This window comes from Mya arenaria, chromosome 12, assembly GCF_026914265.1.
Source record: "Mya arenaria isolate MELC-2E11 chromosome 12, ASM2691426v1".
In the NCBI taxonomy this organism is placed as follows: domain Eukaryota; kingdom Metazoa; phylum Mollusca; class Bivalvia; order Myida; family Myidae; genus Mya; species Mya arenaria.
In genome coordinates this window covers 32,290,162-32,360,779 of record NC_069133.1, presented here as the reverse complement: position 1 = coordinate 32,360,779, position 70,618 = coordinate 32,290,162, and the positions used below count along the sequence as shown (strand labels likewise).

The following is a 70,618-nucleotide window of genomic DNA, read 5'->3' as shown; positions in this document are numbered from 1 at the left end:
CTATCCGATTTTTATCCTTCGCATGGTAATACACTACCGATACGATGACTATTGTAATCTGACTTTACGAAATTAGTTTTCTGAATGTTACGGGACGAACCTAACTGTCGGGAGTGTTTAGCCGACCTCACCCAACCATTCCCGATCAATGGGAATCTGTTACAAACGTATACGACTGCGTTCAGACAATGATAGGGCATTCCCGATCATTGCCGAAAGTAATCCGACTTTTTCACTTTTCGTGTCGTATCGCTGTCGGATCTCTACCGGGAGCCATAATCCGGACTGTGTGAACGCCGCATAGGCAATTTAAAGATTTCATTTTTCAAAATCGAAGTTTTCCCGGGAGTATGTGCGCCTGCACATAATCTAGTTCAATCTAATTTTATGACTTATCAAATAATCATGCTTCGATTAGTATTAAAAAATCCTTCGAAGGAAATTTATACTTTCATCATTTAAGGTCTTTTTCTGAGAAACTCTTAAAACTTAAAATTGAGTTAATGGCCCGATTGTTATGACTTAAAATGATATACTATTCAAAAGCAGCATTTCTCTGCATCTCTTAGGAAGAACACCTTCGAATGGAGTATGTCTGCTACATACCACACGTGTAATTCATTTAATTGGAGATTTTAATATCAATTATTCGCCGGAAAGTGGCAAATATAACAACACTAAATGGGCAGATCTTACCACGAAGTATGGCTTGGAACAATTAATCAAATCACCAACAAGAATTTCAAAAAATAACTCTACTATAATAGATCATTTATATACGAATATGAGTAATCATGTAACTGAATGGTGTGTGTCTCACTTATCACTAAGTGACCACTTTCCCGTTTGTTTCACACATTCTATTACAGACAAATTACCAAAATTGGCCCCTAATAGCCATACAGTTATACAATATAGATCTTTTAAGAAATTTGAAAAAGAAGCTTTTCAGGCAGAATTGATGTTTTCAGGACTGGATGAAATAGACTCATTGTCAAATTCCAATGATGCACTGAAAAGATTTTATGAAATTCTAAATGGCATTTTATCTAAACATGCCCCAGTCAAAGATAAACGTGTGAAACGCGAGAATCAGCCTGATTGGTTTACTGAGGAAATTATATCTATAATAAATCACAGGGATAAATGCCGAAAAACTGGCAACATAGACCAGTATAAAATACTTAGAAATAAAGTAACTTCTATGATAAAGAAAAGTAAAAAGAATTTTTTCAACAATGCAATAAAAGACAATAAAAATCCGACATATTTATGGAAAAATCTAAAAGATATTTCACATTTGAATCAATCAACTGTGACAGCATTACCTCATAAAATGACATTTAATGAATTTCCGGTTGAAGATTCGTCAAATATTGTAAACGAATTAAACAGTCATTTTGTAAGCATTTCAAACATTATAAATAAAACAAAGTTTTTGAATACAAATTTTAGAAACTTAAAACATATTCTAGATACAAAACTAGGTACAAATAGGTTTGAGATTAAACATATTACCCCTTATGAAGTCCATACTATTATTGATAAATTAAATGTTGGAAAGGCCACAGGCATAGATGGAGTAGGCCCCAAAATTTTGAAGCAATGTGGTGATACTATTACACCTTGTATAGCATCAATTATCAACAGTAGTATAGCGCATGGAGTTTTCCCTGATAAACTGAAAGAAGCACGAGTAATACCAATTTTCAAGTCGGGCAACAAAGAGGACCCCAATAATTACCGCCCCATTTCAATACTCCCAACTATATCAAAAATCTTTGAAAGGCATATAGCGACACAGGTACAGTTGTACTTTGAGAAAACCGATGTCATACACAAAACACAATCTGGATTTAGAAAACACCATTCATGTAACACTGCTCTAATAAGACTTATAGATACTTGGCTTAAAGATGTTGACAGTGGTAAACTAGTTGGTGCGATATTTTTGGATTTGAGAAAAGCTTTCGATTTAGTTGATCATGAAATTCTTCTTTATAAATTGAAACTGTATCATTTTTCTGAAATAGCATTGAATTTGTTTAAATCATATCTTGAAAATAGAAACCAAATTGTAAAGATTGGCAAAATTAAATCGCAAAAACTCACTGTTACATCTGGGGTACCCCAGGGTTCCATACTGGGACCCTTGCTTTTTATTTTATACATAAATGATATTGCAGTTATGCATCCAACATTAAATATAGATCTATATGCAGATGACTCAACACTTTATGAATCTGGATATCAGTTGACGGATATTCAAAATAAATTACAACATCATTTAAATTATGTTAATAAGTGGTGTCAACTAAATAATATGTCATTGCATCCTTCCAAGACTAAATGCATGTTAATAGGGTCTGCAAATAAATTAAAAAACACTGGGAATCTTGAACTTTGTATTAATGATGTTCAAATAGTCAATGTTGTTGTGCAAAAGTTATTAGGGTTGTATATAGATAATACACTAAACTGGCATGTGCAAATCGATTATGTTTGTAAAAATCTGAATAAGAAAATTGCACTTCTAAAAAATATAATATATTTCCTCACACCTGATACAAAACGAATGTTTTACAATGCATATATTCTGCCAAATTTTGATTACGGCTGCTTGGTCTGGGGCAAGGGAACCAATTCATATGTGAATAAAATAAATAACTTACAAAAACGAATTGCAAAAATCATACTTGGTAAATCTAAACGAGATTCATCAACAAATCTATTTAAAGAACTAAAATGGCTAAACTTCTCGGATAGATGTAAATACCACGCAGCAGTATTAGTTTACAAGACGTTGAATAGCATGGCTCCATCATATATGTCAGAATTAGTAACAGTTTCAGACAATAATGTATATATGCTAAGATCAATGGCACACAAAGATATTGTTTTACAAACTAGACCTCGTACTAATTATATGAAAGCATCGTTTACATATTACAGCAGAATTGTTTGGAATAATATACCTTTGGAAATACGAGAATCAAAAAACTTTAATTCGTATAAAATAAAGGTCAAACAGTACCTCATAGGAAACTTGTGATTATACAAATTGTGATGTTTTATTCATAATTATATTTAACTGAGAGTATCTGTCTAATATTGATTCAACATCATCATGTCATCATATGCATCATTATCGTCAGCATCAACAGCATACTTATAATCATCATCATCATCGTCATCGTTGTTAGCATCGTCTTCATGTTTGTCTTATGATTATTTGCCATATTTTCATTCTGTTTCAGAGGGCCATATCGAAAATAAGATTCTGTAGTTTTGTACATGATCTTAATATGTCACCTTCTTAAAATAAAGATATTATTATTATTATTATTATTATGTTCTACAATGCGATTTAAATGTTGCTTCATGAAATACATATCATGTAAGTATAAATCTGAACCGCGACAAGTCAAAATGGGTCTAAACATGACTTAAGCAGCAAATATGAAATAAGGTCATTGGAATGGACTTAATATGATATATCTAAAACTGCCCGATACCTGATTGTTTTTTTAAAAGTACATTAAATCTTAATTCATAATTTAAACCCAACGCACCGATTTCCGGCTTACATTGCGGATTTATCAGTGATTGGATTTTATTTTTTACAAATTAATTTTCCAATCTTGCAAAATGTTTGCGTTACAGACAAATAATTTCCAAAATACAAACTGCTGGTGATCTCGAAAATATAGAAATCTGAGTTTTGTTGAATTTATTTGATGTTCAGCATTGTCAAATGAATTCAGCTAGATGAATACCAACATTCTTCTTCTTTTATGCGATTAACCAATCGGAAACAATCCATATAAAATGCCCACATGCACTTATAACCTGCAAGATTAACATGTTTTCTGTAAATTAACTATCACAGTTACTGCTTAGCCGTTTGGACTTTTAATACCATGATGAAATAATCCAGCTGTAAGTTCTAACAAAAAAAATTATACCTGTTAGGGGATATGTTCTTTTAGGCCATAATGAACCGTTGAAAACGCCTTAACATCTGTAGAACAGACACTTACACATTACACGCGTTCATTTAATATATCAATAAAAGTTAATTGCGTGATATAAACCACACAAGTTGGCCCTTCTTGTCATACGGGAGTTATATTTCAATCTAGTCATATGCTTTTTACTGATATACTTATGTTATACTGTTCTCTGTCTATTTTTACTCTTTCTGTACTTACAAACCTTCCAAATGATACAATATAAAAAGTGTGTAGGTGATACCTTAAAGTTTCAAAAATCAATTAACGATAGACACAGGTAAACTCGTGAACACTATTGGGTTTTTTAATATTAAAACAATGAATTATATTTACTACGGAAACACATTATTAAGTCACTGTCAACGACAGTGGATATATTCAACTGAGTTAATATGACTCTTTACTAAAACACCTTATTTTCAAATTCGATTTTCATGATTCTTGTAAATAAACGAAAAGGAATTATTCATGTTCGAAACAAGGTCTTAACAAAACTATATGTTAAGAAAAATGATAAGTTAATACAAACGGCAATTCTGTCCCTTTTTAATAATATGATGCCATATTCTTTCTTTTCATAAGAACAAAGATATTATAGCATGCCATTATACGTAAATTTGCACGTTTCAGTGTATACTGTACATCGTTTACGTAACACATTTGAATCAAACCTTGTGCATATCGGTCAAGGTAACTAAAATGTCTACTTTCTTAACTTTTGCAATATACACTTGAATTTAAAGGTGTTCAATTATTCCACGAACCAGACGCTTAATTCCTACCGTCAGGCATCCGACCGTAATGGCTTTAATAACCACCTTTGATGTGCACACAGACAAACAGGGGGAATTGTATCGCTCATTGTTTTATTGAAAATGAAAGGTGTTTGCCCTAATAACCTATATGTGAGATGCATTAATTTCATAACAAGCGCAGACACTCGACTGGAAAATATATGGCGATTTAGATTCATCAGGACAACGGTGTTACTACGAAGCATTAAACTAATGTGGACAAATAGAAATGTTTTCATGTTTGTCAAATTGTTTCTCGATTACACAAGCTGTATTTTTCAAATGAATTTTATAGGACAAATAAACCTACTAAGTCACATACTCAGAATTGTAAAAAAATACCTATACGTTAAAGAGTGTGTCTGTCAAACCACTGATACCTGTGCTTCCGAAAGAAAGCTATTTAAATGTGTGTTTTTTACCCATGAAGTTGGTGATAACACTACGTACAAAACGCCAGACTAAAATATGGCGACATACCCGGAAATTACCAAGTCGTTATTTCTTAAATCCTTAAAATACAGTGTCAATGAATCAATGACGGACCATTTTTGATATTTAGTGTTGCCTGTTTACTCTAACAAGTACAAAAATGTTGTAGGACACAGCAAAAAAGGCTCGCTCTAAAACGATCCCTATCAATGTAAAGATAGTGTTTTGTGAAATGGGCGGTTTCAGTACTGAGACATGGAAATTTTAATCAGCCTAGGTTCATTTTATAACATATATACAATGCAAATATGGACGAGTTCACAAATCGTATTCAAATAATGCAGGATATCTTTCAAGCTTTATTTTACTTTAAGACGGATTTAAGAAATATACATTGAAACGGCCACCGAAGTGTCCCGAATATTGTAAAACTGCGAACTGCAGCCTTGCGTTATGTTTTGACAGAATGAAATGAAGAAAACCCCATCAAACTCATAATCATTCGTTGGATATTTATTTTTTGTGTACGGAACTTATATAAAATAACATTATCTATTAATATTTCTTGTTTTTTAATGATATTTTATGGACGTAATATGCTTTAACCCGGAATACCGATCGGACCATCTGCCCACTTTTGTTACAAAACAATTTGTACATGAAATATTAGCCATATTAAAAATCGTAAAAAAAAATCCGTCAACGTACAATTATTTGGACTAAGCTCAGTGGGTACGACGCTTGACTGCAATTTTGGCGACGATAACGAATGGGAATGATCATGTCAGAATTTTTAAAGCAATAGGAAAGGATTATTGAAAAGTCTTATAAATGGAAAAAAATAGTTGTTTCCACAAATGAATGTTATCATTGTGGAACAAAAGTTCAACGGAAAGGTTGGTATACAATAGAGTGAAATTATGAGCATTCATTAAGAGAACAAAAACGCAACTTTATACACAGCTTTATACATTGGCAAATAGTTATTGAAAACTAAAGAAAATGTTTAAAACAGACATGTAAGAAAATGAATGTGTGAAATGATCATATTCGAAGAACACGAAGAAACATGCAACAGCTATTACAGTAAAACAGATATCTCACAGGGGAAAATCAATTATTATAATAGTACATGAATGTGTGTGTTTGTTCGGTAATTTGACCTTAAAAGGTAAAATTGCTTCTGCAATATTAAGAAACAGGAATTTATAGCATGTAAATCAAACTGCGGCCTTCAATCGTCAGACATTATACAACAGTTGGGCCGAATAACTGTAAGAGATCAATACTGAAAAGTAGTTAACAACAGCATGTAAATCAAACTGCAGCCTTCAATCGTCAGACATTATACAACAGTTGGGCCAAATAACTGTAAGAGATCAATACTGAAAAGTAGTTAACAAAAGCATGTTAATCAAACTGCGGCCTTCAGTCGTCAGATAGTATACAACAGTTTGGCAAAATAACTGTAAGAGATCAATACTGAAAAGTAGTTAACAACAGCATGTAAATCAAACTGCGGCCTTCAATCGTCAGACATTATACAACAGTTGGGCCAAATAACTGTAAGAGATCAATACTGAAAAGTAGTTAACAACAGCATGTAAATCAAACTGCGGCCTTCAACCGTTAGACATTATACAACAGTGTGGCCAAAAAACTGTAAGAGATCAATACTGAAGAGTAGTTAACAACAGCATGTAAATCAAACTGCGGTCTTCAACGGTCAGAGATTATACAACAGTTTGGCCAAATTGCTGTTGGAGATCAATACTGAAAATCAGTTAACAACAGCATTTAAATCAAACTGCGGCCTTCAACCGTCAGACAGTATACAACAGTGTGGCCAAATAACTGTAAGAGATCAATACTGAAAAGTAGTTAACAATAGCACATAAATCAAACTGCGGAATTCAACCGTCAGTGATAATACAACAGTTGGGCCAAATAACTGTAAGAGATCAATACTGAAAAGTAGTTAACGACAGCATGTAAATCAAACTGCGGCCTTCAACCGTCAGACATTATACAAGTATAAGTGTGGCCAAATTACTGTGGGAGATCAATACTGAAGAGTAGTTAACAATAGCATGTAAATCAAACTGTGGTCTTCAACGGTCAGAGATTATACAACAGTTTGGCCAAATTGCTGTTGGAGATCAATACTGAAAATCAGTTAACAGCTGCCTTTAACTATCAAGACTAGACAACAATTTGGCAAAATTTTACTGGTGATCGATATTACGAAATCAGCAACAATAGCATGTATATCAAATTAACATTTCAAATGATCTTTATAATGATACCGCATTTTTACAAAAAGAAATGAAACATAATTGTACAAAGTTAGCTACATAATTACTGATTGTGTTTAAATTCACACATACAAAGTTAAAATAATGTATTTAAAAGAAATCTGTGTATTAATGTGCACATCGTGTTAATATTGGTGTCAAAATGCAGAAAGTTTAATTATGAGGAGTGCAAAAGTTGTTGTGTCAATGGTTGATCAAATAGATTAAAATGCACCTGTACAAAGTTTGTTCAACATGTTCGAAAGTTAAAATACTAAAATGAGCAAAAGTTGGTGTTAATAGTCATTATTTAAAGAGTGATTAGCTCCTGTGCAAAGTATTTGTTAGCAAAAATCGAAACTTCAAAAACAAAGTTGTGTAAAAGTGGTTGAGCCAATAGCCATTATGAGGGATGCACTTATGCAGAGTATTTCTTAGCAAAAAACGAACGTTCAAATATTTAGGTGTGCAAACTTTGGTGATTTGCACCAGTGGGAAGTATTTGTAAACAAAAAGCGAAAGTTCAAATACTAAGGTTTTCAAAAGCTGCAATGTCAATAGCCGTAAGAAGTGATTTGCACCTGTGGGAAGTATTTAAAAACAAAAAGCAAGAGTTCAAATACTAAGGTTTGCAAAAGTTGCAATGTCAATAGCCGTAAGAAGTGATTGCACCTGTGGGACGTATTTAAAAACAAAAAGCGAAAGTTCAATTACTAAGGTTTGCAAAAGCTGCAATGTCAATAGCCGTAAGAAGTGATTTGCACCTGTGGGAAGTATTTTAAAACAAAAAGCGAAAGTTCAAATACTACGGTTTGCAAAAGCTGCAATGTCAATATATAACCGTAAGAAGTGATTTGCACCTGTGGGAAGTATTTTAAAACAAAAAGCAAAAGTTCAAATACTAAGGTTTGCAAAAGTTGCAATGTCAATATATAACCGTAAGAAGTGATTTGCACCTGTGGGAAGTATTTTAAAACAAAAAGCAAAAGTTCAAATACTTAGGTTTGCAAAAGTTGCAATGTCAATATATAGCCGTAAGAAGTGATTTGCACCTGTGGAAATTGCTCTAACTTCTTCATATTTTGACCAATTTCGATAAAATTTAAAATATATACACTTTATGAGGCACTTTCCAATATGTATACAATTTTTTTTTATATAAATGAGTTAATTTCATGAGTGGATTTCACTTCTCGAAATATTGATTTCGTCTCGATTTCCGATCTATTTATGAAAACTTGCTCTAACTTCTTTAAATTTTTTTTAACAATTTCAATAAAATTTGAAATATAAACCCTTTATGAGGCACTTTCCAAAAAATAAAATTATTAATTTAAAAATATAAATTATGAGTGGATTTTACTTCTAGAAATCTGGATTTCACCTTGATTTCCTATCTATTTTAGAAAAAAAAATCGAAAAATTGCTCTAACTTCTTCATATTTTGACATATTTCAATAAAATTTGAAGCATATACCCTTCATGGGGCACCTTCCAAAATAAATCTAACAAAAATAATTTATTAATTAGATTAAATGAGTTATGAATGGATTTTACGTTTTGAGTGATTTCACGAAATCCACTGGATTCCTGTATCACCCCGCACCGCATGCGTATAATTACTTTGCGCATGCTCAAGAATTGAAAGGAGTTATTGACCTCAGGGCCCTTGTTCATACGCCTCGAAATAGACAAATTACATTATTTCGTTACATTTTTTGCCAATAAGGTAAAAGAAAAAAAATAGAAATCACTCCAAAAGTAGTCAAAAATAATATCATTCTCTTATTCTAAATTTTCAACAACACTTTTCTGTGCATAGACTTACAATCGAAAGGCTTAAATAATTCATTTCCGTCTCCAGTGCGTTCTCATAAAGCAATCACTAAAAAAGGCTCGCTCTGTGGAGCGAGCCTAATGAAGGTTTATGTTAGAACAAAGCGTGTTACTTTCCGCTTGCCTTTTTCGCCAACTTATTTGCGAAATGCACGATATTAGCATTTCTCTTTTAACACAACGAACTTCCTGTTTCAAAAGACGTTTGGGCGTTTGTAAACGTTCCTGTACAACTGGACAGAACATTGATGTCGTCGAAAACTGGTTCAGCTTCTTATCACTTCCGTTCAAATTTCTACTATCAACTTTCAACTTTCAAAAAACACAAACACACTTTGGCAAACAAATTATGAAAATACGCAGACAGACTGGCAGACAAACTAATTATTATCATTCGAACCGCTTTTCGTGAGGCAATTCTACAGAATTGTTTATTTCCATTATGTTGCATTAATATGAAACTTTTTTTCTTTTCAAGCTGGAAAATGAAATCGAAAGTTTGTTAAGGTAATTCCGGAAAATTGTGAAATCTTTGTAAAATTGTTCACAGTTTTATTAAAACACATATCACGTATTTGACGCGATAAGGGGATACTCGTAGTACTAAGACCAGACAATTGACGACAATATATGCCGAACCTCGACTAATATCGACCACAGTCGGACAATATGAGTTTCTGCCGTTATGACTAGCTACAAAAATCGCAAAATACAGGATTAGGGAAATGGACCATTTTCATTTGCTGTCGAGGCCCCTATATGAGAAGTATGCTTGGAAATATTTTATATTAAGGCCTCCATTTTGTTTTTTCGTGCTACCGACTGTTTTGAAATTGTGTGATCTTCCATGTATTTGTTCAGATTTTGTTTTAGATGTCTTGTGCATAACACATGCGTCGCCCCGGGAAAGCAGCGTCTAATTGCATTTTTCATTGCAAGTTCTTCATCTGTTCCTATCGTCAGATTTTCAATTTCATGTTTTGCGAGATTATCAGCTATATCATGTAAAAATGAACTGTATGTTTTGGCTGTTGGGTATATGTCGGGCCGAAGCAGATCGGATGTTCTTGTGTTGTGCGCTTGACAACTGATAAGTCTTTGTAAACAGTTGGTGTGCCATGCCTTTACAGCAAAAACGTTTAATGCCAGTTATTTGTTGATCAGTGAACAGGGTAATTGTTGGCTGTTTAAGTCCGTTCATGTGCTTCACGCTCTGCACGAAATCGCCAGTTTTTGTCATTTCTTCGACGGTGATTATTTGGTCTGCTTAAATTCCTGTTTCTCATTATGAATCGCACAAATTTATTGACAAACATGTTAAGACATGAAGTACGCAGTATTCGGAGACAATTATATTTCCATATTATCAAAACACACGATAAAACACACGATAAAACACACGATAAATGAAAAGACATAATGACGATTATATTAATCTTTATGATATTGTTTTTACATGTATTCGAAAGTTTTATATTGTGTACTTTTATTTCAACCAGACGACATTGCCTGATATGATCTGTCACGTGTCGTTATATCATTCCCAAATTGACCAACTACCCTCAGCTATATCGTCCCGAACTCTCAGCGACGAAACATGAACGCTATATCTTCCCGAACTCTCAGCGACGAAACATGAACGCTATATCTTCCCGAACTCTCAGCGACAAAACATGAAAGCTATATCTTCCCGAACTCTCAGCGACAAAACATGAAAGCTATATCTTCCCGAACTCTCAGCGACAAAACATGAAAGCTATATCTTCCCGAACTCTCAGCGACGAAACATGAAAGCTATATCTTCCCGAACTCTCAGCGACAAAACATGAAAGCTATATCTTCCCGAACTCTCAGCGACAAAACATGAAAGCTATATCTTCCCGAACTCTCAGCGACAAAACATGAAAACTATATCTTCCCGAACTCTCAGCGACGAAACATGAACGCTATAACTTCCCGAACTCTCAGCGACAAAACATGAAAGCTATATCTTCCCGAACTCTCAGCGACAAAACATGAAAGCTATATCTTCCCGAACTCTCAGCGACAAAACATGAAAGCTATATCTTCCCGAACTCTCAGCGACGAAACATGAAAGCTATATCTTCCCGAACTCTCAGCGATAAAACATGAAAGCTATATCTTCCCGAACTCTCAGCGACGAAACATGAAAGCTATATCTTCCCGAACTCTCAGCGACGAAACATGAACGCTATATCTTTCCGAACTTTCAGCGACGAAACATGAAAGCTCTATCTTCCCGAACTCTCAGCGACGAAACATGAACGCTATATCTTTCCGACCTCTCAGCGGATAAACAAGGGAGCTATATTTTCTCGATCCCTCAGCGACAAAACACGGAAGCTATATCTTTTCGACCTCTCAGCGACTTAACAAGGAAGCTTTATCTTTCCAACCTATCAGCGGATAAACAAGGAATCTATATCTTCCCGAACTCTCTGCAACTAAACAAGGACGCAATATTTTCTCGACCCCTCAGCGACTAAACACGGAAGCTATATCTTTACGATTTCTCAGCGACTTAAGAATGAAGCTAAATCTTTCCAACCCTCAGCGACTAAACACAGAAGCTATAGCTTTCCGACCTCTCAGCGACAAAACAAGGAAGCTATATCTTCTCCACACCGTGTCGACTAAACAAGGAAGCTATATCTTCTCGACCCCTCAACGGGTAAACAAGGAAACTATATCTTTTTGACCTCTCAGCGACTAAACAAGGTAGCTATATCTTGCCGACCTCTCGGCGACTAAACAAGGAAGCTATATCTTCTCGACCCCTCCACGGATAAACGAGGACGTTATATCTTTCCGACCTCTCGGCGACTAAACAAGGAAGTTATATCTATGCGACCTCTCAGCAACTGGACACGGAAACGATATCTTCCCGACCTCTCGGCGACTAAACAAGGAAGCTATATATTTCCGACCTCTCGGCGACTAAACAAGGAAGCTATATTTTTCCGACCTCTAAGCGACTAAACAATGAAACAGATATAACCTTTCGAATTTCTCCGTTGAGCATGCACTTTAACATACTTTTCGGGAAAGAAATATTACTTAAAAGTGCCAACATGTTAGTATTTTAAAGTTAAAATGCACGTTTAATATTTCTTGTACTGTTACGAATCATTTGTATCCAAAGATTTAAATTGAATTGATATCTTGCCAAAAAAATAACTATAACCACTGCAATCAATCTACCTATAACACAATGTTAAAGTACAGCAGTTTCCAGAACATAACATTAATCAAAGCAGATATTCTTGCTGAAAATCCTATTTTACCTATTACTCTTAAAATCAAAGATGCAGTTAACAAGTTGCCAAATATCGGAATTTCTCTAATCGTTTTCAATTAAAATCCTGGAACAAATAACAGGTACGTCATCTTCGATAACCTCTAGAATGTTTTATACAACAGACGTACTTTTATGCCACGTGAACTTTCGTCTGCAAGTTTTCTACTACAAGTTGGCGTCCTCCCAACCCGTAGTAAAAGCAGTGACGTCACATTGATTTTCTCTGACGAATGTTCTTGTATTGTATTGCATTGTGTTCTTAGTGCAATAAAACACCTTGGCACCTAGGATAGCTTAAGCATGACAAAACCGTTGTGAATCAGACCTTATCATTGTAAAGTGTGCTTTTAACCTGTTCTTATTGACTACCTGCTTTTAAAATTTGACCAACGTCCGTCCTCGTATTGGTTTATCGAAAACTCCACTTTTAGCAAAAAAGATCTTTGTTACTCTGTGTTTAGTAAATATGAGCCAAATCGCCCGTTTTGGGCCCTCGACATAATCATTACAATATAAGAATGAATTTACTAACATCTGCGTTTTAAAAACAAAAATAGTTGTCATTTGCCCACCATTTTCTCGAATATTTATTACATTTATTTTGCATATGTTACCATGACATCCACAGTTTCGTCCTGAGTATTCGACCTCATTTCAATGGTCCGATTGATTAGACATCCTTAAATGAATTATCAAAGTTTTCAAATATTTATGTTCCATTAAGATGACGTGTTAGGATTTAAACTTAAGTTGTAAGCTAGGTGGAGTATTAATACGTTGATTACACGAACTATGTTGGTATAACACTGTTAGATGGGGTGATAGCGATAACATTATCGATGAAACACAGCTATGAGTTCGAGCTAATCATTAAACTATTCACAAAATGTTCAATTTCCAAGTAAGTATCTATACAAATGAATTTTGGACTACGAATGAAAGCTTTATCATCTGTCATTATAAGATCACTAGTAGGATGTTTTCAAAGCTGAATCGAATCCATTTAACAAATAAATATCTGCACTATACTACACAATATATTTAAGAAGGTATACTCGGTGTTTTACTCTTTCGTTACCGGTACACTTTAGACCGTACCATATGTTCTAGAGGTATTAATTAATTATCATATAATATTTCAGATCAACCTTTTCTTCAAAATTGCAAATCCCAATATGACGTCATAAAAATAAGCACCATAGCTAATCTCAATCAAGCCCACCTGTCGTTTTTTGTTTCGCGCAATCGATGTTAAACTAAACAGACGATCAGAGTGCTTTTCGATACATGTAAAGGCAAGGGCAGTAATGTCAGGTGCGTCCAGGTTTCCTGGTTCATTGTTTTGGCTGAAATACGTCCTCGATTCGGCGAGTATTAACACACGTTTCTATATGTTTCAACGATATTCTTTAGAAACGACCTTGTGCACCGAATGAAGAGCAATTGCTTCATTACGATGACGCTTGTTTAAGATGAAAATTATGTGTGCATTACAATATCTCGTGAAAACAATACACGTTCTTACTAGGCTTACCGACTCACTCAATGCATTTTATTCTTTAAAACTACAATTTAAATTTTTCGTGCAAACATCATTCGATACCTTGTTTAGGTCAATGATAGCATTGTTACTGTTTTCCGAGTGCAGGTAGCCAGTTTTGGTGATAAATCGGCAAATTTAAGGTAATGCTTACTTGTTCATTCTGTACATTTCTAGAACCTAGGTTCATCCCAAATCTGGTAAATCTATGACACACTAAAAGGACGATTAAAAGGCGTCGATTGTTTTCCTAATCAATATATGTGTAATATAAAACGTCTTAGATGGATCATTTTGATCAGAACTCTCTGTTTAAAGAAGATCTGTCATTATATTTTGGAAGTAATATACTAAGTCGAGACACGATTAGGTCTTGAATTGAAATATTGTTTATTGAATTTGTGACGAACCTTGTTTAAGACGTTATTTTGTTGACAGTTTCCTGAAGGTTGTTTCCCTTTTTAATTCGCCAAATTTAAACAATATGGTTAAAGACATCTGCATAATATATAAGACAAACTCTTTCTTATCATAAATTTCAGTTCAAAATAGCAGGCATGCTGGGAAAGAACGCCACAAGTGTGATGTATGCTGGCAGGGAATTGCATCACATTCATCCCATGAATTACACATACAGCAAAAACATCATCCACACAAGTGTCATGTGTGTAAAAGATGTGGAAAGTCATTTTCGACTAAGCTTGATCAAGAGAGACGCAAAAAATTGCGGGATAAAACAATATTGAAGTACTATTGCAAGTTTTATGAGAAATAAGAAGCTGATCTACGTATTATCGTCTTTTTTTATTTTGTGTGAAATGATGAGGCATATCATTTAGATTTGCTTTGTTTACAGTCTTCTAGCAAAATTGCTGTGTCAGTTTTTTAGCTTCGTTTACCATGTTTGATGATTTCATGATTGATCTGTGATTACGAATTCTTGTGTAAATTATTTTCAAATAAACGTTTAATATTAAGTGTATGTCTTTTTATAACAACTCGACTTAATTCGAGTATGAACAAACTCGTTAAAAAAGAAACAACATAGTTTATTATGTTTAGTTATAGCATACGTACATAATAAATGTTACATATTATAAAACTGAAGTAATAGATATTACTATTGACGATATCCTATCGATATTATGAGAATAATATACGTAAGAAATAACAAGTACATTTAATTTCGCATGTGTATCTTAAACTATAATATGTGCATGTATGTGTTTATGATAAAATACAAGGGGACGTTGACAGTAAAGTAGTCCTTGAACATCAATATAGAGAGTAGCAAATACCAACAAGCATATAATTATTAGCAAAGGCAAAAACGAGCAAAAGCCGTGAAAATACAGTATACAATGTCCAAATTATAACATTATTCCAACAGTAAAATGTGAATAGTGAGTTTGATTGATTTTAGCTACAACTAATGTACCTTTCATAACAATCAGAAATATTCTTAACTGAATACCGTGTGAAAGTTTAGTTTGAAATTTGCACATCTTATAATAAGATATATTCAAAGTATGCATACAAAAAAGAAAAATGTTTTGATTCAATAATGATACAATTTTGTTTATATCCAACAACTATATACAAATAGCAATCATCCTGAAAACTCTTAGAAATCAAAAAATATATCAAACTGTTGTCAGTTTAGACACAAACATATCATGGATGTTGGTGAGGATTGGATGAATACTCTAAGGCCCGAACCTCATACATCAGTCCTTTTCGTCTTAAAGGTGGACACGACTCTTTGCAGGAGACTTAAGTGCTTTAAATTATTGAGTTTTACCATGAATGAAGGTTCACAATATATGCAATCATGCTCATTTATTTTAATTAAATACTTAACAGCTTTTAATCAGTGAAAAGTTAAAGACACTATCCATATTGATTTTAAAAAATGCCCCTTTTAAGCCTTAATTTTAATAAGTTTATGAAACGTACCTATGTTATATTAACTTATGTGAAACACTTAATCAAATGAGAACCTGGTTCCTTGTCATCTTTAAGCGTCGGTTTGTTCTCTCTTTTGTCGTTTCATTTTTCATTCCCTAAAAGAATGAATTATAAATCTGTACACGTTCGTATTGTATTAACTAATTAACAAAGTTAATTATGGTGTGAAAATAAAAAAGAGCTGAAATGACTGGTAATTAGGATATTTATAACGTGGCATAGATTAACCAGATTTGAGATGAACCTGGGTTCTAGAAATTAACCGAATGAACCAGTAAGCATTTTCTTAAATAAGCCGATTTATCTCGAAATCTGGCTATCTGAACTCGGAAAACAATAAAAATACTAGCATTGACCAAAACATGGTATCGGATGAGGTTTGCACAAAAGAAAATGGTTCTAAATAGTAATTTTGAAGAATTAAGTGCACTGAGTGAGTCTGTAAGCCTAGTAATATCGTGCATTGTTTTCACGAGATATTTTAATACGGGACATAATTTTCATCTTAAACAAGCGTCATCGAAAACAAGCAATTGCTCTTCATTCGATGCACAAGTTCTTTTATTAAATATATAAGTGAAACAAACAGAAAACAGTGCTAATACTCACCGAATCGAGGATGTTTTCAGCCAAAACAATGAACCAGGAAACATGGACGCACCTGACATTTCTGCCCTTAAAAAGCAAACGTTGGTAGCAGGCAACAGTTAGAGTGTGGTAGATTTGATTTTGGTCATTGTGTAGAGGACACTGGGGGCAATTTTGGACCCTTATCAACTTTTTAAATGTAGAATGCTTATTGTTCAGTCGACAGGCTACTAATCTGTAAAAATATTTAGGTGGATTTATTCAAAAACGTTATTGTACACGCCTCAAAATTAGACTAATCTGCGGCTCGGATGAAACCTGTTGTCTGCTGTCGTATAGTTTAAATATTGCAAAATCTTACCAACTTTTCTATGGATAACGATAATTGCTTAATTGGTAATATTCCAGGAGCTTACACTCCTCCGTATAAATCAGTTTTAAAAACTATATGCTTTTCAGGTCACCAATTCATTGTTATGCATGTCTATGTTGTGCATGTTTGTCATTCATGTCTGAAAAGCCCATTGGGCTTATGTTTCATTGCTATCATTTGTCCGATTTGAAATAAAGATATGTTTATCTTGTACCTTGTATCACGTGGACAATTAATATCGGTTGCAATGCAGGGGTCGATAGAAACAATCCACAGTGGCACGTTACAAAACACGGGAGGACAGCACAGGGAAAAGAGCAGAGGGCGAACTAGATGTGAAAGCAATGAACACATTGGCAAACATTGCAATGAGGAAATGGTATCGGTCTTAGGCATTAATAATAAATATTTTAAAATGTTATATATTTAAGAGAACAATTCAAAATGATCATTTAATTACAGAAAATTGCAACGTTATTAGTGAAAAACTGAGGTTGTACAGTTCAATGGATAAAACATTAATTATTGCAATAAATTGCTTCTGTACACAAGCCGAGATATGAATAATTTGGCACAGGTGGTAGAACAGATATCAAATGAGAGTTTTATGTTGCTTCTGTGTTGGTTCCCCAGTTTTTCAGACATGTATTACGGGTATAAATGCACAGGTGGTAGAACAGATTTCAAAAGAGAGCAATTAAGTTTTATGTTGCTTCTGTGTTGTTTCGTAAGTTTTTAGACATGTTATATGGGTTACTGAGTTTCTTGGACATGTTTTACGGGTAAATTAGTATCTTGGACATGTATCAGGTTTCAAGACATGTATTACGGGTAATGCAGTTTTTCGAAAATGTATTACGGGAAAATCTGGTTTAGAACATGTTTTACGGGTAATTATTTCTTTTTTGGACATGTTTTACTGGTAACGCTCTTTTTCGGACGTGTATTACGGGCTACTCAGGTTTTCGGACATATTTTACGGGCTGTTCAGTATTTCGGACAGGATTTAAGGGTAACTAAGTTTTCGGACATGTATCACGAGTAAATCAGTATTTGGACGTGTATCACGGGTAATGCAGTTTTCGGACATGTTTTACAGGTAACTCAGTTTTCGGACATGTATCACGGGTAACTAGGTAATTGCACATGTATCAAGGGTAACTCAGTAATAGGGCATGCATCACAGGTATCTAAGTATTCGGGCACGTATTACAGGTAACTCAGTATTTCGGACATGTATAACGTATAACTCCGTTTTCGGACATGTATCGAGGGTAACTCATTATTTCGGACATGTATCACGGGTAATTCAGTATTCGGACATGTATCAAGGGTAACTCAGTATTTAGACATGAATCACGGGTAACTTTGTATTCGAACATGTATCACGGGTAACTCAGTATTCGGACATGTGTTATGGGTAACTCAGTTTTTGGACATGTATCACGGGAAACTCAGTATTCCGACATGTGTTAAGGGTAACTCAGTTTTCGACCATGTATCACGGGTAACTCAGTAATTGATCATATTTCAAGGGTAACTCAGTAATTGGACATGAATCACGGATAACTCAGTGTTTGGACATGTATCACGGGTAACTCAGTATTCAGATAGGTATCACGGGATATTCCATATTCGAGCATGTTTCAAGGGTAACTCAGTATTTCGGACATTTATCACGGGTAACTCAGTATTCGGATAGGTATCACTGGATATTCCATATTCGGACATGTTTCAAGGGTAACTCAGTATTTCGGACATGTATCACGGGTAACTCAGTATTCAGATAGGTATCACGTGATATTCAATATTCGGACATGTTTCAAGGGTAACTCAGTATTTCGGACATGTATCACGGTAACTCAGTATTCGGACATAAATCAAGGGTAACACAGTATTCGGACATGTTTCACGGGTAACTCAGTATTCGTACATGTATCCCGGGTAACTCAGTATTGGGACATGTATCACGGGTAACTCCTGTTTCGGACATGTATCACGGGTAACTTAGTTTTTGGACATGTATCACGGGTAACTCAGTATTCGGACATAAATCAAGGGTAACACAGTATTCGGACATGTTTCACGGGTAACTCAGTATTCGTACATGTATCCCGGGTAACTCAGTATTGGGACATGTATCACGGGTAACTCCTGTTTCGGACATGTATCACGGGTAACTTAGTTTTTGGACATGTATCACGGGTAACTCAGTATTCGGACATGTATCACGAGTAACTCAGTATTTCGGACACGTATCACGGGTAACTCAGTATTCGGACATGTATTACGGGTAACTCCATATTAAGACATGTATTACGGATAACTCCGTATTCGGACATGTATCAATGGTAACTCAGTTTTCGGACATGTATCACGGGTTACTCAGTATTTGGAAATGTATCACGAGTAACTCAGTATTAGGACATGTATTACGGGTAACTCAGTATGAGGACCTGTATAAAGAGTAACTCAGTAATTGGACATGTATCGCGGGTAATGCAGTTGTCGAACATGTATCAAGGGTAACTCAGTAATTGGATATGTATCAAGGGTAACTCAGTAATTGGACATGTATCAAGGGTAACTCAGTAATTGGATATGTATCACTGGTAACTCAGAATTTCGGACATGTATTACGCGTAACTCAGTAATTGGACATGTATCACGGGTATTCGAGCACCTGTTAATCGGTAAACAAAACCAAGATTCAAGTATAAAGACGTTTTCGTTTGTACATCTTATATTATTTGGCGAGTTTCGAAATTTAGACGTAGAATTAATTGAAGTACTCTGTTGTTAAATTTGGATTTTTCGAGTGTTTAAACACACAACGTAAACTTGCACACGTCATCTGCAATATATTACACTAGATGTAAGACAACATCTTTTTTGCCATATTTGTTGTATTTTGTTAACGGAATGGTACATTGTCAATCGCCCGCTAGCTGATAAAAACACTGGATAAAATTGTTTCTCTACTGTGCTGATTGCTTAAGCAGTAGACCGCACTGAAAAGTAATATTTGATGAGAGGAATAAATTGCACTGCAAAGGAGGTCCCAAGCATCACTTGCAATAAACAAGAGCATTATCCTCAAACTCTGTTGAAACGCATATTTTCTAGCTAATGATTGATGTGGCTGTTCCGAAAAGAAGAAACAGAAAGAACATATTAAGACACCTGTCATGTTAGATGCTTGAAAAGTAAAACAACTAAAAAATTTGCACCCTTCAACTAGGGCATGTAGAACTGAGGAAAGCCTTTGTAAGCTCACTTATGTTGTTTAACGATTTACAGAAAATATACTTCCTTGAACAGCGATATGAACGGTGTAAATGCCACCTGCAGGTTCAACCAAATAAACCAATTCAAAAGTGACTTTCATATATTACCGTTTTAAACATGACAGTGAAACAAACATGGTTTTACCACCTGCATGAGATAATGTGCCTTTTGAAAGAGTTTCAACAAACATTAAATATACTGTACAATCGCGACATTATATCACGATATATTTATAATATTATAAGCATTACTTACTTTTTAACATCTTAATAGTATGAAAGGAATAGATACAAGATGTTAACGTGTCAAACGTGTTTATGTTGTGCAAACGCCAGCCGCAATGTTGCATTAGGTCATATGATGTGCATAAAAGAACACAAGTCTGCACGAGCAGATACTGTGCCGTCATTGCTTTATTTCAACATGCCCTTCACGTCATGTTAAAGCTGACTTTTGTTCCAAACGTTCGCAAGCATCATATTATTTACGACATCCATCAACGACTTCTTAGCAAACGACTACCTAAGAGACTTTAGCAGGCAGTATACTATTAACTTCTCGAATGAGTTCTGTAATGACAATGTTGTCATATTTCTGCTACGAACGACGATTTATGATCCATTTGCATGAGCCAAATCACTCTCAGCGATTCTGAAGTCTAGACGGAGTATTACTGCAAGAAAATCTAGAACCTAGATTAATTTGGCATGTTAATCCATCTTCTGTGGAGCTTCTGTTTTATGCGTACATAACAAAGCCTAATTTCATTTTTTAGGATAATGTTTGCTGAAGTATCAAATAAAAAGAAGAAAGGGAAGAAAACAATAATAATAATGATTAAAATAATAATAAAAATAATAATAATAATAATAATAATAATAATAATAATAATAATAATAATACAAATAATAATAATACAAATAATAATAATAATAATAATAATAAGAAGAAGAAGAAGAAGAAGAAGAAGAAGAAGAAGAAGAAGAAGAAGAAGAAGAAGAAGAAAGAAGAAGAAGAAGAAGAAGAAGAAGAAGAAGAAGAAGAAGAAGAAGAAGAAGAAGAAGAAGAGAAGAAGAAGAAGAAGAAGAAGAAGAAGAAGAAGAAGAAGAAGAAGAAGAAGAAGAAGAAGGAGGAGGAGGAGGAGGAGGAGGAGGAGGAGGAGGAGGAGGATGAGGAGAAGAAGAAGAAGAAGAAGAAGAAGAAGAAGAAGAAGAAGAAGAAGAAGAAAATGCAAACAGTGTCAATACATATTTTTTGTAACACAATAGCATTGCCATTTTGCCAAACATTTTGAAGAAATACTTCATTATGAGAGTTTTGACAGCCATCATTGACGCCATTATGAACGTGATTTTGTCGAAAATGCTGTAATACAAACACGTATACATATTATTCAAAACAATATCAATATACTTATTTCTAAAAACCATCAGCGCAAATAAAGAACATCGTAAGAACTTTTATATGTTTTGAATGCAATAATTACATTACGGAAACCGCAAACTAGCGGATTTAATCACGCTACCATGTCTTAAAGTCAATTCATAACACATATTAATATACTACATGTTCATCTTTCAATCAAGAAAAAACAGCATGATTTTTGTTGCAAAACATTATACACACTATACTTACATTTATTTGAATGTAGTTTTCAGCTATCATGGACAACATTTTGTATATTAATGGTCGGGCTTATGCTATATACATTAGGTAATGAACTAATACACTATAAAATTTCAAAGAACTAACTATAAACCGAATTAAAGTAAAAAAAAAATGCCAAATGTCTGTTTTGGGCGTCATGGTAGCTGAAATACGGTATGGATATTTTTTTTTATATCAAATGGTTAACGAAAATATAGTTTACTCAGTAGAATCAAAGCATTAACACACGATTTAAAGTAATTAGTTGACTTGGCAAAATCATAATGCCACCATGCCCGCCATTTTGTATAGGAAAACTACAACGCAAGCTTCGGACACAATACTCAGTTTGACTATCAGATTTCAAATACAATTAATAAAATTAAACGAAAATTAATACAATTCTCTGTATTTCAGGTATCGTTCATGGCTGGACTGGTTTCAGTCCCAGACTGGTTTGCGGGCGTGTCCTCATTTGATCTGTGTGAACGCAGACACAGAAGAGCGATATTAAAATTGATTTGTTTCCTATGGACTTTGAAACAGTCAGTGGGCTTACTTACACCTCCCCGGATAAGTATTGCTTGCAAAGAGAAAACATTAGTTCCCTTTCACCAAGCAAACCTACTTATTCGGACATTTCGTTTTATTACAAAGCAATAGAACAAACGAAATAACCAAAAGTTAATGAAAAATAAGCACTAAGAGCAGAACCCATAAAACGTAATACATTGAGATTGTTGTAGCTACTATGTTGATCCTGTTTTAAAAGGGACTCACTCATGGTTTGTAAAATGCGAAATAAAGTGCGGCAAATAATAAGGAGCGTTAAATTGAAAATACTGATAGCTGAACACTTCAGCAAGTGTTAATATTTTCTCACCTATTGTCTTTGAATACAATTTGCAAAACCGTTATTAACGGCTTTCAGAAATTTCGTTGTTGCGTGATTCGTTGATTGACATTATTACGTGTTGTTTTAAAGTAATGTTTTAAGGTCAAAATAACCTCTTTATATAAGTCATTGTGACCTAACGTTTAAGGCGTCGGTTTTCTGTTATGTTATTGACTTTGTGGGTTCGCAACCCAATTTGTATACTTTATTTGTATTATTCAGCAATTTCGATATCACAAGGCCTCACCCAAAATGGTAAAAAAGTGTGCTTAGATGCATTTACGGAGAAGAAACATGAGTGAGTCCCTTTTAAAAATTGTGAAGTGAATAAAAGTGTGTGTCCCTGATACGATTTATGAGTAAATGAACATTCTTATTTAAAATTCACTGCTTCGAAATACTAATAAGGTAACATTTTGTCATAATAATATGAACACATTAAGGTAATCACTTAACCTTAATTCACCAATAAATGAACATATATCTTAACGTCTAATGGTATAAACAACAGATAAGAGACCAGATAAATGATATATAACTGATGACATAACTGAAACATAGCACCCGGTAAATAACCAGTTTTGGATCGCGCACTTTTAAATACAGGCTACAAATCCATCACCATTTATGATGTCATGTCCATTAAAACCTTTAGAATATTAAGAAAGCTTCTGTATTAAAATGTGCCTGTAATAAGTATCAATCATCATTTCCGAAAATATATCGGTGTTAAGTAAAATATTAAAAACGATTAAAAACTATTCAGAGTATTTGTCAGATGTCGTCAATCAATTAATTCTAAATAAAGCTGTTGTTTTATACAGATGTGATTAATACTAGTCTGGGTTCAAAGTCCTTATTTGTAAGAAAATTTATCCAAATTGTTATACAAATTATATGCATATATGTTGTGCGAGAAAAATGTCCATTGTTTATGAAAAGTGACCTTGGCTGTGACCATGCAATTATACGCGTGAATATAAATAAGGACGTTATTCGCATAAAAATAGCTAGATTTGGGATGAACCTAGGTTCTAAATATGTACAGAATGAACAAGCAAGCATTTCCGTAAATGAGGCGATTTAACTCCAAAATTGGCTGTCTGCATTCGGAAATCAATAGCAATACTGTTATTGCCCAGAACAAAGCATCGGATGGGGTTTGTTCGCAAGAGAACGGTATTAAATAGTTGTTTTGAAGCAAAAAATGCACTAAGTGAGTCGGGAAGCCTAGTAAGACCGTGCATTGTTTTCACGAGATATTTTAATACAGACATTATTTTGATCTAAAACAAGCGTCTTCTTAAACGAGCAATTGCTCTTCATTCGGTGCACAAGTTCGTTTCTAAAAATTGTCATTGAAACATACAGAAAACAGTGAAAATACTCACCGAATCGAGGACGTTTTCCACTCAAAACAATGAACAAGGAAACATGGACGCACATGACATTACTGCCCTTGATCAAGTTTGATCACTATATGTCAGCCTTAACTAAAACTATGCGATACCATAGGTGAATTTGACGCCGCCATTTCGCCGACTGCCCAAACAACGACAAACTTCGTTCTAATAACCAGTCTTCACTTTCTGAAAACCTGGTAAAATGTGCCTACCAAGAACAACACAAACGCAAATAGATTTTAAAAAAGAAGTGAATCCAGGGTCATTATTTGTATTGAGGGATGTTATGAAGCTATATAACCTAATTGTGTAATGGTTACTGTGTGTGAAGGCCATTGAATACACAGTATTTGAGATCTGAGTTTAAACTCAAAGTTGTCCAAACACGTTTTTAGTAGATAAAGGGCCATAATTTGCATTTAGGATAACATGGAGTTATACAATCTAATTGTGTGACAACAATTGTGTAAGGTATTAAGTCTATTAATGAAGGGCATTGCACTTTTAAGTGAAAATGCCAACTTGCCCTAAAACTTAATCCGGACACCGACGCCGGGGCGAGCAGTATAGCCTCCTTATTTTATAAAGAAAATTGATGATGTTAGTTAATATAAGTCTCCATATTATATAAAGAACTAAATAGTATGATTTTATATATATAAGTAAAAGATATCACAAAAATATATGTGTTTAATAAAAAAGAGTTTTTGTATAAATTCAATTAAAGGTATTCAAAATCCCGAACATGACCTTCCCACAAAGTCAAGGTTACCCGTCAAATCAATGAAAATATGATTACGACATAACTTTTCTCTTAATTCATCAAAACAAAATAAAAAACCCCAAGTAGATGTGTTTCAAAACACAACTTGGAGCTGTTTCATATAACATAGGTATGTGAAAAAATTAACGAAGAACAAAAAAAATAGGATCAGTGACCTTGACCTTGAAAAAGAGAACATTTTCCACCAATATACATTAAGGGAGTAATCTAAGCCGCTGTGCATACATATATTTAAATTAACGTATACAGGTTAAATTTAGATATATTCAATAGTTTTAAAGGCAATTTTATTTATTGTTTCTACTTTTTATTTTGACTAGTAGCATTACTGATAATTTCATCTTATCATTTTTAAAACAATCATTTGCGTTCCATTTTTTACTTTGCTGGATTGTTTTTAAACAGCGGGACATTTGTGAGGAATTTCGGGCTGCACAGTGCGCAAGAAGGATCATCGCTGCGCATGCGGTCACCAGGGCATCTTCTCACATACCCATACCAATCGGAACACCTCGGCCAGTATCCAACAGGAAATGGCCTCTGAAATAGTACGGGTTATTAAAAAATAGTCCATCATGGCCGACCAAGGAGATGTTCAAACAACCAAGCGATATATTAGACCAAAACAGAATGAGGGGCGAACTATTACCACTTATATGTGTGTAAGTGTTATTTTATACTTGATATATTTTATTAAAATATAAAAATGGTGTAAAACTTGCCCTAATGAGAAACTAAATGGAAATGTCATTTATTTTTAGTGGGTGGGGTTGAGTCTGCTTTCATTTGACAGATACTGTGATAGTTAATAATAATTTTAGAGCTCCAGTGATCAGTGGCAAAAATTAAGAACCCAAGAACTTTATTTGATTTCTTAAAAATACAAATAAGTTTCAATCTGACTTTACTTAGATTGATAATAGGTAAGGTTAGACTTTCTTAACTCAGTGTATTTACAAACTTCATTTGTTTATAATTAAAATTCATATTTCTTTAACCAAGGACGTATGGTTTATATGTACACATATATATCTACGTGAATCAAAACAGTATTTGTTACGAAAATACATATACGTACATGCATAAACAAACATTTGGCGTTTGATTTTTCCATATGTGACCTTCAAAATCATATATAGAGACATAATCTGAATCCCCAACTACTGACTGGTAAGTAGTTGAATATTCGCGAATAATCGACTAGAAATGGTCGAATATCCGACTGGAGAATATACGAATGAAAGTGAATAAAACCAGTGTTTGTCGCAAAGATACATATGTGTACATGCATAAACAAACATGTCGCGGTTGATTTTTCCATATGTGACCTTTAAAACCGTATATAAAGACATAATCTGAATCCCCAACTACTGACTGGTAAGAAGTTGAATATTCGCGAATAATCGACTGGAAATGGTCGAATATGTGACCGGCGAATATACGAATAAAAATTATTTAAAACTGTATTTGTTACGAAGATACATTATGTAAACAGAAATAAAACACCAAAAACTGTTTGATTTCTTTATATGTGTACCTTTTGAACATAAAGAAAAACATTCTGAATCCCCAACTACCACCTTGTTGGTAGTTGAATATTCGAGATTAATCGACTGGAAATGGTTGACTCTCCGACTGGCGAATGTACGAATACAGGTGAATTAAACCATTTTAGAAGAAACATATGTGTATATGCATGAACATACAATTGGCTTGTTTGTTTGTACATTTGTACCTTTTAACCATGCAATAAGAAGAAAACAATCTGGTTGGTAATTGGATATTCGCTAATAGCCGACTGGAAAAAGTCGAGTAGCTAAATATCAACATTAACATCTAACTCTGATTTTTCGAATTTCCAACTGGCAACTAGCAGGTAGTTGAATATTCCAATTCCCAACTGGCAACAAGTAGGTAGTTGAATATTCGTATCCCCAACTACCAACTACCAACTACCTTCCAACATTACCGTCATTGTATAAATGCCTATAAATGCCTATGGGTAAGTGCGGGCTATGTTATCGTTTTTTCGGTGTTTTAAGGGTAGGGATAAAAACAGTTATACAGGCGTCACTTCACAATCACAAGTTTGGCGATATCAAACACACAACTAACAAAAATTTGCTCTAGGAAACTCAAAAATGTCAAAGTTCAAGTGAGTACACAATTCAACTCACGAAAAAGGGTTGGAGAATTTGCCTTATTAAAAGCAATATTGAACTCTTAATTTGAAGGCCAGGTTTAGATGGCCCTCCGTTTCGCAATTTGGACGGTTCTCCACTCACCCGTTTCATGTTTCTGCCGTTTTAAAGAAATGCCTTTCTTTGTTAAATTTGAACATGGAAAAATACATTTCCTATTTGTTCCGCACTGGGGCTGCGACTACAGCCGCCATGGAAGGCTGCACTGAAGAAAAAATTAAAGTAGCTGGCAGGTGCTCATCGGAGGCCTACAAGTTGTATGTAAGAGGTAATTCAACTTTTGTCGTACCAAAACTGGTCTAAAAAGGCCTTCTGTATCTAAGTGCATATGTTCATACCAAGTTACTCATTTATCTCATAGAGTGTGTGGATCCTTGTTCCGTCTCTTGAATAGCACGTTTTCTGCTACTCACACCCAAATAACACCAACTTGGGAATACCGAACATCACCGATGTGTGGCAAGGATATGGGGACATAATTTCTACAAACAATCAACCGGGTAAATTCGGAAATCCTTATCATCCATATTGGAGGGAATGATATAAGCCAGCTTCCTCTTAAATAACCCTTGGAGATTTGTAAGAACACGATCATAGCTTTAAAGTTTAAAGCGATTAATTCCGGCTACCCACCTAGCTGTTTCGCAAATTACGCCTCGAAAAACATGGGGCTATTCGACCAAGTACGTTGCAATGGCAAAGGCTAGGGTTCGACCCAACAGCTTTGCAAAAAGATCAATTCTAGCCTTAGGTGACTCATTCATCCAACATAGCAAAATAACCATAGATCACTTAAAACCGGATGGGGTCCATTAATTTGAACGTGGGGGGAAACAATATTTTAAAAATGACCTTAAATCTAGTGGCTGAAGTATATTGGTCCCATAAGGTGTGTTTCGTTTCATGCGAGGCCGCTGATAATATATTTCTATGCTGCAAAGCAATTATCTGTCCTTGAATGATACAGTTAGACAGGTGTTTCATTGTTTGTCCGTTTGCTTTAATGTAAATGTAAAGTTTCCGTCGTACATTTTGCACGGTGTTTCATGTATGTTTACCGTCAAATGTTTTGGCTATAGTGCGAGTGACCTGCAGTTTTCTGTGCCGGGTGTCGGATTTGACGTGACGGGGAACGAAGAACTGAAGGAAAATCGGCGCCAAACATGATCCCCAAACATATAAAAGGCAAAGATGATGTGTTCTGGTGACTACCATATAATTATATATACCAAGATTGTAAGGATTCGATAGAAACAATGAACGCAAATATAATCTGCAAAGGTTTTATAGGTTAAAATCTGTACAGTATATGGCAAAAAGATAACAGTTTAAATTCGTTGTCCAGGTGTGTGCAGGAGTAAGTCTGTTTGAAAAGAACCAATGAAGGTATAAAGTATCCGTCTACCACCGTCGTCTGCAGCAGAGGACCAGCTTACAGCCCTTCTCGCACCATGGGCATCGGCCAACAAACTTTTGCTTCGGGCCGCACTTGGGTCGCCATTTGCAATAGGCTCCCATATTCCAACCTTTAAATGGAGATATTTGTTTGAAGGTAGATAGCTACCATTCTGATCATACAGAAATATACTTTTTTCCGTTTTGTGTGTATGGTTGAAATATCGCACGTATGTGTTTCATCTGAAAAGGTTCTTTTTGATAATATAAACAACAATTGAATGTGACAGGAATTGAATAAAACTGTGTGTTTTTTTGGAATATATTAACTTAGTGTGGTAGCTATTAAATACCCTTCACATCTACGTTTCCACTTTCGGTCGTGTCGTCATAGCCACAATCAAGAATAATATCATACACACAGTTCAGAATAAACAGCTATAAAGAAAATATGTGTCTTGTATCTCGTATTTTATCAACCTAAACAGGCAGTTTTTAAACAAAAAATAGAACAAATAATAAACTATATTATCAAAGTCTGCTTTATAGTCACCACAACCGTATTCGTATTCAGCACTCAAAATATCAACATATAACATTCAGTCTAATAACAAAAGGAATACATGATTATAAAAATGCCAGCTTAAAGCAAAACTACTAACCGTATCCTCCTCCATATCCGCCACCGTATCCGCCACCGTATCCACCAACACCTCCATAGCCATAGCCATCGCCGTAGCCACCACCATAACCGCCATAGCCACCGCCATAGCCTCCCCATCCTCCCATCCTCCCAGACCACCATTTCCACCTACAGTTCAAAGGAATCATTTTATTCCAGTTCGTTTAATGCGGAATTTACGAAGCAATATCCATCTATGAATCTTAAACTTTAGGAAGTGTTCCAAAGAAACGTACTCTCGTTCTAACTACTTTGACCTTGAACTCTCGGGTACTCACACATGTACGTCACAGGTATGTTTAATTGTCAAACTAGTAGCCCTATGTTTAATTTACATAAAAAATCAAACAAGATCAGTTGTTTCATGTTAATGTTTACATGTTTACAAAACACACAATATATATTGCAAGTCCTAATAAAAGCAAATACCGTAGCCTTTAAAGCCACCTCCGTAGCCACCTCCGTAGCCTCCATAACCTCCTAGGTAGCCTCCATAGCCACCTCCATAACCTCCAAGGTAGCCTCCATAGCCTCCATAACTTCCCAAGTAGCCTCCATAGCCTCCATAGTCTCCTCCATAACCTCCACCATAGCCGCCATAACCACCTCCATAGCCGTAACCACAGTGTTTTCCTTTACATGGCCTCTTCCATCGTGCGGATACTAAAGTAAAAACGCGGTATGAATATAAATATGAAGTATAATGTAAACGTATTATCAACATATGTCTTAGATGAGTAACAACAAGGCAACATCATCGTTGCTTTCATTTTTTAATTTTAAGTTGTTAGCTATGTCACAAATCAGAAAAGAGAAATAAAAAGTGATAACTTACCACTGGCTAATAATTTAAGCCATTGCTTAACCTAATACGTTTATCACTAAACAACGCTATACAAACAAGAGCAAGTCCTTATGAAATGATAATCAGTATCAACTATCCCATTATAAATGTTAAACGTAAAGGTTTCTAAGAAATGTTGAACAGTATGTATTAACATGAACTGAACATATATTGGAGGTAGTTTATAGATTAAGAACCTGCGAGCTACGTTGACAGCAGCCCAAAGTATTCATATAACATTAGCCTTGACCGATGTATTAACATGGTATACCAACAAACAAAGAGTAAATCTGAAATTGCTTCAAATGTTCTTCCTTAATAATGTATTTTGTAATAAAGATATAACAAGCATACAAAAAGGTTGCTTTTAACAATCTAAAAAATAAATAAACGCAAGAAACCACCAGATTGTTGCATTTAAAAGAAGTGTATTATTTGATAATCCTCTAGCAGAAAAACACTATTTTTTGGCATGAAATTACCTACTTAAAACAGAATAAAAATCATTGGACCTTAAGTTAAATTGTTCACTACGTTAAACGTGGGTGAAAGTAAGTTGGGTGAAAAATAAATATAAGAGTAGCATACCTGAAGCAACAGCAACCAGCAGCACCAACACAAGTGCGAGGGTCTTCAAGGTTAGTGCGGAGTGTACGATGTACGGTAGACGCAAGGCAATCAGCTGCTAGTCAGGCGCCCTTTATATATCACTGAGCAGGAGGAAATAATGCATGGCACTAAATGTTCCATCAATCACCACCAGTGGTGTTTGTAAGGTATCTGATGTATAAACAGGTTTCTCACTCTTTTGAGTTATTGACAATAATGTTAATGTTTGCTGCTTGGTCTCTCGATGAAAGTATTATATAATTTGAACGGATAATTCATATGTGTTACTAACATGTATATTAAATGACCGAATATATTTTACAGATTGGTATGTTGGGTCTTTAAATCAAATGAAATAATCGGGTATGATATGATCAATGTGTCAGGGTCAAAGCAGAGTGTTTGCAATGTTTGTATCGGTGTTCTGTTTACATATTATTCCTCTGCACATTTAACCCTTACAAATGATGCCAAAATGACATGGGGTCAACAATGTTACATTGTTAGTGTACATCAGACACCTTAAGAGGTCTTAATCAATCTTTCTTTCCGATTAGAAGATAGTCACAGCGTGGTATACTGATTATAAAATATAAAAATTCGTGCAATGAATTTTAAATTCTATAATAACAGTAATTTAGTTCATACAAGTTGATGCCATAAATGTCATTAAAACGAAACATTTTTTTTATTAATGACTGTAAAAATATTTCGTACATTTGTTTAATTACACAATGGTTAGTCTTAATCGAGTTGAAAATTGATTGTTTCAAGGACGCCTGACAGCACTGTATGACTTATGCGGGAATCTGACACAGCATTTTATTTACGCGGGCTATATTTTTGGATAACTCGTCCAAGATTGAATACAGACGTCATCAATCAACAAGCAATTTATCTAAATTCATTTAACATCATTAATATATTATTAATGTCTGGCCATAAGTTCTGGTTTGTCGACAATAAATAATTTTAGTTGTAATCCTGAATGTTTCCCACGTGACCCTGCTCCCAAGGGGGAATTTTGAAGATTATGATTTTTGTAAAGCTTAAGCAAAACGCCATAAATGAGATAGGTTTACGCTCTGAGGGAGGGGGCATAGGTGGACTTTTAAATGCGTTACCCTCAGTAGTTACTTATAAGTTTTATCTGTACTATTTCCTCCATGTATAATAATCGTTTAAGAGATAAAAGTTGGTAAATCACCGTTCTTAAGTTCTATGAAGGTTTTCTAATAATTTCTACCGCGCGAATTGGTGTAAATTTCGTTACTGTTAACAGGTTACATAAAAAGCAACGTTTTTTAAGGAATAATATGTTACATAGAGTGCTTATGCTAATAAAGACATGTTATTTTGCTTTGTGAAAGTGGTTTGCCATATTTTAAATACGTATTAGACGATTTCATTAATAAGTCCCTGAACTTTCTTATGGCTGTACAGATAACGAGTGTGTAATTTACGTGACTTTTAGTTATATATTGAATCATAACGATTGATGTTGTTAAATTATGAATTCCCTTTACACAAATAATCACTTTAGTTATACACACATTATATTCTGGTTTCATTTCTAATATGAACCACTGATTAAACCTACGTAACCATGATTATATTAATTAGACAAAATAGTTCAATGTTATTTTCAAGTACAAGGTAGAACATGAGTTAGATCAAATAGAGTTGCAAACAATAAAATATTAAAACACAATAATGTAAAAACATATGTATTTGTTAAACAGAAATTGTAAAATGGCATACCAAATAGATTTTTTAATTCATACTCAATACAGTGTGAAAATTCATTAAAATGCAAAAACTAAGTTTTGTAAGATAAAATAGATTTTATAATTGTTCACAATTCGATTGATAATGAACTCATGGAACGGGCCAGTCAACTATGGAAGAGTTCATTATCAATCCAATTGTGAACAAAACTGCCCTTTTCCTTTGGTCAAGTTTAATCGTCCCTAGGAACTGCCGATATAATGCTTTTTAAAACCATGTTAGGTTGTTGCACATATATTTTGCGTAAATTCAACACTTCAAAGCCTATCATGAGTACCTGATACATTCGGAAAGCTGATTTATTACCTTGATTTATTCAAGGAAGTAGAATGCAAAAAGGCTGCGCCAACATTGTTTATATCTGGTCACGAAACAAGAACTCCTACGGACTGGATGGCTTTTATGGGCAACAATGACATAACCTAAGATAAATGATCTAAGAAATATATTTTAAAGTCTTACAAGTCTTGAAGATGCCAATGTTAAATTATTTAACAAGGAGGCATTGTTTTCATCCTTACAAAGGCAGGCATTAACACGGTCATTGTTAGATCTCCAGATGTCCTAGTGGTTTCAGCGAGGGTTTCAGGTTTTTTTTATACTGGTGTAGGTAACAAGCGGCAATTTTTTAATGGAAATTAAATTTGTCAAACCAAAGTAGAAGATATTTGTTCAGTAATAATGGCCATTCAAAGTTTCAGAAGGTTTGATACAACAATGGCGCCCCTTTAAATCCTAGAAAAGTTATAATACTTCAGCTTCACTGTCTAAACTTGGTCACCTTTTTGAAGGAATTGAATGCTTTGTCTACTGAATGGTAAACAATAATATACACGGTGAACAAATGAGATAAGACAAATTCTGCAAAAAGGAACCTGGTTTCTCAAGGTTTCTCTCTAGACTCGTATAACAGTATCAATATGTGTTGGAGAGCATCCCTTAAAATGCATGATCCCCAGGTCAACTATCAATTGTACGTCTGGTAACACTTCCATGAATTACCCACTACAACTTCGAGATATAGAACGAAGTGGTTAGATAAAAGGAACAAGTAGTATCGAAAACGTGTGGACATGTGGTAAGATTCTTTCACAAGGTATTATTAAAAGTGTGTGTACTAGGGAAGAAGAAAATTACAGTGACTCAGGAAAGGACGAGGACGAAGATGAGCTTGATAATATGACCTATTCATCATTTTCGGTTTATTACAACATTTGTATTTTATGTGGTAAATCTTACACGGGAGTAAGAGTACATCTCTTTAAGTATAACGAACATTAACTTGACTTCTTTGATTGCAGAATGTTTTTCAAAAATAAACTAAAATGTATGATTTAAAAAAACGTGTAGTCATCTTTTTCATGTTATTTATGCAAAATTTGTAAGATTTATGAGCATAATAATTTGTTACATATACGTATATGACACATAATGTTTAACATAAATCTATGATGTGGTCGCCAGACTACACCAATTTGGCATGATGTGCTGCTTATATGCTCTGCTTGTTACGTGCGCCATATTCATCGTGTATAGTTTTGTACGTGGTTTGTTGATACAAATACTAAACGCAGCCTCGGAATTTTATCCTATAATGTAAAAGAAAAGTAATAAAAATTCAAGATTTGTTTTTTTTTGTCCATGGCGTTTGAATTATCTCAATTTATTCGGTAAAAAAGGTCAACTTCACAACAGAGGTCGAGAATACAAAGATCATTAGAGCACTCTGAAGGTTTTCAATGGCTATATGATATGTTATGAATATCTGATAATCAAATTCCTAAATAAGAAAACATCATCTGTCCCTCATAAAATGAGGTTGGCTTATTATTTGACATATTAGAAAAGAGTGGAGATAAGTGTTAATATAGTTAACAATCAAAGCATTTAAGGCGTTGAAAGGTTTTCGGTCTGCTACGTTTTGAGAATATAGTCATGTACTTGTAAAACACATTTACATAAACATCTAAAGGTATTATATGCACGCTCATGAATTCCCTCGCAAAAACTTTTGGGATATTGATGCTGATACTCAATAAATCAAAATCCTGAAGTATCAGTCACTTGAAATACTCATTTAATATTGGGAATACCCAAATAATTACTAAAGTATTGAGTGATACTCAGTTGCGTATGAAACATTATCTGGCACTTTGGTTTCACAAACAATGCTCTGCAACGGATAACGCGTTTAGAAATTTTCTTAGTTAATTATAATCTACACTTCAAACATGACTGAGTCGTATGTAATTTACCATTAGCGCAAATCCAATGCATCCAACAAAATGCATTTCACATGTTAAGTTCTATAATGACAGGATTCTCGCTCAAATTCCCCTGGATCGAATCAACCACATACTATTTATTCCATGTATGTGTTGTTGTAACCTACCCTCAACTTATGTCACTCAGGACAAAATGAACAGATTTATATCAGTGGTTTATAAATATGCACATGCAACATGCTCAAGACTCTGGGCTGAAATTACTGAGACAAACTTAGAAGTCTTCACACAAGTTCCAATCGGTACATGAGTAAACTCACAAGTTTAGCAGGTCGAAAGCCTGTCAACGCTTTTATTAATTTGATTTTAATTGTAAACGTGTATAATTTAATTTGTGAAAGTGCAGACTAACAATTTTAAAAACAATATCAGATTAGAGCCGATTTAGGCTGTTTTAAACAAAAACATACTCATGAATGAATTTCAATCACTAAAGAAACAGATAAAAGGATAAAATGAAATATTAAAATTTAATTTAAAACATTATTAACTTGCATCTTCAAAACGAGCTGGAACCAATAACAAACACAGATACGATCCATGATTTTTTTCTGGTTTTTAACGAGTTATCCGGGGTACTTTCCAAGGAATAAACCTGTTTGATGACCTGGATTCTATTCATAACCGATAGTATATAGTTCCACGACCGCCGCCAAAATCTTAACATAGATATACTGTACATGTATTTATTTTGATTCAGTACGTGTTCATTTTGAAACTATTTGAGCATTCTGCTTTTTTCATATTGCGTTTTGTTACTCAACGATATTTAAATAATTGCGTTCTATTATTTTAATTGCGTAATTACGCAAAAACGTAGCATATTCGCACTATATAAACCGCATGACATACTATAAATACTCATTACAGCGCTTTTTTTAGCAAGCTACTTAATATGCTGAACGCAGTGACCCGTAGATATAAGATCAGATTTGTAACTAGTTAATTTAGATGTAAATGGTGATTTAAATAAGTTCGTTGACCACCGCAGTTCTAACAGCGCTATGTTGATACGCCCGTTGCAATTAATTCGCCAATAGTTAAAAATGTTATGTCGTTCAGATGGTAGACTCCTAAAAACTAACATTCAAATATATTTGTCAAGGGATAAATACAGTGTATCATTTTATGTCTTTTTGCTTAAATGTAATAGTTGGAGGTTTCCGTCGTACAATTTGCACGGCGTCAATGTATGTTTACAGTTTAATGTTTTTGTTAAAATGAGTGTAGCCTGCAGTTTCCTGTACCGGGTGCCGGATTTGACGTTACGGAGAACGAAGAACTGAAAGGAAATCGGCGCCAAACATGATCTCCTAACATATGTAAGGCAAATATGATGTGTTCTGGTTAAATAATACATACTTGACTACCAGATTGACTTAAACACGTACATGTTTATATAAGGTTTTAAAGATTCGACAGAAACAATGAACGCAAATGTAATCTGCATAGGTTTTATATGTTAAAATCTGTACAGTATATGGCAAAAAGATAACAGTCCGAATTCGTTGTCCAGGTGTGTGCCAGTAGGGAGTCAATCTGTTTGAAAAAAACTATCGACGGTACGACATCATTCGTCTACCATCGTCGTCGGCAGCAGAGGACCAGCTTACAGCCCTTCTTGCACCATGGGCATCGGCCAACAAACTTTTGCTTCGGGCCGCACTTTGGTCGGCATTTGCAATAGGCTCCCATATTCCAACCTTCAAATAGAAATATTTTGTTAGCTTTTATTTAGATAGCTTCTATTCGGAACATACGAAAATATACTTTTTCCGTTTTTGTGTGTATGGTTGAAATATCGCACGTATGTGTCCCGCCTGAAAAGGTTCTTTTTGATTATGAAAACAACAATTGAATGTGACATGAATTGAATCAAACTGTTATTTTGGAATATATTAACTTAGTGTGTAGCTATGAAATTACCCTTCACATCTATGTTTCCACTTTCGGTCATCAATCGAGAATTATAACATACCCACACGATGGAATAAATAGCTTCAAATGAAAATATAGTTTGTATGTTTTATCCAAAAGAGAACAAATAATAAACAGTATTATCATAAATATTTTTTATGACCACAACCGCATTCAGCACCCAAAATATCAACATACTACATTAAGTCTAATATCAAAAGGAATAAATGACTATAAAAATGCCAGCTTAAAGCAAAACTACTTACCGTATCCTCCTCCATATCCGCCACCGTATCCCCCACCGTATCCACCAACACCTCCATAGCCATAGCCATCGCCGTAGCCACCACCATAACCGCCATAGCCACCGCCATAGCCTCCCCATCCTCCCAAACCACCATATCCACCTGTAGTTCAAGGGAATCATTTTATTCCAGTTTGTTTAATGCGGAATTTACGAATCAATATCCATTTATGTATCTTAAACTTTAGGAAGTGTTCCAAAGAAATGTACTCTCATTCTAACGACTTTGACCTTGAGCTCTCGGGTACTCACACATGTACATCACAGGTATGTTTAATTGTCAAACTAGTAGCCCTATGTTTAATCTACATACAAAACCAACCAAGATCAGCTGTTTCATGTTAAAGTTTACATGTTTACAAAACACACAATATATATTACAAGTCTTAATAAAAGCAAATACCGTAGCCTTTATAGCCACCTCCGTAGCCACCTCCGTAGCCTCCATAACCTCCTAGGTAGCCTCCATAGCCACCTCCATAACCTCCAAGGTAGCCTCCATAGCCTCCATAGCCTCCATAACCTCCCAAGTAGCCTCCATAGCCTCCTCCATAACCTCCACCATAGCCGCCATAACCACCTCCATAGCCGTAACCACAGTGTTTTCCCTTACATGGCCTCTTCCATCGTGCGGAAACTAAAGTAAAAACGCGGTATGAATATAAATATGAAGTATAATGTAAACGTATTATCAACATATGTCTTAGATGAGTAACAACAAGGCAACATCATCGTTGCTTTCATTTTCAATTTTAAGTTGTTAGCCATGTCACAAATCAGAAAGGAGAAATAACGAAGTGATAGCTTACCACTGTCTAATAAGTTTAGTCATTGCTTTACCTAATAAGTGTATCACTAAACAACGCTATATAAACAACAGCGAGTCATTATAAAATGAGTATAAGTATCATCTATTCCAACGCGTTAAATGTAAAGGTTTCTAAGAAATGTGGAACAGTATGCATCAACATGAACTAAACATTATATTGGAGGTAGTCTATAGATTTGGAACCTGTGAGTTACGTTGACTGCAGCCCAAAGTATTCATATAACATTGGCATTGACCAATGTATTAACAAGGTATATCAACAAACAAAGAGTAAATCTGAAAATGCTTCAAATGTTCTTCCTTAATAATGTATTTTGTAAACAAGCATACAAAAAAAAGTTTGATTTTCAATCTAACATAAAAAATAAACGCAATAATTCACCAGATTGTTGTATTAAAGGAAGTGTTTTGTTTGATAATGTTGCAGGAAAACAACACTATTATGGGCATGAAAAGACCAACTTTAAACGGAATAAACATTAATAAACCTTGTGTTGAACTGTTCACAACGTCAAAATTGGGTGAAAAATTACGGTGAAAAATAAAAAAATACACTTTTTCTTCTCGAGTGTATTACTTTGTAAACAGCTTCTTGAAAGTATAATTTGCTACTGTTTTATTTTACACCGCGTATATTGTATGAGATAGTTCTAAGAGATTTGAAAAACAGAATCACATACAACGTTATCGCTTTCACTAAGAATATTAATCAGTTACATACCTGAAGCAACAGCAACAAGCAGCACCAACACAAGTGCGAGGGTCTTCATGGTTAGTGCGGAGTGTACGATGTACGGTCGACGCAAGGCAATAAGCTGCTAGTGCGTCGCCATTTATATATCACTCAGCAGGAGGAAATAATGCATGGCACTAAATGTTCCATCAATCACCACCAGCGGTGTTTGTAAGGTTTCTGATGTATAAACAAGATTCTCACTCCATTGAACCTTTGGCAATAATGTAAAACTGTGTTTCCTGATAACATGTGAGTATGGTTAAATATGAAAGAGTAATTCTTATTGATTTATAACATGGACATTAAATGTCCATAATGCCTTACAGATTTGTAGTTTGGTCGTTATTTCGAATGAAACTGAAATCTAAATGGCCGATTTTCCAAGGTCAAAGCAGAGTGTTTGCAACCTTTGTATCTGTATTCTACTTATATTTTCTTCCACTACACATTTAACCATTTAAATGATATTAAAATAGCATGAGGTCAACAGGGTTAACAATGTCACAAAGTTAGTACACATCGGACACCTTAAGAGCATTTAATCAATTATTTCCTTTGTGGGTCAGAAGACAGACACAGCATGGTACACAGATTATAAATTTTCGTGCGGGGAATTTTTAATTATGTAACAATAATTAAGTTCACAATTGTTCATGCAAAAATGCCATTAAAACGAAAATAATTATTTATGACTGTAACTTTAAAAGTATTCGTACTAATTACTGAATGATTTGTCTTAATCGACCTGAGCATTCATTATTTCAAGGACGCCTGACATCCATCTATGATTAATGCGGGAATTTGACGCAGCATTTTATTTTCTCGGGCTATATGTTTGGATAACTAGTACATCAAGGGCAATAAAGTCAGGTGCGTCCATGCTTACCGGTTCATTGTTTTGAGTGGAAAACATCCTCAATTCCGTGAGTATTACCCTTGTTTTCAATATGTTTCAACAATAATTTTTAGAAACGACCTTGTGCACCGAATGAAGAGCAATTGTTCGTTAACGAAGACGCTTGTTTTAGATCAAAATAATGTCTGTATTAAAATATCTTGTGAAAACAATGCACGTTCTTACTAGGCTTCCCGATTCGCTTCCCAAATCTGGAATATCTTGGCACATTAAAATAACGAATAAAAGGCGTCATTTTTGTACTAAAGCACGTCTAAGTAGGGTAATTTTGTACAGGCAGTGTATGTATATAATGTGATGAATTACGTCATATACGCTACGTCGGAAGGCACTATTTGGCTTAAAATGAAGACTTAAATCACTACACCATTTTAAATGAAACAAAGGGCAGTCTATGCCACCTAAGGAGCCCCGCCTTCTTTGTTTTACCGGAGTTTTATAAGGTGATTAGTTTCAACAAACACTTCGACAAACAGTGCTCCGTCAGACGGCCGTATTGTGAAAAGTTTTGTCGAAGTGTTTTAAGAAACTAAACTCTCAATCAAACACTGGTAAACGACCGAAGGCGGGGCTCCGTTAGCGGCGTAGACTGCGCTATATTTCATTTAAAATGGTGAAGAAATAGGAAATTTATTTTTGTTTAAAGTCTTCATTCCAAGCAAAATTTGGTTTTCGGACATAGCGTTTATAACGCTATTTATCACGTGGTATACACACTCCGACAGGGCTCTCTACTTAAAGTAGAACAGCATTAATTTTGGAGGTTATTTTATTAGTCGAGACACGGTTATGTCTTTACATAAAACCGTTTTATCAACTAAGGTGGAACGTACAACATTTCAGACCTTAAATTGTTGACTGTTACCTGCAGGTTGTCTCTTTATTTCGATGGACAAAGTAAACATATCGCACACTTTTTAAGGTAAACTCTGATGGACCAGTCCATTGTAACCACGCCCCCCCCCCCCAGGTCCGGGGGTATACCGGGAATAGCCGGGGAAATGGGCCGTGTTTTTACCTTTCAGATGGCCCCGCAGTGCCGGGTGGATGCGGTGGTTTAGTCTACGCGCAAAATATAGCAGGGAATTTGCCTTACCTAGGCACCCTGGGGTGCGCGGGCATTTTGCGGGGATTTGACCATCAGTTCGTTCCTGCAGGGCGGAGATTTTATTTTACCCGGGGTTGGCCGGACCGAAAGTCCCTGCTATTCCCCGGACCTGGGGGCGTGGTTACAATTGACTGGTGTATTAGTTCCTTTTCATTCCTTTTTCCTGAAAAGGTAGTTTTAAATAAACCACAATTTTACCTTACATTATTACAAAAGCATTTTTTGGGGTTGTACTTCGTATGATGAAATAGCGAAAAAAAAGAGAGAAAATTGTCGAAACCTGACATAAACTTCGTATTGATTTGTACAATGCATTGAAACTTACTAACTGAAGTACCACATAGTTCGAAATTAATTTATTTTTCGCAGTTTTTTCGTATTGTTTTCAATTAAAAAGATTACTATAGCCTGATATTTCTACCTAGCGGAATTCATTCCCGTAATGCGTGATTTGCTAGTCGATGTCATCACGTGATATAATCAAGTTAGGTATATAGCTTAAATATTCCAACCGTGTAGGGTAAGCCTTCGTAGCGCAGTGGATACTGGACTGCAATTTTTCTACAATAATGATATGAAAGAGTAAAACATTTCTTTAAACAATTGTCTTGAATTTCTTTATAGAAAAAAAACTTTTTTGGTGTCAAGCTGGTGTATACTCCCTTTAAGATATAAAGAACCTTTATTTCTATTTTATCATCAAGTATGCACAGTTCATTTATTATGTCGTTTATATGGACTATCTTAAAGCGTCTTGTTTTTTGTCTATTTAGATTCAGGTTTGATCTCTTCTTTCGTTTCATCTTTTATTCCCTGAAAATATAAATTATATATCTGTACACCCTCTTATTTAATTAAATAATTAACAAAATTATTTTTTGTGAAAAAAAAAACGGCTGGTAATTCGGGTAAATACAGAGTGCCATAGATCTTCCAGATTTGGGATTAACCTAGGTTCTAAAAATGTACAGAATGAACCAGCAAGCATTTTCGTAAATGAGCCGATTTAACTCCAAAATTGGCTGTCTGCATTCGGAAAACAATAGCAATACTGTTATTGTCCAAAACAAAGCATCGGGTGGGGTTTGTACGCAAGAGAACGGTATTAAATAGTTGTTTTGAAGCAAAAAAAAATGCATTGAGTGAGTCGGGAAGCCTAGTAAGAACGTGCATTGTTTTCACGAGATATTTTAATACAGACATTATTTTGATCTAAAACAAGCGTCTTCGTAAACGAGCAATTGCTCTTAATTCGGTGCACAAGGTCGTTTCTTAAACTTATCGCTGAAACATAAAGAAAACAATGGTAATACCGAATTGAGGGCGTTTTTCACTCAAAACAATGAACCGGAAAGTATAGATGCACCTGACATTACTGCCCTTGACATACACAAATCAACAATTAACAAGCAGTTTATGTAACATCTTTTACCATCTTTATGTCAACAATTCCACAGATATACATTTTAATGATGTCTGGACAAAATTGTTGAGTATAATAATAATTTAAATTCTGGTGTATCGACTATTAATATTTAGTTGTAATCCTGATTGTTTCTTACGTACAAAAATTTTCATTGTAATATTGAATTGTGTGTAATATTTGCATAGTATATTTCTTCACTTAAAACCATTGAAAAGATACCAACACTGGGTTGGCGAGCTGTCAATAGATCACTTAGTTGTTCATCGGATACCTTTATACGATGAACGAAGTCAATATTAAAGTACAATATTCAGTAATTTGGTTTTTCCTGAATACCTTTGGTAAAATATAAAAAATAGAAACACATGGAATACTACCAGAGCCATTTACATTAAAAAGGCTTTGTATTCTTGGACTTCTTTTTTTTCAAGAGCAAAACCACATGTTTCTTTTATATAGAGGATCTCAAATGAATGTTTATTTTGTAACGAGTTCATTTCAGGACGATAAAAGCGAGGCTCTGTCGAGTTTTTATCGTTTTTAATTGACGAATTTAATAAATTTGATACAAAATTAACAAGAATTTGATATTCCATTTATAACATAACTCACTTACGGTCGAAATCGAGGTTAAAGTTTCTTCAATACACTTCTCTTGTCATAGTGCAAAGAATTTACTTTGTGTGTTATTAGGATGATTCATCCGCAGGAAAGAAAATAGCCCGACATAAAATCATTTTATTAACAATAAAAAACATAAATTATGTCTCAATTACCAACCGATTTTCAAAGGTTTCACTTAAAACAACAACAAAAAATATTTCAATCCATTAAAATCAAGCAAATCAATAATAAGAGCAATGCCATAACTGCGAGACGTCATTAGTAATCACGCGAGTGTACATGCCATTTGGCGGATTAAGTTTAAAAAACATAAAGTCAACGATGCACGTGAAGTTAGCGGCATAGCGGCCTAGCGGCGTGAAGTTAGCGGCCTAGCAATTGTTAATGCGTTTTTTTTTTTAAAACAATGATAAATCAATTTTTTTATTCATACAGTTACATAGCGGCCTTCAATTGTTTTCTATTCAGAACATTTTTCTATATGTTTTAATTTAAAACAATTATAATTAACTGTTTTATGCACAAGTTATCACTCTGAAGCGTTTTTTTTTTTCAAAAAAGACGATGAAGCATTTCAGCGGCCTAGCGGCGTGAAAATAGCGGCCTGGCGGCCTAGCGGCCTACAATTGAATCCTATTTCAAAGCATGTATAGATGCATTTTCTCCTAAAACAATGTCATAGTAACTGTTTTTATTCACACATTAACACATTGAAGCGATTATCAACTCTTTTTTTCAAAAACGTCGATAAAGCAGTCAGCTATTTCAAAGCATTAAACATGCCTGTTCTTCCAAAACAATGATATATTTACTGTTTTTATGCACAAATTAGCACTCTGAAACGTTTTTCAACTTTTTTTCAAAAAATTAGATCGAGCACTTCAGCGGCCTAGCGGCCTAGCGGCCTAGCGGCGTGAAGCTGAATGCTTTATCGATGTTTTGAAGAAAAAAAAATGATATCCTAAACTTTAGAAATGGCACATTTGAATCGTTCATCTTCGTGATATTGATAAAAATAAAACCACATCAAACCACAGGCAATTCATCTTTCTGACAGCAATAGGAGTTACTAATCACAATTAACTTGATCGATAAACGTGAAGTTCAAAAACACTATCTGTGTTATGTCATGCGTACTTGTTTATCAATGTATTCCTCACAATGACATTAAAAGTTCTTAACGTATATTCAAACATAACATAAGTGATCCATGCACTGTCCATACGCAGTCCTAGTGTGATTTTTTGAAGCTTTTTATCCCTGATGTACATCTTTGTGCTCGTATTGTATAATTGAAAAACGCTTTGTACAATTAATGTTAAAGTTAAATTTAAAATGATGGAGTTCCGGGTTCCTGATAAACGCTACGGGACGTTTACTTATCAATAAAATCCTTTTTGTTGTTTTTCTTCTTCTACGAAATTACATCCCAAAATGCTATGAAATAGAAAACCAGTTTGGGCCGTCAACTTCTAGGCACTAACCCCCCAGGCCCCTGGGCTTGGCTTAATTTATTCAATATCCTACTAGTTTATAAAACATCAATACGCTTATAGACAATGTTGATCGAATCGTCTGGAGAATTCTGACACAAACATATTCATGTTGTTAGAAGACATTTAAAGAAACCTAGTAAAAAAAGTTCCCTCAGCTCCTTATATCAAAAGCATGTTTAAAACCATTTTAACATTAACTTAATAAAATGTAGAATGTAGAAACTTTTTTATATTAGGCTTTTCTCACCCAATTTGTGATTGTTCAAGTCCCTTAACATAATGCAATACCACATTTCTTTTCTATTTTTGCCCAACATATTCATCTACAGAGATTTCTTATAAATTCGTCATCCCAAAATCTGTTCAAGGAGTTGAGCCATTGGATTGGTCTATTAGTTATAATAAAAGTAATCAAACGAGACTCTTGAAAATAAAACCCGTTTAACTCAATACACTTTGTATTTTTTAAAAAGCGCTTAAGACAAATACAATAAAACTCATTTTTACATATAAAGTGAGGCAACAGGCTGAATTTATCTTAAATCCTACGCGTCTTCAGGTAAGGCGTTCATCTAGTTTTCGTTGCACAATTCATTTCCAAGGTTCTACACATTTAATATATGTATGTAACATTTTAACAATTTATTAAATATCATTAAATTCTTAGTAGGTAATATTTGATAAAATTGGAAAATACACCATAAATATAGATTTTGCATTAGCCAAAAAAGTTGATTTAAAATGCGTAATTCATAGACATTGACAGCGTATGTTATGGCGATACGTGGTTATCTTAATTTCAAATTTTCAATTAACTATATTTTATTCTCATATTATAAGGTTTTAGTCACAATGCATCTGATAAACCTTGATCCTAACAATGTCACGTATAAATTGGAATGCTTAATCAGCATTAAATTATCACTTTAATTGAAGAATATTCGAAAAAACACTAACATTAACTGTAATATCGATCAAAACAACCATCAATTTATTGAAAATTTCAATTTACATTTTCTTCTCTTGGATAGGCACCAATTTATTTCCCTGAAAGAAAACAAAAATAATGTATGATAATAGTTCTGATGTCTATGTTAATATTTGACCTAAGCTATTCAATCTACAATAGATGAAATCCGCTAAACTATTGCAATTGGCGATTAAGTTCAGTTTGAATGAAATCCAATGCAAACACAATACAAAGCTAAAGTAATTTTACATTTAGTTAACTATCTTATATGTCAATAAAATACCTAACACAAGAGTGTCATTGTGGCCAAACGACGCCCATCTGAGTAAAATAGCTTGAGTTAAACTTATATTTAGAGTTAAAAGAGGGCAAACGCAAGCGCTAATCCGTTGTTTTTTCACCTGTAGGGAGAGTAAACCAAAACTTTTTTATCTGCACTATTACCATAATCTAGTTTTAGTTTGCTATACAACACTCACCTAAGTGGTCCAGTCCGGCCATCAAACCATTGCGTCCTTAGGTGCCACCCATCATCTCATGAGTGAGGTATCACTCGCTTGCAGGCAAATTCAAGAAACGCTCTGTGAGGAAGACGTATTCTACCAAAGGAAATATACGGCTAATATGGTAGATGTAATGTTCCTGCTAATATACAACATCTAAAGCTAATTATTTACATTATCCTTCAACATATCAACAACATCGGCAGTGACAGCACACGAATTATCTCCAGCATCTTCTTAAATAGCTTCTCTTTAATCATCGCTATTATTTTAATCATAATCTTGAATTGTAATTAAAATATGGTTTATTTCTTCATATTGCATCAATGTTATTATCTGAGATAGAGTACTATTTCAGTGGATGATGTTTTCATTGGTCATTATCCTAACTTTAATTATAAAATCAAATTCAATGTTAATTTTATACCATGGCTTTAAACGGATTGAGCATCACTTCAGATTGCAAGGGTCATCGCTTTCGGTTGCATGGAGGGACACTGCCGGTACTGTGGACGCTGCAACATCGAATCGATTCTTGTATTTTTTAGTTTAAAACAGTGTTCATATAATAAATTATAATTAAACAAACAAATGATAAATAGATTATTAACAGAGATAATCAGATATCATCATACTGATTTAAAATCGATTCATCCAAAATATCTTAGTATTGATTTTTCAAATTGTTTAACATTTCATATATCATAAAACTTTCCAACTTTTTAGTCATTTAATAACTATATATATATAAGTTAAGTTTAGATACCTACTTTATGAAGGCTTTAAGGTAAGTAAGGGTAAAAAACCGAAAACAGGCCATTATGTCACAGAAAGAACATGGCCATTATTTAGCTGACATAATGGAGAGTTTGAGGTATTTCACTTATTTAAAGCATATTAACAACGAAGTCCAATTCGTGAACTTCATGGTGTTATTGTCAACTCATTGGACACTGTCTCACCGATTGGAAAGATACCAGGGTGAAGAATCACGAGACGTGAAGAGGTTCTCACATGGGTCACAACAGGTCACAACCGATGTGTACAATCAAGTAAGTGACGTTAACTCCTGAATAACTTTTTTGGCCAAAGTTTCCACTTGACCGAATTATGTAGATAGATGCAACGCTGAAATTTTGCCAAGAATTACATCATTAAAATACAAGAAAATCTAAAATAGTTCACACATAGCTAAAAATAGCATTGTCTCTTATAGCGTAGTCATATTTTTAAGTATCTGTCACAAATCTAACTAGAAATTATCGTCACGTACTTGTTAACATTTTTATTGGGCATTGAGTTTTGACAACCAATAAATCGGAATTTTATAAATAAAAGAAATATAATAAAACATATAAATTATTTATTAAACATCAATTAAAAATGAAGTTATTTTTTTCAAATTAGTGCATAGTTTTACACAACTTTGATAGCATTTACAAGAAAAAAAGTTTGTCAACACACGTCTTGATTCTACAGTATGTTAATCACACCATGCTACTATTCCTACTTACTGTCCATTATTTGAACACTGACTGTCTATTATTTGAACACTGACTGTCCATTATTTGAACACTGACTGTCCATTATTTGAACACTGACTGTCCATTATTTGAACACTGACTGTCCATTATAAAAATATTGGACAGTGTATTTTTCACATATTGGACAGTGGAAATAAAGTACGGAACTCAGTCCAATAGCCCATAATATTATAGAATACCAAAAGAACAACGAATGACGTCACAAACATGTTTAAGGCGACATTAATGGGATAGCATATGTTCATATTTGTTGCATGTACAGGATCTTGTAGATTGTATCAATATTCGTTTTGTCCAAACAGATAAACATGCATACTAATCTTATAAAAGATTTTGTTTATATGCGTCTCTACATGTTCTTATTCATCTTAACTTTGTGGTTTGCTTTACATATTGTAATATGTTCATTTACATTATTTGATACACTGTTATGCCCCCAAAACGTTGAGGAAAATATCTATCAATCTGTTAAAGACGGATGACTTTATTATAAAAAAGCTTATCTTTTGATACCATCCAACAAGTTATGTTGCGTGGTAAGGGAAAGAAACCTACTTACAGTGGACTATAAGGCAAACGTGGTTACTGTTGTGCTCAAAATTGAATAGATTAAAAATACAGCGTATGCTATAACACATTAAGGCGAGAGTACATTATTTGTATTACACTATTTAAACATGCTTAGAATACAACCTACATTTTCAGCCAATGAAATTAATGATAGCAATTGATTAAGTACTCGGCTTAATCATTAAGAATTCCAATTTTTGCGGGTGTTTTAAGGTTAAAGTCCGTCAACTGGCCTGCCACTCATCCGAACCACACTCACTGTGTCAGATTTTGCGCCTATCAGCCTATGAGGTTGCAAAGTCAGTTTGATAACCTGAATAATATCTTAATGGATAAGACTAGTTCGTTCGCTGCGCTCACCCCGACCATTCTTAACTATTAAGATTTAACTTCATGTCATCTAGCTATTACTTAGAATCACCTTTTAACAAGAATTTCTGTTTAAGTAATAATTAAATGACATAAGTTGAAATCTTAATGATTAAGAATGGGAGGAGTAAGTGGCAATGGGCGGACCTAACATCCGCAGACGTCGAAATTCTTAATGACTAAGCCTAGTACATATGGTTGCCTATATAATCTGCAATTTCATTGGCTGTAAATGTAGGTAGCACTTATTTCTAAATTTTTCGTGAATCTCTTGTAGTTTCCTTTTAAACTCTTTACTTAATGGCCACAAGTTTTAGTCCACCGTTTACTAATCCATAAAGGCTTTTATGCGAGTTGTAGCCTCAGTTGATATTTAGCTAATGAAGAGTTGTTTAGGTTCACACAAGGAAAAGTAAGACTTTTTCCCCCAAGGTGGATAATTGGAACCTCTTATCAACGGTCGTATCGTACGATCACTTGTTATATATACATTTAGTAGTTTATCTCCAAACACATTGTGCTATTGGTTTCGTTACACCAATGTAATGCGCAAAAAAAACTTTCAATATAATGTGTGCCTAGCTTAGTTAGAAACCTTACTTGGCTCAGCGATGGACTTATGACCCCGCCTGGTGTCAGTGTTATTAAACATTACTTAGTGCAAGCGAAGAATGATCGAGAATACACATGAATTAACTTGCTCTTACTTTCTTACTGATTTACGTTTCAGTTTCGCTGAGCTAGGACATTTGTCTTCGCGACAGTTGATGGATATTTAATTAGTCCATAGTCAACCCTTTCACGTAATAAACAATAGTGAAATGGAATTTCCGAGAAAAAGATATCCATTTCGTTAGGGAATGTTGCTCTCTGTCATTCAGTATGCACGCAATAGTTATTCCCTTTAACCATGAAAAGTGTTGTGGGCGACGGATCTTGTTTTTCCTGGATAAATTGCACTAAAGCACTGAACATCAAATGCCAACTAGATAGTTCAAAATATTACACGACATGAGAACCTTTTCAATAAACCAGTTCCCATCATCAACACGTAATAATGCAACAGCAATAACACCACGCTCTATATCACCTTGACGCATTTCATACGAGGCTTAAATCGGATCACGACCGTTCTCAGAAATAACCATCTTAGTCGAACAAGTAAATATTGAAATCGAGGCCACGTAAACAATGGCTTGTAAATTTTAATGCAAGTAAAACTGAAGGAATAATATTTTCCAACTGTTTTCCAAGATTACCAAATATACAATTCAACAACGTCGAAATAAATTTTGTTAAGAACCACAAGCACTTAGGTCTTACATTCAGCGATGATTGCAAATGGCATGAACACATCATTCAAATTACAAAATCAGCATCAAAGGTTTTGAACTCAATGAGGATGATCAAATTAAGAGTTAGCAGAAAAACCCTCAACAATATATATATTTCATATATGCGACCTCTTCTAGAATATGCCGCTGTGATATGGGATGGATGCACAGTGTATGAAAAGAAAAACTTCAATATGAAGCCGCGCGTATAGTCACAGGCTTAACACGATCTGTATCGATTGATAATCTAATGAAAGAAATAGGTTGCGTTTCCATTGCAGACAGACGAAAAATTCAAAAGTTAACTCTCGTGTATCAAGCTACAAGTGGTACACTACCAGTTTATTTGCAAGAAATAATACCGCCTGTGATCTCTACAACAACAAATTATAATCTCCGAAATATTAGCAATTTCATTACTATTCCTCGCATAACAGAGTTATTCTCAAAGTCTTTTATTCTATCAGCAATAGATTTATATTATAATTTAGAACATAACATTACAGCATCTCCTTCAATTTCGGCATTTAAAGCAAATTTAAGGGAGAAATTCAAAGGTCCCGTGGTTCCAAAGTACTTTCTGTTAGGAGAACGTGTATACTCCGTAATGCATGCTCGTATAAGGAACCATTGTAGTAATCTTAACTTTGACCTCTATAATAACCATTTGCTTAATAGCACTAGATGCCAGTGTGGTTACCCAGTTGAAGATGCAGAGCATTATTTCTTTAGGTGTAATCTTTATACTCAGGAACGTATATCCATGTTTCGTGGAACACGTGCGTTTCACCCACTTAGCATTACGTCGTTATTATTTGGAAAACCCTTACTCTCCGACGATGAAAATATTGTATTATTTCATTATGTACACTTATTTATAAAACACTCTAAACGGTTTACGGATAAGCCCCTTCTTTAAATATAACTGAACCAGGTTGTTTTATTGAACAGTTTACCACATATCACCTGTGTAGCAGTGAGTCAGAATGCTTCTTCTTTTCTTTTTACTTCCTGTCTTTTACTAGCATTTCTTTCACTTATCCATTTCCTTACCCTTTTATTATCTTATTTATATTTATCGCCAAATACTTATCAAGTTAATGTGCTCATGGGGAAGACGTTACTTATGTTGTTAGAACTTGTGCCCAACCCATTTGCTTTTTGTATAATCTATATTATTGTTGTAAATACCGATTATGTTGAAAGAGAAAAGGCAATGAAATATGTTTAAATCAGGCCACGTGCGTTTACTTGTCCGGGATTATCATGTGACTAGTATATATCTCCATTCTTGCGTGGTTCGGCGTCATGTCGATTGCAGGGTCATGCAAGGTAGTTAATTGCTTACTACGACAATATTCAGTAGCGGACTAAAATTGCCCCCTTTTAGTAGTAGCCGTTCTTTGTTTCCTTGAGTGGTTCTTGACGTGTCTCGCAAATGTCTGTTGTGGGTGTTGTTCTGTGTCCTGTTCACCGGCCGTTTTTGTTGCTGGAAGGTCGTTGTTTGTGACGTGAATGGCAGTTATGTGTTCGTTGGTAGACTAGTGTGTGTTTCCTTGGGAGTCTCGTTTTGTGTTTCGCTTATTGGCTGTTGTGTGACTCGTTGAAGCCCTGTTGTGTGTCTGGTTGTTTATCTACATTGACTTATCAACTGCTGTACTCGCCCTGTGTTCTTTTAAATTATCAACTGCTGTGCTCGTCCTGTGTTCCATTAAATTATTAACTGCTGTGCTCGCCTTGTGTTCCATTGACTTATTAGATGCTGTGCTCGCCCTGTGTTCCATTTAATTATTAACTGCTGTGCTTGCCCCGTGTTCCATTGAATTATCAACTGCTGTACTCGCCCTGTGTTCCATTGGATAATTGTTGTGCTCGGCCTGTGTTCAATTGAATTATCAACTTGTGTGCTTGCCCTTTGTTCCATTGAATTATTAGCTGCTGTACTCGCCTTGTGCTCCATTGAATTATTCACTGCTGTGCTCGCCCTGTGTTCTATTGAATTATAAATTGCTGTGTTTGCCCTTTGTTCCATTGAATTATCAACTGCTGTGCTTGCTCTGTGTTCCATTTAATAATCAACTGCTGTGCTCGCCTTGTGCTCCATTGAATTATCAACTGCTATGCTCGCCCGGTGTTCCATTGAATTATTAACTGCTGTCCTCGCCTTGTGCTTCATTTAATTATCAACTGCTGTGCCTGCCTTGTGTTCCATTGACTTATTAGATCCTGTGCTTGCCCTGTGTTCCATTGACTTATTAGATGCTGTGCTCGCCTTGTGTTCCATTGAATTATTAAATGCTGTGCTTGCCCCGTGTTCCATTGAAATATCAATTGCTGTACTCGCCCTGTGTACCATTGAATCATCAATTTCTGTGCTCGCCCTGTGTTCCATTGAATTATCAACTTCTGTGCTTGTCCTTTGTTCCCTTGAATTATTAACTGCTATACTCGCCTTGTGCTTCATTGAATATCAACTACTGTGCTCGCCCTGTGTTCCATTGAATTATAAATTGCTGTGTTTGCCCTGTGTTCCATTGAATAATCAACTGCTGTGCTCACTTTGTGCTCCATTGAGTTATCAACTGTTGTGCTCGCCCTGTGTTCCATTGAATTATTAACTGCTGTCCTTGCCTTGTGCTACATTTAATAATTAACTGCTGTGCTCGCCCTGTGTTCCATTGACTTATCAGATGCTGTGCTCGCCCAGTGTCCCATTGAATTATCAACTGCTGGGCTCGGCCTGTGTTCCTTTGAATCATCAATTGCTGTGCTTGCCCTGTGTTCCGTTGACTTATCAGATGATTTTCTCGCCCTGTGTTCCATTGTTTCATCAACTGCTGTGCTCGCCCTGTGTTTCATTGGACCATCAACTGCTGTGCTCGTCCTGTGTTCCATTGACTTATCAGATTCTGTGCTCGTCCTGTGTTCCATTGAAGTAACAACTGCTGTGCTTGCCCTGTGTTCCAATGACTTATCAATTGCTGTGCTCACCCTGTGTAACATTGATTTATCAACTGCTGTGCTCGCCCTGTGTAACATTGACTTATAAACTGCTGTGCTCGCCCTGTTTAACATTGACTTATCAACTGATCTGCTCGGCCAGTGTACCATTGACTTATCAATTACTGTGATCGCCCTGTGTTCCATTGACTTATCAACTGCTGAATTTGCCCTGAGTACAAAAGAAATTATCCATTGCTGTGCTCACCCTGTGTTCCATCGAATTTTCAACTGATGTGCTCGCCCTGTGTTCCATTGAATTACTAACTGCTGTAATAGCCTTATGCTCCATTGACTTATAAACTGCTGTGCTCGCCATGTGTTCTATTGAATTATCAATTGCTGTGTTTGCCGTTTGTTCCATTGAATTATCAACTGCTGTGCTTGCTCTGTGTTCTATTGAATTATCAATTGCTGTTTTTGCCCTTTGTTCCATTGATTTATCAATTGCTGTGTTCGCCATGTGTTCTATTAAATTATCAATTGCTGTGTTCACCGTGTAAGGTATATTACTGGGTCCAGTCCTAATAACAATACAGGACATGCACTTAAATTTAAACGACTTATCTTTGCAATGATGGCTTTCAGAAATTGTTTTCTATCGATGCAAGTTTCCCCAAGGATGCAAATAAGAACATGATATACTACAATTTTAGAACATTAACTTTAAACGAACAAAGGCAAAGTTGATTTAGTTTCAAGTTCACACAAATATAACAAATAGACACTTGGTGTTTAAAACCGTTAAATGAAACCGTCATTAAGGGCCGGCACTATGCAAACGTAGATTGAAGGACAAACATTGAAAATGTTTAAAAAAATCTATTTTTATTTAGTTTTGAGATTAAATATTTAGCAGGCATATTTTTTATATCCGTTACCACATGTGAAGCTTTAATTAGGAGTTCAACATTTTTACGAACGATGATTTTATCAGATTTCCAATAAAAATCGTTTACATTTTCCCGGAAATGTCTCAATACAAAATGAATATGTTTATGAGTCAAATTTATCAGAACTACTCAATCTACAGTGTGTTGAAGCTTTGTGGTGAGTGCAGAATTTTGACAAAGATATTTGCATTTTTGTAACCATGAAATGAATTTCATCAACTATTTTCCGTAATTTGTATAATATAGATGTAATGAGCACCGTGAAATGCTATTCAAACAATATCATATTTATTTGATGTATAAACATTTAAGTCAACTGTTGTATTCCTAAATGAAACTTCTTGCCGAGGGAGTCAACCAAAATGTATTGACGTTGATAAGTTTTTGTAATATTTTTGTAAACACCGTGTGTGTCTCGATAAGTATTGGTAAGACCTTGATCCTTGTTTTTGGTAAAACTGTAGGCTACTGGACATGTCCCTGTACTTTACGAAGGGTTTTAACCTGTATTAGCATCTATTTAGAATTCATTGTAATAATTTGTAATGTACAAACCATGTACGTGCTTAATGTATGTAACTTTTAAAGATTGTGTCGATGGCTATATTATCCTAATATGGATCCAATATCATATTGTTTTCGATACTACAACTGTTACTTCGGAAGGAAATCTTAAACATAATTATTGAATGATAAACAAGAACTATACAGAACAAGATCTCCGGTGGCCATTTCAATAAAGATAAGATATATTTAAGTCGTTAATTTAAATTATCTGAGTGTCATAGTTTCATTATTTAAATAAACATTTGAGTGAACTGACCTTCAGTCAGTGTTAAAACTTAAAATCAATCAATGTTTTGCCATTTGTGATGTTTATACAGATTGCTAATTATTGGCAGTTAACGACATACATTTAACAGCTTTCAATGGCAACCCTAACATGTAAAATGTTATAAAAACACTGCCATCTACTTAATGTTTACAAGTTGTGTTCAGTCAGTGTTTCGTTAGTCGTTTTGGATTTATTCTCTCCACCATTAAAAATAGCGAAGGACGTTTTCAGCTTGAAGGTGAATCTTTACTCAAGTTCAACGAAATTTCCACCAGGATTGATTAAAAAATAGTCACCGTTGATGTTTTTCTATTCGTAAACAGGGGCATGATAATGAGCAGTCCCAAGTATCAATTGGCAATTTTAGTGTTACTTTCTTTCTAGTTGCATTTTGATGATGAAATCCGCTGCATTGCAAATGTATTTCAAATCGTACAATAGTTCACATATATCTTTGCAAAATGAATGGAATAAAGATTATTATTTGTAATATAATAAAAGGGCTTTTCTGAGTCCGAGTCAATACTCGCGATTGTTCTTAATCATGGCTTTTGAACACTTGACAATTATTTAAGACTTAGTATATCAGTCTTGAGCTGTTTCTTATCAAATTCAAACTTTTACAGAACACAATAATTAATTCATCAAATGATCTTGGGAGCACCCAAGGGTCATAGAATGGCAAAACCGGACGAGTCGTCGGGTTGATGTCGTTAACAAGTTTGAGTTAAAGTTGTTATTACATCTAATAAATTCAGTAGTTGTTTATCCAATTATTATACAACTTGGTCAGAAAAATTGTCTGTATGTTGTGTTTAACGTTTTTGAATAATGGTCACCTTAGGTCAAAAAACAAGGTGACTAGGACGAATTTTAGGAGAAAAAAATCCCTGTCAAAACATATAATGTTTTTATTCTATTGTTTTGAAACTTAGTATGAATACTTGCCTGTATTTTTGTTATTAACACCTTTGAATTTTGGGTCACCTCAGGTCAAAAACTAGGTCACTAGGTCAAATCTTAAAGATAAAAAATTATCGTCATAATTATATTCAAATTTTTTATTCAATTGTTGTGAAACGTAGCCAGAATAATTGTCTGTATGTTTAAAATAATGACAAATGTGGGTCAACTCAGAGTATAAACCAGGTCACTAGGTCAAATCTTACAGCGAGAAAATCCCCATCATAAATCCAATCGTTTTATCTTTCTGTTATGAAAATTATAATTGTTTGCATGTTGTCGTGAACAAATATTGATATGAGGAGAACGCGGACTCCTACTTATTAACACTTTGGTAACTTTTCATGATCAGTCCTTTTCCGAATCAAGATCATGGTTCAATAATTTCGTTATCAGATACATGCACCTGTGCTACTGTACACTACTGAAATGTCTACCATCTATCTTACCTATTTTATTGTTTTCATTATCGAACTAATGGACAAATATCCCAGCAGGTTATTAAAATACTTTCTTTTTCTTCACTTAAAGGGCAAAAGAACCAGGTGAGTTAAGGGTTATTCGCACCATTTTTTCAAAGTCTACGTTGAGGTAGTCGCCGAAACTTATTTGTGCTAGGATCATGTTAACTTGAATAAGAGTGAGGTTGTGAACACAAACTGGTTTAGACCCCCAGTAAATTTACATTTTACTGACCGTTCCAAGGCAGTACCTAACAATCCTTGATAAACATACTAATTATATATATATATATATATATATATATATATATATATATATATATATATATATATATATATATATATATATATATATATATATATATATATATATATATATATATATATATATATATATATATGCACTGTGCTGTTTGTGGAGTTTTGTGCTGTTGTTCCATGTTTCTTGTTTGTGATTTTTTTGTGTGTGTGTTTGATGTCTTCGGGCTTTTGCCCTGTGCCATTAACGGGGTTTATGTTAAAACTTTTCGCTACTGAGCTTGTTTCTGTAATTTTTCACATAAGTATTGTAGGAGCAATTTAGGCACATATTTTCATTTACTTAATCCTTTTAGAAGACACGACGTGATGGAAATGTATTTCAGGACCACCCAGCGGCTAAAACACGCCGGATAATCACTGGAGCCATAACATTTTGTTATGTGTTGAAAATGCTCCAACGCGTCTTCCGTTATAGTGCCAATGAGTGGAATATGGATGTAAACAGCGAGTATGGTTTCTTATTTTTCATTTTTAGAGGTTTATTCGAGTAAATTTAAAAAAAGAGAATGTAGTTCCACATTTGAATGGCCATAAGTTGTTCTAAATGTAAAAGTTCTGAATAAAATTTAATATCTGATCGTTTAGAACTTGCATAACTTGCTAGACGTTTGTGTTGACAAGGTAAAAATCTGGATTTTCGTGAGAATTGTTCTCGTACCTTAGGATTAAGCATATTCTTTACATGTGTGTGTCTTTTTTATTGACAAAAGGTTGACGCGTTACAAATTTTAGAACTTTATTTGTTATATTTGCTGCACTATGCTCGATTTTCTGAACGTTGTGGTGCCAATAAATAGGTTGTGGTGCTCATGAATAGTAATTTAGTAGAAAACGAATTGTGAAAAAACTGTAGCAATTTCATATCATGAAAATTAACAATTAACTAAATTAATATCATTTTCGATCTTTTTAAAGTATGACAAACTACCACACTGCTTCGCGAACTTTAAGGTTAATTTTGTGTCTAATAAATTAATACTTTAAAGCAAATAATCGTCGTAATTCAAATTCTGTATTTCCAGGTATTATAAGGCAAAAATCTAACGATTGTGTTTATATATTTTTAGATGGGTGTCTTTAAAGGGAAAAAGAGGCGGGTATATTCATGTCGAGAAAAAAATCACTCCGTATCTCAAAATTTGCAAGAAAAGGAATTTTACAGTCAATCACTTAAATTAACAAGCACTCCCTTGCCATCTCAGAAAAAAAGATTCCTTCGTTTGCTTTGGACGATTTCACTTTTGTGGGTAGATAATTCAGCATGTATTATCGGCGAAAGAAACCGTGCTCGTTTTGTAACTATCTTTTTTCCAATGCTGCAAGAGGTACGAGATTAATTCTCACGAAAATCCAGATTTTTACCTTGTCAACACTAACGTCTAGCAAGATATGCAAGTTCTAGACGTTCAGATATTAAATTTTATTCAGAACTTTTACATTTAGAACAACTCATGGCCATTCATATGTGGAACTACATTCTCCATTTTTTAATATTTACTCGTATAAACCTCTAAAAATGAAAATAAGAAACCATACTCACTGTTTACATCCATATTCTACTCATTGGCACTATAACGGAGGACGCGTTGGAGCATTTTCAACACATGACAAAATGTTATGGCTCCAATGATTACCCGGCGTGTAAAATGTTCAGGTGGTATGGCATGTGTCAAAACAAAATATTGCTCCCAGTATTGATACCTCCCAGTATTGATACGTCCCAGTATTGATACCTCCCAGTATTGATACGTCCCAGTATTGATACCTCCCAGCATTGATACGTCCCAGTATTGATACGTCCCAGCATTGATACGTCCCAGTATTGATACGTCCCAGTATTGATATGTCCCAGTATTGATACGTCCCAGTATTGATACGTCCCAGTATTGATACCTCCCAGTATTGATACGTCCCAGTATTGATACCTCCCAGCATTGATACGTCCCAGTATTGATACCTCCCAGTATTGATACGTCCCAGTATTGATACGTCCCAGCATTGATACGTCCCAGCATTGATACGTCCCAGTATTGATACCTCCCAGCATTGATACGTCCCAGTATTGATACCTTTCAGTATTGATTCGTCCCAGTATTGATACGTCCCAGTATTGATACGTCCCAGTATTTTATAGGCATCAGGAAAGGACAAATGGATTCCTTCTAGAGGGTAATCAATGTATGATGCATTGTACTTATTTATTCGAAATAAACACAGTTTGATTTGCCTCATTTTCAGCTGTCCTTTTGTTTATTGTCTCACTAAATAGTTATTTAGTCATTAAACGAAGATTGACATCAGTTATATAACAAGCATAAATCTTTTTGATTGTTTTGAAATATTTTCAGAAATTGGTAGAATTTGCCATCAGAAAAGAATTTCTTTTCTTAAACCTCCATCAGGAAATATTTCAAACTTTCTAAACATCACGACAGTTTGTCATAGGGTCATGTTTGTTCATGCTTTTGGCAAATCTTTTTTCTCCATTAAAAGATTCGGGGGTAAATAGTTAGTTCATCTTCTTTTAAACAATGTCAATTTTCACAACTTTATCGCAAATAAAATGTGTTTGGAAATTGGTTCTCATTGACGAAGTTAAAAGAACACAATTTGTTCAGTTCAGCGAAACTAAAAGGCACCCTAGTTAAAGGAGAGTTATGTGTTTCATTTAATTCAAGATCGCTAGCCTCTGTCCCTTTTTCATTTCATTGAAAGCTCTCAGCAATAAAAACATAGCATGGTCCGGTTAGCGATGTTATGTTGAGGATTTCGATGATCATTTTCAAACACATCTGCAATCGTTTTTATGGAATTAGACAGACGCGCCATTTTCGGCATCGTCTTGTTTATTCCTACACTATAGTAAGCAGAGTTAGCTTTAGGATAATGCCATGGGCCCAATTTCTCGAAATTTCTTAAGCTTAACAGGCTTAAGAAGCTTATTTCAATTAGTCAAAATACATACTTAAATTGAATTTTGATAAATGGAAAACAGTTTATTGTGATTATTATAATGATAATTTCTATCTAAAGTATAAGAACTCCTTAAGAAGTGAATATTACGCAATTTATTGAAAACCAAAAATAGTGAGCTTAGCTTTATCCTGTTATAAGGGACTTTTCGAGAAATCGGGGCATGGTGTTTGTACTGACTTTTCTGCAAACACTATATGAAGTAATCGCACAGAAAGAAGCGCTGTAAATTCAGTTGATGGTAGGCCTTCAATCTGTAGCTGCATTTCTCTTGCTGTCTGCTTTCAGGTCTGCTGTCGCAAGGGTCTCGAAATCCGCACCATTGAACCAGATCATTGGTAAATACATGTCTAATTGTCCCTGTAGTTTGAATGTATTATACATGCTTCCCGTAGGTCAAACGGACCTCAGAAGCTCACTTCTTACCAATGTGACCCGTTGCATATCGCTTTCTCTTGAAGCAAGCCACTTTACCAAACCCTTTTTTATTTTGTTTTTATTTTCTCTTGCCCAACAGCCTTCTTGATCTGACCATACCGTTCAAATTAGCATATGGTCTTTCCTATCGCGCAAGCCGATTCCTTTTGACAAGTGTACTTGTTAATTGAACCGCGTTTTTTTGTATAATCTTGAAGAGTATAAGTATCTTCCATGGCCGTGAGTGAAAGATAGGTTGGTCCAAAGCCGCGACCGAAGGGTGTTTTGCGAAAACGAGGTTTACCGAACGGCTATGATATGATTTTTCTCCCACCTCAAATAAACAAAAAAAAGTAAGTTTTTTTTTTTAATGCGTAATGAAAATCATTTGCGTATAGATATGTGAAAATTCGTGGATGTCATGGTTATGCGCGCAGTGATTCAGATTATAGTCAAATTGTTCATGAAATAGTTCTGAGGAGAGTGCAGCATTATTTCTTGAATGGAGAGTGAAGACGTTTTTACGGTGCCATTTGAATCGAGAAATAATTACTTGCGATTTTATTTATTGCCACAAGACAAGATTTCCATGATTCTACAGACGACGGTCTTCAACAAGGGAGGTTATTATGTGATGACAATAAATGAACACACTAACTTCTGCCTGGAGTCTAAATTAAAGTGTAAACTGATTGTTCATTTTGGCACAAACGTAAAGATTTTCTGTGACTATAATGGAGTCTAACTTCTAACTACGTACGATAATTAAATTGGAATTTCGAGTATGAAAGTATGATCTGTTGCCTTTTATCACGAAAATGCTAGTGTTGTGTTTGGCAGCTGCAGTTCCGTTGGGGGTTTATATAACCTAATAGATTAAATTGAAAACGTAACTTTGACTTTCTGATTGATAACACGCCAAATATGAAAGTATGCTGTTTGTTTCAAATTCGACATAATGGTCGTTGTTTAGTCATCCAACAGATTGAACTGAAGTTTCTCCACCCAAATGAATTAACAAGTATTATTCAATTGTTTAATTTCATTCACGAGGGTTTGCGGGTGCCTTTACTTTTGCGTACAATGTTGTCAATGACAATGTTCAATACATTTCTTGCGATATAGGTGAAAGGCACTGTAATCTATACACAGGTTTGCTATAGAACGGTTATACCTATTCTACTTACCGTACCGATACCAGAGTTATTATGTTAACGTACAAAGATTTGTTTTTAATATGGAACAATGGGGGTTAAGCTCCAAAATTTTACCCTTCCGATATGGGAGTTGTTTGTATTGTCGAAATAAGGAAACACTCTTCAACATGGAACAATGAACGGTTAAGTTACGCCTCTATTCAAATGGAATAAACACCAGATGATACAATTGCAAAAAAAAATTGTCAAAAACTATTATAAAACTGATATCGTTGTGAACAACGCATTAAATCTTAGTTACTGATGTAATACATCGCTTACGACACAAGTGTCTTTCGCAGTTCAGGAGTATTTTTACATTTCGAAATTAACGGTGTAAGTTGCTAGAAACATAGGTTAAAAAAAACCAAGAGAAGCTTACACGTATGGCCTCCGGGTAGGCGTATATATATTGCGATAAAAGTGATATAAACTTACCTACTACGTCAAAATATCCATCAAATAAACCAAAATACTCAAACAATCCGCCATTTTGTTCCGCACCCAACAAGTCCCTCACTTAAGTTGCCTCAAAAAATAAATTACGTTGCACCCCTTAGTTTTCAATAGTGTGTGTATACCACGTGATATATTGCGTCACGTATGCTACGTCATAGGGCAATATTTTGCTTAAAATGAAGACTTAAATCAAAGATTACTTTTCTTTAAGTACACCATTTTGAATGAAACAAAGGGCAGTCTAAGCCGCTCAAAAAGCCACTCTTTCGTTTTTTTACCGGAGTTTGATAAGGCATCAAACACTTCGACAAACCTGTTTCCAACATAATGTTTTGACAGTGCTCCGTCAGGTTTGTCGAAGTTTTTTAAGAAACTACACTCTCAATCAAACTCTGACAAAAAACCAAAGGCGGGGCCCTGTAAGCGGCGTAGACTACGCTATGCTTCCTTTAAAATGGTGAAGAAATAGGTCGGTAATCTTTATTTAAAGTCTTCATTCGAGGCGAAATATTACCTTCCGACGTAGCATTTATGACGCAATTTATCACGCACACTGTTGAATTGTATTACCAAAATGTAGAGTTGTGTACATGCGCACTGAACCTATTTGTTACAAAGTCTGTAATAACTTAATACAGAATCCCGGATGTACTCGATATAACTTTGTTTGGGAAAGCTACTTTACACCTATATTTTTAGAAAGTCTGAATTCTGCAAATCATTTAAAGTGTATTTGTTTGGAATTCAGTCCAATACCTTAAGATTGTTAGTTGTTTTAGGTTGTTTGAACATAGTGCGCAGGCAGAATGTAACCCTCGTTAAAGCTAGGCTGGTTCTTTAAAGTGAACCTGTCCAGTATATAGCACTGTCACATGGAACCCCCAGTTAACGTCCCTCTCGGAAGACGATTAGTATTGTTTAGTGATGCGACGGGGAATCGAACCTGCAGCCCTGGCCTGTTTGTTGTGTTACCACTAGACCACGGATCCGCCACATGCTACCTAGATTGTGAGAAACCTTTTAAGAACTACTTGAAAGGATGCAACGACCCGGAATAATGGATAAATTTCATTATGTTGTTCAGTTATTGTGACATATGTGTGGGCAATGTTATGCAATACACTACATTGATAATGCATCTTTCTGCACCATAATAACCGTATAAACAGTACAATTTGTCACCAGAAGCTAGAAAGACGGGTTAACGCTCGACGGCGAATGTCAAAGAATGTTAACGAACTTTTCCAGGCGTGTTTGCAATCGGAACTCCTCGGCTAGTATCAAGATATGGCCTCGGATATAATACGGGTCGTAAGAAAATAGTCCATCATGGCCGACCAAGAAGATGTTCAAACAACCAAGAGATATGTTAGTCCAAAGACAGAATGAGGAGCGAACTTTTACCACTTTTTTGTGTGTAAGTGTTATTTTTTATACTTATTGTGTTTTAATAAAATATAAAAATAGTTTTAAAAGAGCCCTAATGAGAAACTAATTGGAAATGTCATTAATTCTTAGTGGGTGGGGTAAAGTCTTCTTTCATTTGACAGATTCTAATTTAGTAAATAACAATTTTGAAGCTCCAGTGATCAGTGGCAAAAATTAAGAAAACAAATACTCTTTGTTTTGTGTTTTTAATAACAAATAAGTCTGAATCTGACTTTACTTAGATCGATACTGGGTTAGACTTTCTTTCTCAGTGTATTTATCTCATACATTTCATATCATTAACTTTATTTTTTTTATAATTAAAATTTACACTCTTTTAACCAAGGATGTATGGTTTATATGTCCGTAAGTGTTGGTAGTGAACAACTTAATGTAATGGCACAATTGCATACCTCGGCCCTGTTCACTAATATAGTTCTCTAAATAAATTAGATCTTCATTCTATTGGTTTAACAAAATGAGTTTGAACGCATAAACCAGCGCACATTTCTTTCAAGACTAAATTCTTTGATATCCACCAGTGGTAGTGATGCAGAAACATTGAAAAATGCTGACATTTTTACTGTGCCAATGAAATGCAGACATTTAAATTTTAATCTTATTGTCATTTTCAGAGAAGAGTATGGTACCAGGGGTGCAGCTGACTCTGATTCCCGGCTTGTTCTAATGAAAAAAGGCAGATGAGGTAATGGTTGTGCTATTTTTGAAATTCGTACATTTATTTAACAGTCAAGTATCCTATTGGTTTAAGCCCAAAAGTACCTGCATGTTTGTACAAATAACCAACAAGGATTGACAGTATTAAAATATCAACATTGTAGATGAATTTAAACATGATAACAATTTCATTTCATATTCTTTAATTAACCAGTAGTCCAGAGCTAAAAGCTGCTCTCTCACAGATTGACAGTTCTTCTTGGTCATTCTTCAAAAGCCCAAAGGAGTAATTAAATTAAATTTACACATATAATTAATTATATGGCTTAAAGCAATAGCAAAAAAATATTTTCCAAACAATTGAAATCTGTGCTATTATGTGTGACCTTATATGACTAGTTGGAGGAATTTTTACCAAATTTTCAAACTTGTATATGAAAGACTGTGATCTGATATTATGTCAGCAGTCTAATATCACTGGTTTCCATACATTTGCAAAATAATTGCCAATTGGCTCGTTTAAAGACAAAAATAAAAAGGTGTCAGAACAGTAAAACTGTGAGGATGCAGCTTTAAATTGGTGTTGCACTTAATGTTTTGTGAATACTTATCTGCTGTTGTACAGGCTTTTAAAATAATTGATCTGAAAATATAATTCCTATTATTGTTGTATTTTCTGTTTTCTATTTCAGGCACTGGAATCCGAATGTAATCAAAAAATGCCATTGTATGAGGATTGACCTGCAATGCATGGCAATCATCTTAACACAACTGCAACGCCTTCCTTGGAAAAATGAGTGCAAGATGGAAGCGTTCAGTGGAACATCTTGTCATCTCAAATATTTGATGACTTACATACTGATGTGAAGTTGAAGATAAAAGTCATCTGTTGATCCGTGATTATTAAATAAATTCGAACATATATTTTAAAAGGGTAAAATGGTAAAGGATTTATATACGCTTTAAGTGGTTTTCCTATAATATGGAGGGAAGATAACTACAAAAACAGAAACAGATGGCATCGGCAGACCAAATAAAGGAGAACTATTTTGTTCAGTTCAATTTTTAAGACTTCAGAAAATCTGTTAATAGGGCACATCCTTGCGAATGCCATATTGTAAACTGGGCTCTTTAAAATGTGAAAAGGTGAAAGTGGTCTAGAGGATAAGCCCCAAATTCAAGGTTGTGAGTTCAAGCCCTCCAAGATACTTTCTCTTGACCTCAGGAAAAGGATGTCCATACTTGTTTCTTCTTAGGCAACAGACTTAAGAGTGATTTTGCAAGCTTCCAGCTTGCATAGCAATCTGATAAGGCATAAAATAAGATACTAGCTGACTTGCAAACAGTTTTTCCATTTGTGTTGATTTATTTTTCAGTCTGTTGGAATGTTTATTAGAAGTGATGCGCGTTGCTTACTGCAACCAATATTTATTTTCTTTATTAAGTTAAATTTAACGAACACATAACATGACTTGTGATTTTACAGATGCATGTTTATTTCGTTGATTGTATGAGTTTATTTTCTCAAATGATGTAATAAAAGTTATTCTGAATGACTGTCCTTTTTTGTTTGAAGAAAATGTGTTGAGGTTTTGGCATAGCATAGTGTCATCATCATCATTACCATTGTTGTGTACAAATAAAACATTCAAAACAATGTATTAAAAACCAAACTGTCAAGCCAAGTACTCAAAGAGGCACAAGGATATTGCTAAAGAGACCGGTAATACAATTAGACAAATAAAATGTAAAGAAAGATCTATAATTCTGACACATGGTAATGCTTTAAATAGTCCTCTCATTGTGTGTTTATGGTTAAAGAGGAGACATACAGTATATTTTGTAATGAAGACTTAAATTTGTATGGCAACTTAAAGCCATATATGGGGATTAAGCGCCAGAAATATTGTGAAGTCTCCCAAAAGACTCAATGCACTTAAAAGGTCTTGCCACAGAAATGAAAGTAAAAATGGGAGCAAAAACTAATTTATCATTAGTTTTACATTGGATTGCATACACATGGCTCTGTTATTACTTGACTAATATTAAAAATAAAATTAAGAGACATGTTGATCCAAACTGTAATTATTCTTGTTTGCATTTTATGGAGTTGGACATAAAAGAGTCATTTGGTGAAGAGTGATCTAAAGGCTTATTATTCAAAATAGGTTAAGTATTATTGAAAAAAGTCTGGTATACATTGCTGAAAAGCTTAGTAACCTGGCTAAATATTTGTTTAAGGCTTTTATTTACAAAAAAATGAATCAGTTGAGTATCTTATCAGTTACTCTTTTGGTGTTGTTGTTTTTAATAAAAAATGACAATTTACTCAAAGATATTGAGACTAATAATTATAGATTTAGACAAGTATAATGTGTAAGGAAACTTCTAATGAGTGGGTTTTATCCACAGCCTAGGAGGTAAAGTGAAGCATGATCTGCCTTGAACAAATACAATTTTAAGACAAGATCTGTCAACTTAGTGCACCAGTCAATTGTAACCCCCCCCCCCTCCCACCCCAGGTCAGGGGGAATACTGGGGTTAACCAGGGGAAATGGGCCGTGTTTTTACCTATCAGGTGGCCCTGCAGTGGTGGTTGAATGCGTTGGTTTTATCTTCGCTTAAAATATAGAGGGGAATGGACCTTACCTAGAGTCCCTTGGGTGTGGGGGCATTTGGCAGAGATTTTGCCATTGGATCGTCCGCGCAGGGTGGGGATTTTAGCCGGGGTTGGCTGTACTGAAAGTCAAAGTCCCCACTATTCCCCAGATGGGGAGGCCGTGGTTACAATTGTCTGGTGCATATCCACATGAACGTTGTATTGGTACTCTAACAATTGAGCTTACTGCGTAGATAGTCACCGCCCCACCTCAACCCCACAGAACTGTTTACACACAAAAAAACTGCAGCCCAAACCCAATAATGCTGAAGTAAAAGCATGCATAGATTTCAGCTGGTAAAGCTGACTGGGTGCCAAGCTCACACCCATCCTACCACAATCCACAAAAGTCTGCACAATGCAATCAATGATTTTACAGAATAGTAATGTTGTTTTAATGGCAAGACATGGTGTGAAAAAATAACACGGCAAAGTATGACTTAAAACTTACATTTCATAGGGTATTAACTGTTGAGAAAATGTTGACATTTAGTCCATGCATGCATTTAATCCGATGTAATGATTCATGCATGCCATGAACCGTATGATCATTTCAATGACTGTCAAGTACATTTTCTGCGGTTTTTCTGTGTGCTCACGATTTTTCTAGAGGAAATAGAGTGCTTCAACTATAAGGAAACATCTAAATATCCATAAAACGAACATTCTTTGAGGTTACAATAAATATTTTCTCTTAAACAAGCACATTTAATTTAACAAAATCCATTTCCTTGTTGTTACAATGGGCCTTCTTTACGCGGATTGAAAACAGTGTTAATCGCCGGCAGCCGCATCGCACTTTCGTATATCCTTACTACTATTTACGAGGTCTATCTCGAAGCTTGCCCGGAGATGGCCGAGTTGTTACGATTGGCGTGTTTGCAGAAGTGGACAAATTTCCAATCTTGTTCTTTCTATAGAGATGCGTAGCTTGTTTTGCTGAAAATGGAACCTACGCTAGATTCCAAACTGTGGTATAGGTGATTAGGGGTGCAACTGTTTTGTTAACTAATTCCGACAGTGCCAATACTTAAAAGAGTCTGTTAATATTGTACAAATAATTATTGTCGCCCAATGCCTTTAAAATTGATACTCGAGAAAATTTTCTAATTCCCCACAACCGGTGTTGTTAAATCTTCTATTTGTGCGTATAATAGCACGCACAGAGTTTTATGTTGTTTATTAAACATTGAATAATGAATGTTTATTGTTTAAGCAGATATAACGCTAGATCGTGTTGATAAACAAGACCAGAGGTAAGACATTATATAAAAGTAATCGAGAAATTAAAAAGGGATCAAGAATATGTGCAAGATGACCTCCTGTTAGTGTTGATTCCATGAGCAAGATGACCTCCTGTTAGTGTTGATTCCATGTGCAAGATAACCTCCTGTTAGTGTTGATTCCATGTGCAAGATGACCTCCTGTTAATGTTCATTCCATCTATGTATTTGGTTTCCACTACAATGTCGCCGTTTCCCCAATCATTCGGGAAAAACATGACATTTATATGAAAAGTATATATGATCCGCGAGCTTAAACAGTAAAAAAACACAGCAAAAAACGCAAACATGAAATGGTATGACAGTCTCTGTCCGTAGACAATATCTTATATATAGTGGGTTTTTTTTTTATTGTTTGGTACAATTTAACTGTTATATTGCAATTGAAGGTGAATTTTTTAGAACAAAATGTTGTAACGCTGGATGATGTTGTTGACCTGTCATATTTTGCTGGGTAACGCTGGTTGCACGGTGGTTTTAAATTATGTTTTTTTTCAGCAATTATCCAACATTTATCGTTTACTTAGACGCTAAATTTTAACCTTATTGCTGTATTCAAACTATAACAGCCATCAGAATGATAAGACTAAGTCAACACATTAGTTTATACAGTTCGCCGTATTCAATGCTGCTCTAAATCACAGTTTATCAAATCTAATTTTAATATCATTCTTCATTTTTTCTTGCGTCAATAAAATATTATTTCTTTTACATACGGGGCAAATTACACCCATTCGGAAGTTTTTCTTTAAAATCATAAACGCTATGTTTTTCGTCAAGTGTCACTGGTAAACGCATATTAATGCATGATTTTCCTTCCTCTATATTACATTCCTACCCCTATGTATGATAAATTAAAAGAAACCTATCATAGGGTTGTTTAATCTTAACGCCTGAAAACAAAGAAACTTCAGCACCAGGACCAGAGTTAATCCCACCGCTGACTAACGTTCCCTCCACCATTTCACCTCGTTACGATTGGACTCGGTGTATACAGTGTAATGAGATGTAAGCATAGTGTACTGTTTTATAGAAAAAGACATCGATTCGGTTATTTCAACTGAGGACAATGCTCCTTGACTTTTGGCTATCATTCCTGTGACCGTTACTAAAAGTATTTATACTTTTCAGAAGGCATTGTACAGGCACTGAACATTCGAAATTAATTTTCGTCGAACAACAACACTTTGCGTAGATGAAAAGGAAAGGACTTATAATGCCAGACGAAAATGCCAGACAAGTTATTGTCAAAATGAATGGTAAATGCTATGTAAATGTGAGACAGAACCATCCATAAACATTAACAAGTTTTAAACATAAGGTGCCTAGAAGGGTAGACGTAATTCGTGTTTGTCCGGATTGCTCAAATGGATGCTTTATGAGAACGAGTGTTTTACCAGTATGAAATATGTTTATATGTATGCATGCGATAACGCAAGCCTACCTTTGTCCAATCTGATATCAAATTATTGAGGCACCTTTTACGTGTTATAATGTAACAGCACCATGTATTAATCAACAGCCACGCAAGGCGTTTCATGATATAAGTTCATGAGCTGTTCCAAAACCCAATTTAATGTCACATTCATCTTCGCATCTACTAATGTTAAAGCAAATCAACTTCATCTCTTAATGTCAGCAATTAACCCTAGAAGATATGGCGCATTTATGGCTAAAGTTCATTATGTAACAATTGTTTAATTAATTAGTTATTGTGACATACTACTCAGTTCATTAACTGTAAACAGATAAACAGTAACTGTAACTGTGAGGTTACATGTCACTTTGTTCTCATTACATTCACTTGCCTTCTCTATAGCTGTCGGTATTATTGATATCAGTCTTAGTTGGTATAATGTAGTACGAGACATGTCACTTAACTTGTTTAACCACACACTGATTCTTGTCAGTTGCATCACGTAGCTTGTTTAACCACGTGAGGCACGAACGTTCAAAACAAAGCAAAAACAAGTATATGTTGCTTATATGTGCTTTAAAACGCATTCTTTTAAATATGGGATATACATCAAATAAACTTTAGACACATTTGTCGAGCGCCGCTATCAGAACGAAATATATCTCTTACAATGTCAACTTAACTGTGCAGCCATAGAGTAAGGGTACCCTTTTCTGTTTAAAGCCTTTTTATACATTTCAATGTAAATATGCAAATTTAAGGCTGGAAAAATAGCAATTAGCAAGATTGTATTATCCTCTACTGTCATTTCTATCCGCCTGCTAGTAACACGATTGTATTATCCTCTTATGTCATTTCTCTCCGCCTGCTAGTAACACGATTGTATTATCCTCTTATGTCATTTCTCTCCGCCTGCTAGTAACAAGATTGTATTATCCTCTTATGTCATTTCTCTCTGCCTGCTAGTAACAAGATTGTATTATCCTCTTATGTCATTTCTCTCCGCCTGCTAGTAACAAGATTGTATTATCCTCTAATGTCATTTCTATCCGCCTGCTAGTAACAAGATTGTATTATCCTCTAATGTCATTTCTCTCCGCCTGCTAGTAACAAGATTGTATTATCCTCTTATGTCATTTCTCTCCGCCTGCTAGAATCACGATTGTATTATCCTCTAGTGTCATTTCTCTCCGCCTGCTAGTAACAAGATTGTATTATCCCCTTATGTCATTTCTCTCCTCCTGCTAGAATCACGATTGTATTATCCTCTAGTGTCATTTCTCTCCGCCTGCTAGTAACAAGATTGTATTATCCTCTAATGTCATTTCTCTCCGCCTGCTAGAATCACGATTGTATTATCCTCTAGTGTCATTTCTCTCCGCCTGCTAGTAACACGATTGTATTATCCCCTTATGTCATTTCTCTCCGCCTGCTAGTAACAAGATTGTATTATCCTCTTATGTTATTTCTCTCCGCCTGCTAGAATCACGATTGTATTATCCTCTTATGTCATTTCTCTCCGCCTGCTAGTAACACGATTGTATTATCCTCTTACGTCATTTCTCTCCGCCTGCTAGTAACACGATTGTATTATCCTCTTACGTCATTTCTCTCCGCCTGCTAGTAACACGATTGTATTATCCTCTTATGTCATTTCTCTCCGCCTGCTAGTAACAAGATTGTATTATTCTCTAATGTCATTTCTCTCCGCCTGCTAGTAACAAGATTGTATTATCCTCTAATGTCATTTCTCTCCGCCTGCTAGTAACACGATTGTATTATCCTCTTATGTCATTTCTATCCGCCTGCTAGTAACACGATTGTATTATTCTCTAATGTCATTTCTATCCGCCTGCTAGTAACACGATTGTATTATCATCTTACGTCATTTCTCTCCGCCTGCTAGTAACACGATTGTATTATCCTCTTACGTCATTTCTCTCCGCCTGCTAGTAACACGATTGTATTATCCTCTTATGTCATTTCTCTCCGCCTGCTAGTAACACGATTG

The 70,618-nt window shown here is 34.8% G+C and overlaps 2 protein-coding genes across 2 annotated transcripts; both read right to left on the bottom strand.

Moving 5' to 3' along the window:
* Nucleotides 1-27,530: 27,530 nt before the first annotated feature.
* Nucleotides 27,531-32,006, bottom strand: LOC128210608 (keratin-3, type I cytoskeletal 51 kDa-like). The gene is made up of 5 exons (XM_052914958.1): nucleotides 31,988-32,006; nucleotides 29,882-30,115; nucleotides 29,433-29,581; nucleotides 28,812-28,901; nucleotides 27,531-27,623 (listed from the first exon to the last, which is right to left on the bottom strand). Exons 1-5 carry the CDS (start codon nucleotides 32,004-32,006, stop codon nucleotides 27,531-27,533), a joined length of 585 nt encoding a protein of 194 aa, XP_052770918.1.
* A 4,412-nt stretch (nucleotides 32,007-36,418) lies between these two features.
* On the bottom strand, nucleotides 36,419-38,839 carry LOC128210896 (ctenidin-3-like). Its single transcript, XM_052915250.1, has 4 exons — nucleotides 38,750-38,839; nucleotides 37,603-37,836; nucleotides 37,162-37,302; nucleotides 36,419-36,681 (listed from the first exon to the last, which is right to left on the bottom strand). The coding sequence occupies exons 1-4, from the start codon at nucleotides 38,796-38,798 to the stop codon at nucleotides 36,557-36,559; spliced, it is 549 nt and encodes a 182-aa protein (XP_052771210.1). The 5' UTR covers nucleotides 38,799-38,839; the 3' UTR covers nucleotides 36,419-36,556.
* Between the last annotated feature and the right edge of the window lie 31,779 nt (nucleotides 38,840-70,618).

Bases quoted from the DNA above. Each gene is read 5' to 3' on its own strand.
- LOC128210608 (XM_052914958.1), bottom strand. The intron at 29,582-29,881 runs GTATTTGCTTTT...TTTGAACTGTAG, and splicing joins AGGTGGCTTTAAAGGCTACG to GTGGAAATGGTGGTCTGGGA. The intron at 27,624-28,811 runs GTAAGCTGGTCC...TACAACTTGTAG, and splicing joins CCCATGGTGCGAGAAGGGCT to GCCTCCGATGAGCACCTGCC.
- LOC128210896 (XM_052915250.1), bottom strand. From the start codon at position 38,798: ATGAAGACCCTCGCACTTGTGTTGGTGCTGCTTGTTGCTGTTGCTTCA. The intron at 37,837-38,749 runs GTATGTAACTGA...TTTTTACTTTAG, and splicing joins GCTTGTTGCTGTTGCTTCAG to TTTCCGCACGATGGAAGAGG. The intron at 37,303-37,602 runs GTATTTGCTTTT...CTTGAACTACAG, and splicing joins AGGTGGCTATAAAGGCTACG to GTGGATATGGTGGTTTGGGA.